Source organism: Dermochelys coriacea, chromosome 13 (assembly GCF_009764565.3).
Source record: "Dermochelys coriacea isolate rDerCor1 chromosome 13, rDerCor1.pri.v4, whole genome shotgun sequence".
Lineage (NCBI taxonomy): Eukaryota > Metazoa > Chordata > Testudines > Dermochelyidae > Dermochelys > Dermochelys coriacea.
This window is the reverse complement of record NC_050080.1, coordinates 39,710,549-39,771,496: the sequence shown is the minus strand read 5'-3', so window position 1 is coordinate 39,771,496 and position 60,948 is coordinate 39,710,549. Positions and strand designations below refer to the sequence as shown.

Here is a 60,948-nt window from a genome sequence, read left to right as displayed (position 1 = left end):
TAGAAACCTTCGTCTAATTTCAAGTCTAAACTTCCCAATGACCAGTTTATATCCATTTGTTCTTGTGTCCACATTGGTATTGAGCTTAAATAATTCCTCTCCCTCTCCGGTATTTATCTCGTACCGTGGCAATGAAAGGGAAGGGGAAGGAGAGAGATTCTAGTCGGAACTTTTGAATTCCATTTTATGATTTCAAAGCGTGTTTTCCTTCGGCATCAGAATGAAACCGAGAGCTTTTGACATTGTGTGTGAAACGGTTCCTCTCCTCCAGTGTGGTATTATTGGTCACCCTAGAGAGCTCAGCTCTGTCCCTACTGCCCAATGGCTTGGGTCACATCTGGTACACTGGAGATGCGGGTTCCAATCACTCGATGGCCTGATTTGAAGCTGGGAGCTGAACTGGTCTTTCACATCCCATAGGTAGCCTAAACACCAAGCTCAATAGTTGAAGAACCTCTCTCTAGCAATTCATTCTGTATTTTAGAAACCTCCATACTGTGACTAACACTCTACATGTAATGACAGAAATAGAGATTCTGAAACTGGAGCTAGGCTGTATCTGGATTCTGAGTATTTACCTGTGTGGGACAGGCTATTGGCCTGTTGAATTGGTAAGACCTGTACTCAGGAGCCAGACTCCAAAACCAAGCACAGCCACAGACCTTTTTTCAGATATTGGGCAATTCATTTCTTATACCCTGATAGCCTCAGTTTTCTATGTGTTGAAAACCAGGACAATGCTTTCCTCTTCCACCAGGTGCCGTGAATGTCCAGAGACCAGAGCCAGAAAGAATAAATAAGTGCTTAGCATGTATCTGGTTGAAATTTGTGAAAGAAGCTTGACCTGCTACTATGAGTGATGTGTCTGATATGTGGACAGTTACCCATTTCTCTCAAGCATGTGATGGATCAGCACTTTCAAGAGAGACTGAATAATTCTAATTATTTTCTTGAAAAGAAGAATTAACAAAACTTTTATTTTAAAAAATGCAGATGGAGAAAGGACTATTACACATAATTTTGCTAATCATAACAGATTGGTTCTTTCATTAATGTGGTGGGTTTTTTTTTCTTTTGATTTTTTTATATCTATCCAGAACAGTGGCACAGATTGGGGAACAACATTACAGTACTACAACTAAATGTTTCTCTCAGGGCGAGATTCACGATCTTGTTTCTGAGGATGTAGATAAAGGGGTTGAGGAAAGGGTACAATATGGTGTTCAACAGAGCCACCCCTTTGTTGTCATCCAAGGAGGAACTTCCTGAAGGCCTGGCATACAACAAAATGCAGCTTCCATAGGCAATTGTCAAAGCTGTGAGATGGGAGCCACAGGTAGCAAAAGCTTTCTGTCTGCCTGTGGCCATTGGCATTTGTAGAATAGAGAAGAAGATGCTCATGTAAGACAACATTGTTAAACGTAACGAAGTCAGTACTAAAGTTGAGATCAAAATGGAGTCCACCCTCTTAACCACACTGGTGTCAGTGCAGGAGAGCTGGAAAAGAGGAGAATTGTCACAGAAGAAATGGTTGATCACGTTTGGCCCACAGAATCTCAGCTTCGAAATCAGGAGCATCCATAAATTATAACTGTGAAACTTCCCACCCATGAACCAAGAACCAGTTGGAAGCAAAGTCTCTGCTTCATGATGGTGGCATATTGCAAAGGGTGGCAGATGGAAACATAGCGATCAAAGGATATGACCACTAGGAGGCAGAACTCTGTAATCCCTAGAGCAAAACAGAAGAAGGACTGGGCCATGCAGCTGTGGAATGAAATGGTTTTGCTGACTGACAGAAAGTTCAGCATTAGCTTAGGGCTCGTGACCGAAGTGAACCAGATGTCTAAGAAGGACAAATTGGTGATGAAAAAGTACATGGGAGAGTGGAGTTGGGGATCCACCCACATTATGAAAATGATGACCACGTTCCCTGTTACTATGATCAGGTAGATGAGGAGAAGAACCAGGAAGAGGAAAATCTTCAGTTTCTCACCAAGACTGGAAAATCCCAGTAGGATGAACACAGACACAGCCGTTTCATTCCTTTCCTCCATGTCTGACGTCAGCCTTGGTTGTGGAAAGAATAACTGTGAAAATAAGTTGCATCCGATGAAGTGAGCTGTAGTTCACGAAAGTTTATGCTCTAATAAATGTGTTAGTCTCTAAGGTGCCACAAGTACTGCTTTTCTTTTTGCGAATACAGACTAACACGGCTGCTACTCTGAAACCTGTGAAAATAAGTGAATGCCATTTTCACAGATTCATACATTTTAAAGCCAGATGGAACCCTTGTGATCTTCTAGCCCCACTTCGTACAAAACATAGGATTTTACCTAGTAACTCCATTCCTCCCCTAACTTGTTGTCATAAGAACAGCCTTACTGAGTAAGACCAATGGTCCATCTAGCCCAGTATCCTGTCTTATGACAGTGGACAGTGCCAGGTGCCCCAGAGGAAATGAACAAAGCAGGGCAATTATCAGGTGATCCATCCCCTGTTGTCCACTCCCAGCATCTGGCAATCAGCAGCTCAGACAGCCAAAGCATGGAGTTGTATCCCTGACCATCTGCATTAATAACCCTTGATCGAGCTATCCTCCATGAACTTAGCTAATTCTTTTTGAACCCAGTTATAAATTTGGCCTTCACAGCATCCCCTGGCAATGAGTTCCACAGGTTGACTGTGTGTTGTGTGAAGTAGCATTTCCTTTTGTTTGTTTTAAACCTGTTGCCTATCAGTTTTATCAGGTGGCCCCTAGTTCTTGTGTTCTGAGAAGGGGCAAATAGTACATCCTTATTCACTGTCTCTCCACCAGTCATGATTTTCTAGACCTCTCTCATCTCCCCGCGTAGTCAGCTATTTTCCAAGATGAAGGGTCCCTGTTTTATTAATCTACCCTCATATGGAAGTTGTTGCACCCCCGTCATCATTTTTGTTACCTTTCTCTGTAACTTTTCCATTTCTAACACATCTTTTCTTATACGGGGTGACCAGAACTGCCCACAGTGTTCTACGTGTGGGCCTAGTATGTATTTATATAGTTGCATTATGTTATTTGCTATTGTATTATCTATCCTTTTGCTAATGGTTCCTAACATTGTTCGCTTTTTTGACGGCTGCTGCACACTGAGTGGATGTTTTCAGAGAACTATCTGCACTGACTCCAAGATCTCTTTCTTGAGTGGTAACAGCTAATTTAGACCCTATCATTTTATATGTATAGTTGGGATTATGCTTTCCAATGTGCATTACTTTGTATTTCTCAACATTGAATTTCATCTGCCTTTTTGTTTCCCAATCACCCTGTTTTGTGAGATCCTTTTGCAACTCTCCTTTGCATTTAACTATCTTCTGTAACTTTGTCTCATCTGCAAACTTTTCCATCTTTGTGCAGCAGCAGTCAAAAAAGCTAGCAGAATGTTAGGAACAGATAATAAGACAGTAAAATCACGATGCCACCATATAAATCCAAATAAATCCATAGTATGCCCAAATCCCAAAAATATATATTAGACATGGAAAAGGTACAAAGAAGGGTAATGAAAATAATTAGATGTAGGGAAGAGTTTCCAAATGAGGAGAGATTAAAAGACTGGAACTTTTCATCTTGGAAAAGAGAGGACTATGGAGGGGTAGGTAGAGATCTATAAAATCATGAATGATCATCTTGTCTGACTTTTTGTATAACTTCTGCCATTGAACTTTCTCCAAATAATTCCTTTTGAACTAGAAACTAGAAAAACATCCAATCTTGGTTTAAATGTTACCAGGGATGGAGAATCAACCACAATACTTCGTGAATTATTCAACCAGTTAATTCCCCTCACTATCAAAAAATGTGCACCTGAGTTGCAGTCTCAATTTTTCGAGCTTCAGCTTTCAGCCATTTGATATACTTATACTTTTGTCTGCTCAACTGAACTATTTGTCCCACATGGCTGTGATCAAGTTACCTAGAGTTCCTTTAGTTTGTTACTATAAGTAAACATTCCCAAAGCTGCAGTCATTCTTGGGCTCATCTCTGAACATTCCCCACTTTGTCAACATCCTTCTTCAACTGTGCACTCCAAAACAGGACACAGAACTCCACCAGTGGTTGCACCAGTGCCAAATACAGAGGAAAAACAACATCTCTTCTCCTTTTAAGTATCCCCCTGATTTTACATCAAAGAATGGCATTAGACTTTTTGGTCACAGGTCCAAACTGGGAGCTCATGTTCCAGTGATTTTTCACCATGACCCTTGAGTCTTTTTCAAAGTTGATTTTCCTTAAGACTTATCTTATAACATCTCACACAATGCAAGTTCAAGTTAATATAGTGCCATCTCCACACTTATGCTTGCCCTGGAATAATATTTTTTAACGTTTCAAGTTCGTGAACTCTTAAAATAAAAAATCTTCACAACACCATTATATTTACTATAAACCCCAGTATATTTACTGTAAAGAGTAAAATATTTATCAATGATAACAATGATAGGTCTGTTTAATACAACGGCTACTTTTGAGCTCAGAAACTTTTAAGCTTTTAATGACCTCTAATTTAATCAGGAAATTTTATTTTCTTTGCATCAGAATTATAATAAAAAACTCAATGCCTCAAATTTACCCCCACTTGTCTCCCAGAGCACACAACTCATAAGTTGCCAAAGATCTAATCTGCCCTCAACATCCCAGAAACCATTTGATTGTATCTAATAATTTCACCATTTAGCCCACAACTTGTGGTTGAACTAGAGGATATCTTCTAGGGAAAAAAAAGAAAAGGAGTACTTGTGGCACCTTAGAGACTAACAAATTTATTTGAGCATAAGCTTTCATGAGCTACAGCTCACTTCATCGGATGCATTCGATGGAAAATACAGTGGGGAGATTTATATACACACACAGAGAACATGAAACAATGGGTTTTATCATACACACTGTAAGGAGAGTGATCACTTAAGATGAGCTATTACCAGCAGGAAGCGGGGGGAAGGAGGAAAACCTTTTATGGCGATAATAAAACCTTTTATGGTGGGCCATTTCCAGCAGTTAACAAGAATGTCTGAGGAACAGTGGGGGGTGGAGTGGGGGGAGAAATAACATGGGGAAATAGTTTTACTTTGTGTAATGACCCATCCACTCCCAGTCTTTATTCAAGCCTAAGTTAATTGTATCCAGTTTGCAAATTAATTCCAATTCAGCAATCTCTCGTTGGAGTCTGTTTTTGAAGTTTTTTTGTTGAAGAATTGCAACTTTTAGGTCTGTAATTGAGCGACCAAAGAGATTGAAGTGTTCTCCAACAGGTTTTTGAATGTTATAATTCTTGATGTCTGATTTGTGTCCATTTATTCTTTTATGTAGAGATTGTCCAGTTTGACCAATGTACATGGCAGAGGGGCATTGCTGGCACATGATGGCATATATCACATTGGTAGATGCGCAGGTGAACGAGCCTCTGATAGTGTGGCTGATGTGATTAGGCCCTATGATGCTGTCCCCTGAATAGATATGTGGACACAGTTGGCAACGGGCTTGGTTGCAAGGATAGGTTCCTGGGTTAGTGGTTCTGTTGTGTGGTTGCTTGTGAGTATTTGCTTCAGGTTGGGGGGCTGTCTGTAAGCAAGGACTGGCCTGTCTCCCAAGATCTGTGAGAGTGATGGGTCGTCCTTCAGGATAGGTTGTAGATCCTTGATGATGCGTTGGAGAGGTTTTAGTTGGGGGCTGAAGGTGATGGCTAGTGGTGTTCTGTTATTTTCTTTGTTGGGCCTGTCATGTAGTAGGTGACTTCTGGGTACTCTTCTGGCTCTGTCAATCTGTTTCTTCACTTCAGCAGGTGGGTATTGTAGTTGTAAGAATGCTTGACAGAGATCTTGTAGGTGTTTGTCTCTGTCTGAGGGGTTGGAGCAAATGCAGTTGTATCGTAGAGCTTGGCTGTAGACAAGGGATCGTGTGGTCTGGATGAAAGCTGGAGGCACGTAGGTCGGAAAAGCGGTCAGTAAGCTTCCGATATAGGGTGGTGTTTATGTGACCATCGCTTATTAGCACCGTAGTGTCCAGGAAGTGGATCTCTTGTGTGGACTGGTCCAGGCTGAGGTTGATGGTGGGATGGAAATTGTTGAAATCCTGGTGAAATTCCTCCAGGGCTTCTTTTCCATGGGTCCAGATGATGAAGATGTCATCAATGTAGTGCAAGTAGAGTAGGGGCATTAGGGGACAAGAGCTGAGGAAGCGTTGTTCTAAGTCAGCCATAAAAATATTGGCATACTGTGGGGCCATGAGGGTACCCATCGCAGTGCCGCTGATTTGAAGGTATACATTGTCCCCAAATGTGAAATAGTAATGGATGAGAACAAAGTCACAAAGTTCAGCCACCAGGTTAGCCATGACATTATCGGGGATACTGTTCCTGATGGCTTGTAGTCCATCTTTGTGTGGACCTGAGAGTGGCTATCCTTCAACAAAAATACTTCAAAAACAGACTCCAACGAGAGACTGCTGAATTGGAATTAATTTGTAAACTGGATACAATTAACTTAGACTTGAATAGAGACTGGGAGTGGATGGGTCATTACACAAAGTAAAACTATTTCCCCGTGTTATTTCTCCCCCCCCCACCCCACCCCCCACTGTTCCTTAGACGTTCTTGTTAACTGCTGGAAATGGCCCACCTTGATTATCACCATAAAAGGTTTTCCTCCTTCCCCCCCTTCCTGCTGGTGATGGCTCATTTTAAGTGATCACTCTCCTTACAGTGTGTATGATAAAACCCATTGTTTCATGTTCTCTGTGTGTGTATATAAATCTCCCCACTGTATTTTCCATCGAATGCATCTGATGAAGTGAGCTGTAGCTCACGAAAGCTTATGCTCAAATAAATGTGTTAGTTTCTAAGGTGCCACAAGTACTCCTTTTCTTTTTGCAAATACAGACTAACATGGCTGCTACTCTGAAACCTGTCATCTTCTAGAAAGACATCCAAACTCAGTTTAAAGACTTCACGTGATGGAATATCCACCACATCTTTAGGGAAATCGCCCCAATACTTAATAGCTCTCACCCTTAAAAATGTGCACCTTACTTCTTGTTTTAATGCGTCTAACTTCAGCTTCCAACCATGGGATTTTTTTTTCTGCTAGATTAAGGAATCTTCTACTATCAGAAATCTTTTCCCCATGTAGGCATTTGTACACCACAAAGTCATCTCTGAAACTTTTCTTCAATAATCTAAACATAGACTGAATTTCACTGCTATATTCTGTTGCTCCACCACTCTTTTCCTTGCTAAATTCTTTTTATACCCCTTTTGTAGAGCACTGACATAAATGCAGTAGCTAAAGTCCCACTTATATATATCTTCTAGTGATAGACTCAAGGAACTCAATCTATTCATTTTAGCAAAGAGAAGTTTAACATGGTGACATGGTTAGAGTACAAAGTACGGACGTGAGGAGCAAATGGACTCTTCTATGTAGCAGAGGAACACATATCATGAGCCATTGGAAGGAAGCTGAAATAAGACAAATTCAAACAGGAAATAAGGTATAAATTTTAACAGTGAGGATAATCAACCATGTAACAATTTACCAAGGGTTGTGGTGGAATGCATCCAATGAAGTGAGCTGTAGCTCACGAAAGCTATGCGCAAATAAATTTGTTAGTCTCTAAGGTGCCACAAGTACTCCTTTTCTTTTTTGGTGGATTCTTGATAACTGACCATTTTTAAAGAAGATCGGATTATTTTTTCCCTAAAAGTTCTGCCCTAGGAGTTTTTCCTGTGAAGTTCTTAGCTTGTTTTACACAGGATTTCAGACAAGATGATCAAAATGGTCCCTTTTGGCCTTCTAATCTATGAATTTATGAACTGTGGAACATCAGAAAATAGGAATAGCGTACCTTAGTTACATTTCTTTACCTTTTCAGACTGGTTGAGGAACGGATGCTGTCATTTAGAAATGAAATAAACACCTCTCTCTTTCGCTGAATTGCTTTCTCTGTCTCTGTTGCTCTTCTCAGCATGTTGCCTCTGTCCATCTGGGAAATAAACTTTGCCTTCAGCCACTCTAAAAATAAGGTTTTGAAAGTGCTATAACTTCATCTGAGCTCTGGCAGCACCAATGGGAAATTACCAGATGCACGAAATCTCATAGGACACCTTGAGATATGTGATCAAATTGAACACAAAAATTGTCATCTTTTTAATGGCTCCAATTTTCAGAAAAGCCTAAGGAAGTTATGTGCAGAGCTCCCAGGGGATTAAGGTGCTCAAATCCCTTAGGAATCTTTGAAAATCCTAAGCAAATCAAGGTCTGTTTGTGAATGTAGCTGAGTGAATAATGACTTTCAGTTAGCTTGCAATTAAAAAAAATAAAAGTGTTTTGAGGTTGAACCAATTTTTTTTTTTTTGGTGAATGCAAAAGTAAAAAAAACCCAAATTCTTTTGTGTCACATGACAGAACTGACATGCATTGTTCCCGTTTTGACCATTTAAAAAATTTTCTATTTTTTTTTAAATAAAAGAAAGAAAATTTTGAGACATTGTTTTGCTGAGAAAAACTGAAACATTTCATGTGGAAAATGCTGCAATGAAAATGTGGCTGAATTCCAATTCAGTGAAACCAACATGAAATTTCCAAAACCTTTCAGTGTTGCTAAATCAGTATTTTCGATCAAAAAGAGTTGAGCATCTGTATGTGTGTTATACCATGTTTCTGTCTGAATTTCTTGATATTGAGATGGGCCAGAATGACATTCTCCTTACCAAATCAAATGAAAAGGTTAGATTATTGTTCCAATAGAGGATTGAGAACAGTATTATCTTGGAGGCCACTACTAAAGAAGATGAGAGAATAGACTTCTATCCAAAGATAAGCAACACCAAGTCAGAACAACTATATTATTGTAGTAATAATTAAAGTTTATATGGCATCAGAGACTTACTGCAGAACATGCTTCCCTGAACATTCATTACATACAAATAGTTATAATCTAGGAAGATTACAGGGTTCCACAGTTTTTCTCTGAGTGATGAAATCTCAGGTATATCTATTAGGCCCTGTTTCCTCTATTGCTGAGACTTTCCAAGCCACTATGGAGATCTGGACTCCTGATTCTGCAGTCTGCCAGAGGACTGGAGAAGGGTAAACATAGTAACAACTTTATAAAGGGAAACAAGGTGGACCCAGGAAACCTAACTTAAATACCTGGAAAGATAATGAAACAAATTATTAAACAATCAATTTGTGAGCACCTAGAGGACAGTAGGATTATAAAGAATAGCCAGCATGGATTTGTCAAGAACAAATCATGCCAAACCAACCTAATTGCCTTCTTTGAGAGTGTTACTGGCTTAATGAATGTGGGGAGGCTGTAGAGGTGATTTATCTAGATTGCAATGCCTTTGACACAATCCCACATGACAGTCTCATATGCAAGCTAGGGAATTGTGGTCTAGATGAAATTACTAACAGCTGGGTACAAAACCAGTTTAAAGACCATACACAGAGAGTAGATATGAATGGTTCATATCTAGTGGGGGTCCTACAGGCATCTGTCCTTGGCCCAATACTACTCAATATTTTAATTAATGCCTTGGATAATGGAGCGTGTGACAAAGTTTCTCCTCTACCTTGGTGGGTTTTGCACTTATTGGCAGATTTGCTTACCTTTGAGCTTCACAGCAGCCCTCAGTTTCACTGTTTTCATGAACCCACAGTCCAGGTCGACTCCTCCTGTTTCTGACCAGGAGTTGGGAAGTTTGGGGGGAACCCGGGCCCGCCCTCTACTCCAGGTTCCAGCCCAGGGCCCTGTGGACTGCAGCTGTCTAGAGAGCCTCCTGGAACAGCTGTGCGACAGCTACAACTCCCTGGGCTACTTCCCCATGGCCTCCTCCCAACACCTTCTTTTTCCTCACCACAGGACCTTCCTCCTGGTGTCTGATAATGCCTGTACTCCTCAGTCCTCCAATAGTCTGCGTTCTCACTCTCAGCTCCTAGCGCTTCTTGCTCCCAGTTCCTTACCTAAGCACCACAAACTGAAGTGAGCTCCTTTTTAAACCCAGGTGCCCTGATTAGCCTGCCTTAATTGATTCTAGCAGCTTCTTGATTGGCTGCAGGTGTTCTAATCAGCCTGTCTGTCTTGTCTCCAGAAGGTTCCTGATTGTTGTGGAACCTTCCCTGTTACCTTGCCCAGGGAAAAGGGACCTACTTAACCTGGAGCTAAAATATCTGCCTTTTATTACTGTCCTGTAGCCATCTGGCCTAACCCTGCCATAAGTGCTTATACAATTCATGGATGACACCAAGCTGTGAGGGGTTGCAAACACTTTGGAGGACAGTACTAGAATTCAGAATAGTCTTGATAAATTAGGGGATTGGTCTGAAATCAACAAGAGGAAATTCAAGAGAGACAATTACAAGTCAGTACACTTAGGAAGGGGGAAAAAACAATTACACAACTACAAAATGGACAACATAGCAATAAGTGTTAGAACTATTGAGAAGGATCTGGGCCTTAATTAAAAACTTTCCAACCAGAAGTAAGATGGAGAGATAAGAAACTAGGCTGAGATGGTCATAGTAGCCTGAGTAAGGCACCACACTACCATCGAATCCAAAATACAAACTCATTTGAAAATTTCAGACCAAATTAACTTCTTCATGGGTAAATTTGGGCAAGGCACTTTGGCTATTCTGTGTCTCATTTTCCCATCTATAGAAGCTGGGGGATGAGATTTGTGAAGATAAAACCCATCAATGATTATGAGGCACTTAGTGGTTGTAAACTCAGTGTAACTTGCTTCTGTCAATGTTGTGTCTGTTCTGTGGTGCCATACACCTGGGTATCCAGTGTTTCCTAGTCCAGCAGTTTTCAAAAGAATGAAATAAAGAATTTGAATTAATTCTCCAAGCAATAGACTTGAGCAAACTCTTTTTTTTTTTTAAAAAAAAAAAAAGCAGATGTAGAAGCGGCTATTGCACAGAATTTGGCTACATGTTACAACACTGATTTATGTTTTTCTAATTATTAGTATTACATGTCTTGCCTCCATCAAGGAGCACAACACAACTTGGGAAACAACTTTGTCTTGTTATGACTGAAAGCAACTCTTAGGGCTAGTTTAACACTCTTGTTTCTGAGGCTATAGATGAAGGAGTTGAGGAATGGATACACTACAGTGTTCAACAGAGTCACCCCTTTGTTGATTTCCAGAGATAAGTATCCTGTGGGCCTGCCATACAAAACAAAGCAGCTTCCATAGGCCATCACTACAACAGTTAGAGGGGAAGCGCAGGTGGAAAAACCTTTCTGCCTCCCAGTGGCAGATGGGATTCTCAGGATAGAGTAGAAGATGGAAGCATATGAGATCATGGTTAAACATAATGAAGTCAACACTATGGATGACAGCAAAATGGAATCCACCCTCTTAATTAGTTGGGTATCATTGCAGGAGAGTTGGAAAAGGGGGGTACTGTCACAAAAGAAATGGTTGATCACATTCGGTCCACGGAATCTCAGCTTGTACACCAGGACCATCCATGAACTTATAATCAGGAAACCTCCCACCCAAGAAACAAAACCTAGTTGAATGCAGAGTCTCTGTTTCATGATGGCAGCATATTGCAATGAGTGGTAGATGGCAACATAGCGGTCAAAGGACATGACCATGAGAAGGATGAACTCCGCAGCTCCCAGGGTGAAATAGAAGTAGGATTGGGCCATGCAGGCAAGGAATGAGATGGTTTTGCTGTCTGAGAGAAAGTTCAACAGCATCTTGGGGTTTGTGACCAAGGTGAACCAGATCTCCAAGAAGGACAGATTGCTGATGAAAAAGTACATGGGGGTGTGGAGTCGGTGATCCACCCACACTATGAAAACGATTAATAAGTTCCCGGTTAGTGTGACCAAGTAGGTCAGTAAAAGAACAAAGAAGAGAAACATCTGGAGTTTGTCATGAACTCCGGAAAACCCCAAGAGCATGAATTCAGCCACTATGGTTTCATTTGCTTCCTCCATTTCCGATTTCAGTTTCCCCTGTAGAAAGAGCAACAATAAAAAAATAAGAGCATGAACCTTTATCTACCACATTTATGGATTCAATCACAATGTTCTGGAGGGTTGTGAGACAGAAGAGCTGTACACTCAAGATCACACACTAAGGAAGGAGACAGAGAATTAGTGAGGTTGACAGAGAACATGGGTTCCCAGGATAACTAAGTTGATATGTCTACTGTATTTTATATAACAAATTAAACCTGAGGAAAGAGCTGTTTTCCAAATAATTGTCTTTGCTCAATATTCACAAACAAGCAACACCTGGCTATATACATACAGCTCCTCTCAGTGCTTTCTGGTGCCTTCTAAATCTTAGAACATAGTGAGCACAACTAGAGAGAGCTCACCAACTATTTAAAGAGATCTTACCCTGTTTCTACAAAGTACACAGGAATTACATGGGGCCTTTGTCACTCTCGTATTGGAGAACCTCACAAATATTGGTGGATTCTTACTGCAGCTGTGTGAGGTATTATCTGAATTTCACAGATGGGAACAGCTTAGATGAAGTGACTTTCCCAAGATCACACAGGGAGTTTGTGTCTGAGGGAGACACAGTAAAAAATAGTGTCTGAAACACGTATACAATCTGGTATTAGGGTAGGGGAAGAAAGTGAGATGCTGGCTAGAAAACAATTTCATTTTAGGGCTTCAATGTTTGTTTTCATTCTGCATCAGAATGAAACCAAGACTCTTGAAACTGTGAAACAGATGACCTGGTCCAGGCTAGCATTTCCGGGCACTTGTAGAGAGCACTCTTTTCCAACCTAGAGCCCAGTGTGTAGGGTACAGTGTTAGAACACGTGAGGACAAAATTAAAATCCCTGCTCTGCCTTACTTGGAGCCAGCATTTTAATCGGGTGCCTCCTATTTTAGGCTAGTGCCTAACCGGCAGGCTATACCACTTTCAACCACAATGTTCTGGAGGCCTATGAGACAGAAAAGATGTACACTCAAGAGTATGGTAAGCTTTACCATTACGGTAAGTAATGAAGGAAATAGAGAGATAATTTCTGAGATTGGCAGAGAACATGGTTTCTGAGGCTAACTAGTTTGATGTGTCTATTGCTGATTATATAACAAATGAAACTTGAAGAAAGCTGGTCCCCAAATAATTGTCTTTGTTTGATATTCACAAACAAGCAAAGCCAGGCTATATACGTACAGTTCCTCCCACTGCTTTCTTAGAACACAGTGAGCACAACTGGAGAGCTCACCAATTATTTACAGAAATGTTACCCTGTTTTCTAGTCACTATACAGTCAATAGGTGGACTGTGGGCCAAATCCAGACTACAAGACACTTTTGAATGCACCCCAAAATCTTTTTATTTACTTATTATCATTATTGTTATTTTGTTGTTTTTCCTATGGAATGCGAACCTTAACTATACCTTGACCAAGGAATAGTTTTTGACCTTGACAAAAAAAATTGACCACTGTTGCTACAGAAGAATCACATGGGCTTTATTACTCTTATATCAAAGATCCTTGCAAATACTGGTAGATTCTTACAGCACCCATGTGAGGTATTATCTGAATTTTACAGATGGGAATAGCTTAGGCAAAGTGACTTTCCCAAGATCACCCGGGGAGTTTTAGGTATTACAGAATGCAAGGCCTATAGGCCACACATACACACAGCAAAAAAAGACAAGCAATTAGCCTGATTCTTAGCTGGGGTATATTGGTGTAGCCCCACTGAGTTCAACTGAGCTATTGCAATTTACTCCAGCTGTGGTTCTGAGTCACCATATTGATCCTGACTGGTGTGCTAAAGAAAATATAAATAACCGACTCTCCCTTATTGATGCTCCCTGTTCCTTCTATAACCCCCCATCCTACACACACACACACACACACACTTCCTTATATAACCCCACCATCCCCCCCACACACACTTCCTTATATAACCCCACCATCCTACACACACACACACACACACACACACACACACACACTTCCTTATATAACCCCACCATCCTACACACACACACATACACACACACTTCCTTATATAACCCCATCATCCTACACACACACACACACACACACACACTTCCTTATATAACCTCACCATCCTACACACACACACATACACTTCCTTATATAACCCCACCATCCTACACACACACACACACACACACACACACACACACACACTTTTAAACTTTTTACAACACCCAAATTTGGCATTACTTGAAATGTTTAAATTGACACTCAGGGTCTGATTGTTAAAGCTATTTGGGCACCAAAATGTTGGGGACACCGGGCATGGCCACTAGGTAACTCAAGGGGATGGAAGACCACGAGTGTCGATGAAGCCCCCTCGCTCTAGGCCCAGATGGCCCCCCCTTCCCTTTTCTGCCTGGAGATACTCACAGCCTTCAGGCTGAGAAATTTGCAACAGTGTATTGCAGGCACAGATTGGCTGGAGCAAGATTAGGTCAAGCAGGACAGGAATGTTAGATAGTGCTGAACAAACAACTGCATATATGGGGGAATAAATGATAAGAGGAAAAAAGGGGAACTGGCTGGTATACGGGATTGGCTATATGGATACTTAGGACAGCTTGCTATTGGATAAGCAGGCTAAAGAAAGAATGTATAAAATATGTGTATCTGCTTGCACTGGTGTGCAGGCTTTGAGATTGTTGTCTCCCTGTACCGCTTGAAGCTTCAAATAAACTTTTCTACTTCTCCACTCCGTTGTGATTATTGGGCGATGCACACCGGGAAACGAATCCATCCTCGGGCATTTTGTGCCAGCAACAAAAAGATGAAATCAGTGCGAGTTTGGCATGTCTTGCTTTTGAAAATCCCACTAGGTGGCTAACTACCTTTAAAATCTGCCTCTGAGATATGCTACCTAAGAGATATGCTGTATTTCAAGGAATTGGTCTGACTTACATATCAGAGGGAAAAAATGTTCCTATCCACTGCAGTAGCCAGAACATGAAATTCTCTGAACTGTGGTATGCAAGGCATCAAAGAAAAACAAACATAAAGCAGAATACATTGTGGGGTGAGGTGGAGAGTAATCCCTACCTGACCCCTACAAGTGACCAGCTGAAATTCTGAAGCATGACCATGAACTCAATACATAAATGGGAAGGGACCCACAGGGCTACTGAGCCCTGCTCCCCCACCATCACAACCAACCCCATCATACAAACTCACTCATAAATTTGTCCTGCTCTCTCAGTTACACTTAAAGTCTTAAAACTAATTAAGAGAGAGCTGGTTTAATGGATGAGTGGACTGTTCGACAGGGCTGCTTGTGATATTAAATAGGATCCTAATCAGAATTTCCTTTATTAGTGTTTCAGACATTGCAGGTAATTTTGGTATTTACTTCTCTTGAAATACAGAGGGATGAATTTGCACATGCTTTTGAATCATCTTTTGATAGATCTGAGCATTAATTGCTACAGGTCATTTCCTCAGCTGATGTGAATTTAGCTCCACTCAGATCTATAAATTCATTCTTTTAAATAAAACAGAGTAAAGATATAAACTGAGCTAACGAAATACTACAGTTACAAGTTCACTCAAACTGCCAAGGTTCTGTCGTGTCGATGTTATAACCTGGCACTGGTAACTCTTCCCTCTTTGATACAGGAACGCACGAGAGTTATCCACTGTCAATCCAGGTCTGGAATTCTGAGACAATCGGTACAGTCGAAATATCAGATGAACTGATATCTCCCTGGCAGGTCTGTCTCTCTCTAACATTACACCTCACTCCTATTCTACTCCCGGCTCCTGACCGCTAACTTCCAACTTTCAAGACAGTTCTACAATCCCTTCTCCATCGGATGAGTGATCTTCAGATTTGCTTGAAGTGTTGAAATGTCCAGTGACGCTTTCTGCCTTTAAATCAAAGAGAGAGAGAGAGAGATCGCAAGGCCAGGGTTTTTGCAACCAGGGACTATGTCAATGCTGACTGTTTACTTGTAGTCTTGGTCTCAGAATTACTCTACCTCATCTGGAATTTAAGAGTCTGTCTCTGTCCTCAGTTCTAAGTGACTCTCAGTAGCGTGGCATCCCCTCTTCAGTGCCTCTTTGGCCTGGGACACCTCAGTAGAAACACCTGAGTAATTCCCTGGGGCACAGCTTGCTGGGGATTTACAGCACAGAACTCCAGCAGGTGTTAATCAGTATACACTAGTGGAGGATCTGTCCATAGGATTTCTCTCTCCCCACACCAGCACCACAGTATCTGACCACCTTGCCGCGGCTAATGTACTTATCCTCATAATACCCCCTACTCATTTCACAAACAGGGAGCTGGGGCACAAGGGAGCTGAGTGCCAGATTTTTAAAGATACTTAGGCACCAAAAGATGTACGAAGGCACAAAGTGGGATTATGAAAGGCAGCTAAGAAGGTTAAGCACTTAAGTTCCATTAAATTCCAAAGAAGTCAGGTGTTATGGACTGGCATGTAGGCAGTCTGGCCTTGTAGTCAAAACAGGAGTCAGGTGTAGGGGGCAGAGCTGGTGTCTGAGGTGATGAATGAAGCCAAGGGTCAGTACCAGGGTTAACTGCCAATTACCTGAGCAGGGGTCAAGACAGATCCAGAATCAGGAATGGAAATGAGGGTCAGAGCTGAGATCAGCTGCCCAATGCCAGAGCCAAGGGTGAAGCTGGAGACAGAGTTGGAAGTCAGAGGCCAGGTCTGGTCACTGAGGAATGGAGGCGAGGTGTACGGGCAGGAGGAGAGGCAGGGATCAAGCACAGAGCAGGAGCAGGCTGGGAACAGGAAGGAATGTTAGCAGGAATCAGGAGCAGGGCTGGGTGCAGGGTGCAGGCACAAGCAAGGTCCAATGCAACCACAACAGGAAACCACCTCATTGCTTGGACAAACTTTCTGTTCCTCCTCATGACTTAAATGGAGTAGTTGGACCAAACAGTGGATCCTCAAATCAGAGGTCCCGTGGCGTAGTGTGTCCAGTTCTGTGCACTGCACTTTGGGAAAGATGTGGAGAAATTGGAGAAAGTCCAGAAGACAGCAACAACAACAACAAAAAGATTAGAGAAATGCAACCTAGATGGAGCTACTAGAAGGTGGGTGCAAAACTGGTTGGAAAATCATTCCCAGAGAGTAGCTATCAGTGGTTCACGGTCATGCTGGAAGGGCATAACAGGTGGGGTCCTGCAGGGATCAGTTCAGGGTCTGGTTCTGGTCAATATCTTCATCAATGATTTAGATAATGGCATAGAGAATACGGATGTAAAATTTGTGAACAATACCAAGCTGGAGGGATTGCAAGTGCTTTGGAGGATAGGATTAAAATTCAAAATGATCTGAACAGACTGGAGAAATGGACTGAAGTAAATAGGATGAAATTCAATAAAGACAAATGCAAAGTACTCCACTTAGGAAGGAACAATCAGTTGCACACTTACAACATGGGAAATGACTGCCTAGGAAGGAGAACTGCCGAAAGGGATCTGGGGGTCATAGTGGACCACAAGCTAAATATGTGTTAACAGTGTAATGCTGTTGCAAAAAAAGCAAACATCCTTGTGGGATGTATTAGCAGGAGTGTTGTAAGCAAGAAATAAGAAGTAATTCTTCCGCTCTATTCTGGCTGATTAGGCCCCAACTGTAGTATTGTGTCCAGTTCTGGGTGGCAACTTTTCAGGAAGGATGTGGACAAATTGGAGAGAGTCCAGAGAAGAGCAACACAAATGATTAAAGGTCTAGAAAACATAACCTATAAGTTTCAGAGTAGCAGCCGTGTTAGTCTGTATTCGCAAAAAGAAAAGGAGTACTTGTGGCACCTTAGAGACTAACAAATTTATTAGAGCATAAGCTTTCGTGAGCTACAGCTCACTTCATCGGATGCATTTGGTGGAAAAAACAGAGGAGAGATTTATATACACACACACAGAGAACATGAAACAATGGGTTTATCATACACACTGTAAGGAGAGTGATCACGTAAGATAAGCCATCACCAACAGCGGGGGGGGGAAGGAGGAAAACCTTTCATGGTGACAAGCAGGTAGGCTAATTCCAGCAGTTAACAAGAATATCAGAGGAACAGTGGGGGGTGGGGTGGGAGGGAGAAATACCATGGGGAAATAGTTTTACTTTGTGTAATGACTCATCCATTCCCAGTCTCTATTCAAGCCTAAGTTAATTGTATCCAGTTTGCAAATTAATTCCAATTCAGCAGTCTCTCGTTGGAGTCTGTTTTTGAAGCTTTTTTGTTGAAGTATAGCCACTCTTAGGTCTGTGATCGAGTGACCAGAGAGATTGAAGTGTTCTCCAACTGGTTTTTGAATGTTATAATTCTTGACGTCTGATTTGTGTCCATTCATTCTTTTACGTAGAGACTGTCCAGTTTGGCCAATGTACATGGCAGAGGGGCATTGCTGGCACATGATGGCATATATCACATTGGTAGATGCGCAGGTGAACGAGCCTCTGATAGTGTGGCTGATGTGATTAGGTCCTATGATGGTATCCCCTGAATAGATATGTGGACAGAGTTGGCAACGGGCTTTGTTGCAAGGATAGGTTCCTGGGTTAGTGGTTCTGTTGTGTGGTGTGTGGTTGCTGGTGAGTATTTGCTTCAGATTGGGGGGCTGTCTGTAAGCAAGGACTGGTCTGTCTCCCAAGATCTGAGAGAGCGATGGCTCGTCCTTCAGGATAGGTTGTAGATCCTTGATGATGCGTTGGAGAGGTTTTAGTTGGGGGCTGAAGGTGATGGCTAGTGGCGTTCTGTTGTTTTCTTTGTTGGGCCTGTCCTGTAGTAGGTGACTTCTGGGTACTCTTCTGGCTCTGTCAATCTGTTTCTTCACTTCAGCAGGTGGTTACTGTAGTTGTAGGAATGCATGATAGGTCTGGTCACTCGATCACAGACCTAAGAGTGGCTATACTTCAACAAAAAAGCTTCAAAAACAGACTCCAACGAGAGACTGCTGAATTGGAATTAATTTGCAAACTGGATACAATTAACTTAGGCTTGAATAGAGACTGGGAATGGATGAGTCATTACACAAAGTAAAACTATTTCCCCATGGTATTTCTCCCTCCCACCCCACCCCCCACTGTTCCTCTGATATTCTTGTTAACTGCTGGAATTAGCCTACCTGCTTGTCACCATGAAAGGTTTTCCTCCTTCCCCCCCCTGCTGTTGGTGATGGCTTATCTTAAGTTATCACTCTCCTTACAGTAAAAAGAAAAGGAGTACTTGTGGCACCTTAGAGACTGGTGCCACAAGTACTCCTTTTCTTTTTGCGAATACAGACTAACACGGCTGCTACTCTGAAATCTCCTTACAGTGTGTATGATAAACCCATTGTTTCATGTTCTCTGTGTGTGTGTATATAAATCTCTCCTCTGTTTTTTCCACCAAATGCATCCGATGAAGTGAGCTGTAGCTCACGAAAGCTTATGCTCTAATAAATAACCTATAAGGGAAGACTGAAAAAACTGGGTTTGTTTAGTCTGGAAAAGAGAAGACTGAGGGGGACATGATAACAGTTTTCAAGTACATAAAAGGCTGTTACAAGGAGTAGGGAGAAGAATTGTTCTTAACCTCTAAGGATAGAACAAAAAACAATGGGCTTAAATTGCAGGAAGGGAGGTTTAGGTTGGACATTAGGAAAAAAATCCTAACTGTCAGGGTGATTAAGCACTAGAATAAATTGCCAAGGGACATTGTGAGATCTCCATCACTGGAGATTTTTAAAAGCAGGTTAGACAAACACCTGTCAGGAATGGTCTAGATAATACATAGTCCTGCCTCTAGTGCAGGGAACTGGAGTAGATAACCTCTAGAGGTCCCTTCCAGTTCTATAATTCTATTAAAAGTCTATAAAGTCTGACCTGTGAGGAAAGATTTTAAAAGTTGGGTTTGTTTAGTGTAGAGAAGGGTAGTCTGAGAGGGAACATGACAACAGTCTTCAAGTATGTTAAAGGTTATAAAGAGGAAGGTGCTAAATTCTTCTCTTTAAGCACTGAGGACAGGAAATGAAGTAGTGTGGTTACATTTTAAAAAGAGAGGTTTCGGTTGGACATTAGGAAAATCTTCCTCACTGTAAGGGTAGTTAAGCAATGGAATAAGTTACCTTGGGAGCTTGTGGATTCTCTGGCACTGGAGGTTTTTAATAACATATTAGACAAACACTTGTCAGGGAGTGTCTAAATAATATATAGTCCTGCTTCAGTGCCAGGGACTGGACTAGATGGCCTATCGAGGTCCCTTCCAGTCCTCACAATCAGGGGAAGCAGATGGTAACAAACAATTTTGATCAGCATGATACAATCATTTATTTATTAAGGATGAGAAGTGGGAGAGAGACTGATTTCCTAGGTAACCATGAGACAAATCTGGACATCATGGAAAGCAGTGGTCAAACCATACACTACCTGCAAAGCTATTGCTGGATTGTTCATAGACTCTACAGAGCTTAGCCACACCTGTGAGAAATTACCTGCCTCCCAGGAGAAGCATCTGATTTCTTCAAGTGGCACTCATACAACAGTTACAGCACAAAGGTACTGACAACATACACAATGTGCTCTACACATCCAGGAGAGAAAGGAACCCCAATGCCAGATGTTTACACACCAACTGCAAATGTAAAAATAACAAAATGAAACATTCTGAAACAGAGATAACACAGAACCTGCACAAGTGTTGGCAATACTATTTCTATAGCCTGCATCACAATGTATCAGAGCGCCAAACCCATGAGTTGGTCCTAACAGTATCTCCCTGAGGTAGGAAAGTATCATTATCCCAGAATTTAAGATATGGAACTGAGACACCTAGTGAATAAGGGTCGTTATCAAAAGTGGCTAATAATGAGATTTTCAAAGGGAGGTAGGAACATCAAGCCAGGCAGGAGGATTCACCTATTTCTACGCAGGCCTCACAGCCATGAACGTTCTTTTTTTCTATCTTTATGGGCACAGTGGAGTCGTATGTGGCATCAGGAAGGAATTTTCACCCCAGTTAGATCGGCAGAGATCTTGGGGGTTTTCTCCTTCCTTTGCAACAAGGGGTTTGGATCATTTGCCAAGATCACCGAGGTAAGTCTCATTTAATCAGTCCCCAGCCATTTGAGAAGCATTGGTGCACCTCAGCCACTCCTTTTCTCTTCCTGTGACAAGTAACAGTCCAGCCTCCTCTGATCTGTACTACTTTAGTCTATTTCTGGGTGCTGAGTTTAGTGCATCGGCACTGGGTGGTTGTGGTGGCCTGTAATATACATAGATTTGGAGAGATTTAAGTTTTATGGATAAATGTAAATGAATGTGAATTTTACTATATAAATGAAAAAAAATATTTCCATCACTAAAAATCCACATTTACAGATAAGCATAGTAAGAAAATGCTGCTTGAGAACAGATTTTGATTTCAAGATATTTGCTTTGTACATTTTGACATGTGATGTGGACAATTTGTGCTTTAACGCTTAACAAGCTTCAAGTTTTTGAATCTCAAAGTCTACAGTCCTTAAAAAAATTATTCTCTGACCCCCCTGCCCCCACCATCATTTCCCCCAACTGTGAAAATTTTAAAAGTCAAAGTTTTAAAAAGTGACAATAAGAACATTGATATTAGCTGGTAGCTGATGTCGACGTACTTAGGTCTACTCACCACAGTGTCTTCACTGCGGTAAGTCGATGGCTGACGCTCTCCCATCGACTCCACCTGCGCCTCTCGCCCTGGTGGAGTACCGGAGTCAACGGGAGAGTGCTTGGTGGTCAATTTATCATGTCTAGACTAGACACGATAAATCAAGCCCCGCTGGATCGATCACTGCCCCTCGATCCAGTAGGTAATGTAGACACGCTCTGAGAATCTCACTGGGGGTTAGGCAGTGAGCAGTGTAGCTACAACAGAACGTAGGCAGTTTTGCACATGCCCATGGACAAAAACTTAAACACCATGGGGACTTCATCATCAGGAATTTAGGCACCCAGGGAATTCAGGTGAGTCCAGATTTAGGTGGCAGTGGAGTAGAGCTTTTGAGCAGCTCTTTGGGGCCTAAATATTGGACTTAGGTGCCTAAATCTCGTGTTATCTAGCCCCTAAATTCCTTTGTAACTTTTCCTGCAAAAGCCTGGGTCATGCTTGAAAACAGGGCATTGTAATTCAGACCTACCTGGACTTTATATACCATTTTATCTCTTTTTAAAATGAATAGTTTCAAGGACTGACCTTCTTTGACTAACCCATAAGCCTCACAACAGCATCTCTCAAGACCTCTTTAACTCTATCATTCCTGAGGCTAGAGATGAAAGGTTTCAACAGGGGTATCACCACCTCAGCGAACAGAGAAGCTCCTTTTTCAGAAGCCAAGGATTGGTTGTGCTGCAGTCAGACATGCACAAAAATGGAACTCCCATAGGCAATGGTTACTACGGTGAGGTGAGAGACACAAGTGGAAAAGGCTTTTTTGCGCCCTTGGACAGAGGGGACCCTGAGGACAGTGGCTATGCTGTGGGTGTAGGACACTAAGGTCAACATTAAGGAGCCTCAGCAATACAATGGAGGAGAGAACGAAGTCCAGGTAGCTGGTGTCGACACAGGCAGCTTTTTGCAGAGGGTTGATAAGACAAAATAAATGGTCTAGTTCTTGGCTGCAGAAAGGTAGCCTGGTGTACGCTCTGGTTGGACCAAGCATGGATAGAGAAGCTACCATCCAACAGCTAAGTAGAAGCCTGGAGCACACCCTGCCATTCATAATGACTGTGTAGCATAAGGGCTTGAAGATGGCTACATATCGATTGAAGGACATCACCTTCAGTAAGAACATAAGAATGGCTGTACTGGGTCAGACCAAAGGTCCATCGAGCCCGGTATCCTGTCCGCCAACAGTGGCCAATGCCAGGTGCCCCAGAGGGAGTGAACCTAAGAGGTATCAAGTGATCTCTCTCTTGCCATCTATCTCCACCCTCTGACAAACAGAGGCTAGGGACACCATTCCTTACCCATCCTGGCTAATAGCCATTAATGGACTTAACCTCCATGAATTTATCCAGTTCTCTTTTAAACCCTGTTATAGGCCTAGCCTTCACAACCTCCTCAGGTAAGGAGTTCCCCAGGTTGACTGTGTGCTGAGTGAAGAAGAACTTCCTTTTATTTGTTTTAAACCTGCTCCCCATTAACTTCATTTGGTGGCCCCTAGTTCTTATATTATGGGAACAAGTAAATAACTTTTCTTTATTCATTTTCTCCACACCACTCATAATTTTATAGACCTCTATCATATCCTCCCCTTAGTCTCATCTTTTCCAAGCTGAAGAGGCTAGGACTTTTCAGCTTGGAAAAGAGGAGACTAAGGGAGTGATATGATAGAGCTATATCTATAGTATACTATATCTATAGTAGGACAAACTCCACTGTGCTCAGGAAGATGAAGGTTTGGGATGTGATGGAGATGGTCTTTCTCTCTGAAAGGAGGCTGACCAGCATTGTAGGGGAAATGCCCGAGGTGAACAAGATGTCCAGGAAGGACAAGTTGCTGAGGAAGAAATACATGGCAGCATGCAGGCGATGATGGAACCATATGATGGAAATGATGAGCATATTCCCCATGAGGGTGAGCAGGTAAATCAGCAGCAGGATCACAAAGAGGAATATCTGCAGTTCTGAGGTAACTGGAAAAGCCAGCAGAATGAACTCTGACACCACAGTTTGATTGAGAGGATTCATGTGCAGTGTAGGTCCTGTGGGAGGATGGATATGAAAGGTGAGGGACCTAGAGAAAAACATTTCACGTAGTTGAAATAACATGTCTAGGGGGAAATTCATTCTATACATAAAATTAATGGGAACTGTTTGTCTGAATCTGAAATGTGGCTTTGTAAGTCTCAGCTTTAAATCTCAAAAATGATTGAAGATCTAGGGAAAAAACCTTCACAAACATATAGAATCATAGAAATATAGGTGTGTCAGGGACCTTAGTAGGTCAGCTAGTCCAGTCCCCTGCACTGCTGCGGGACTAAGTGCTACGTAGGTCATCAGTGACAGGTGCTTGTGTAACCTGTTCATAAAAACCTGCAAAGACAGAGATTCCACAGCCTTGTTAGGTCATTTGTTCTAGTGCTTAACTACCCCTAACATTGGGAAGTTTTTCCTAAAGTCTTACCGAAATCTCGTTTGCTGCAATTTCAGCTCATGACTTTTTTAATCTGTGGATATCAAACACACAAAAACACATTTTTAGTTACTCACATGCACACAGATAAATGAATGATTTACCAAATCTGTCTCTCAGTTAGTAATTGAGTTCTTGACTTTTTAATCACTGCCAGTTTTCTTAACTCTTAATTCTTTTGAAAATGGAATTTCATCAAACTCCCACATCCTATGAAAAAGTTTTTTAAACAAAAAATACACTTCAGAAGTTTCATCCCACAGGATATTTTCATGTTGGAGTGTTACGAACAATCAAAAACAAGGCCAGGAAAGATGTGTGGGTGCTCAGAAGTAGCTGAGCAGCGTATACATGAAAATTACCTGACTAACATTTGCAGGTTCAGGTTTCTCTTAAGTTTCTTTTTTAAATTCTCTTAAGTAGCAGGTTCTTTCTCTCTCTTAAATATGTATATGTAGATGTATACATTACATGTATGTTTTCTTACTGGGGTGGTGAAGTGTGTTATGTAACATTTTGAGAAAATGGACTTTACAAATAAACTGCTTCTTGAAATAGAACAGCAGAAAATACATAATCAAATGGAAAGTCTGATTCACCAGTGAGTTGCTCCATTTTCAGATTCATATGAATTTGATTTCAATGTATACCTCCACAAATTTTGAATTTTATTTACTTCATTGGCTGAGACAAAAAAGTCTTAGTTAAATAAAGTTTTGGGTGAACCAAATTGTTTTTGTTATTCAGGGAGCAAGGGGAGTTTCTCCCACAAAAAAAAAAATCTTTTCAAGTTGAACAATTTCCTTGACCCCAAATGATTTTTCTTTGTCATCTTCTTTTTATTTCATTTTGTGACACTTCTTGGTGCTTTTTACACTTTTAATTTGCTGAAAACAAACCTTGCTTAATTTCAGAATGAAACATCATTTCAAACTAAAATGTCAAAACATCTTATTTTGGAAATATCAGAATGAACCATTTTGATTTTTTAATTTTTTTGTCCCAAATTACTTCTGATATTTGACCCAATTCACAAAAACTTGTTTTACATTTTTTGTGTGTGAATAAACTGTTATCCAAAAGATAAAAATAAATGCCAACCTCTATTTTAATGTGCTTACACTAGTGGAAAACTGGACTGATACATTAGTAAATCAGGCCAACAAAGCACAATATGAAATTGTTCATGTTTGGATAGCTCATTACACATCTGATGTCAGGTCTGTAGATATTAGTGGACAGACTCCCATTGGAATCACTTGATAGATCCCCTTTGATTTCAAAAGCAGGTTACACCATCATAAGATCTGAAAACCAATCATAGTTATTCAAATATACTCACACAATGAATCCATGTAGAGATTACTCCAATTTTTCCTCTTTAAGAAGGTCTGATAAATTCCATTTTCCAGCTGATTTCATTCAAAATATCAGTGCGCTGAACTAGAGCCAACATTTGAATTCTAAATTTGAAGTTGACTCGCGGCTGACAAGGTATCTACCTTCAAACAAAAAACAATATGAAATTTAGTTAGATCATTACTTTGTATATTAAGTTGATTTATAACTGATGATGAGTAACAGTAGTACTTATTAGCTTCTGCAGAAAATACAAAACACGTTCTTCATGAACATAGAAAGGCAGATAAGCTGGGCTGGAGACAGAGAGATAGAGTTGAGGATGTGAAATGCACAAACAGAAGAAGATAGATATACAGAGCTCTAGTCTGAACTTCCCTGTTCTATGTCTATACATCCAGCATTTGTGGAATAGTAACATCTACATTTTTTAATATTCTTTCTATGGACTCGAGTCAAGCACACAACTTAAATTTAGGAATTCTGATTCGCTACTTCCAGACCTCTTCCCCCACCCTTCCTTCTGTACCTTTCATGTTTCTTCTTGCATTATAAACATAACAGTTTCTTCACTGCTTATTTCAAGGCTTTGATTTCCCTTGGGACACAATTAATTAGCTTAAGAATATCACCTGGGATGAACTTGCAGAAACTATTTAAGTTGCAAAGTCCTGTCTCAGCTCTCTCAAGGAAAAACAGAGTAAACTGTCTTTGAAACAGGTAAAGTTTGCCCCAGTTGAAGATGCCTTTCTGCTCCATTGGCACAAGCACTTGCTTCCCCACACAGAGCTCTGTTAATATCTCTCAGTCATGAACCATCACCACAGCCCCTTCCTCTTCCAGCCCTAGACACCTTTCTCCAGCCTCCCCTCCGCTGATACCCTTCAACCCCTCAGGCTCCATCTAGTCAAATCCTAGGCTCACAAACCAAGCTGTTCTGCTGAATCCTCAGGGATTCTCCACCATCCCCAATTCCTGATGCTCCTCAGTCCTGATCAGCAGCCCCCTTCTACGCAAATCCTGACATCACACAAACCCAGCTCTGCTGATGCCCCTCATTACAGACCCACGACCACCCTTCCAGAGAGCTGAACAAGAGGTCCTTATGGCTTGAAAGTTTGTCTCTCTCACCAACAGAAGTTGGTGGAATAAAAGATATGACCTCATCCACTTTGTCTCTCCCACAACTTCACTCTCATTGCAGCCCTGGGCTCCCACATCACACACATCTCTACCGAAGCCTCTGTCTCCTGATCCACAGCCCTTTTGCTATCCCAGGCCAGTGCTTCCCCTTCCCCATAGACCTGCAGATGCCCCTCAATCAGCACCCACAGGCTGCCTGCTGTTCAGGGCACAGCAGAACCCATAAAAATAGAGGGGCCTCATTTCTTTCTTCACTTACAATAAAGATTTTGTGTTTGGGATGGAAGAGCCTTTCTGGGGTTTTGACTCTCTCTATGCCTCTCAAAATCAGAAGCAAAAGTTTTCCCATATGTAGCTATTTGTTCTGTTCAAAACAGGAAAAAATGCCCAACACCTCAGCATATCAAAACCTTGTCATGGGATCTTTATCATCTCCACACAGTTACCACATGTACAGCTGGTGAGCATGTAGGACCCAATGGAATGGAGACCAAGATACTTGGTTTCTCTTCTCAGCTCTGCCTGACTTGCTGTGTGACCTTGATAAGTCATTTACATGTCTCTGTCCCTCAGTTTCCCCCTCTGCATGGCTCCTATTGTTGCTGGCACAAAAGCCCGAGGCAGGCAACAGCTGGATTCGTTGCCTGGTGTGCGTTACCCAATAATCACAACGGAGTGGAGAAGTAGAAAAGTTTATTTGAAGCTGCAAGCGGTTCAGGGAGACAACAATCTCAAATCCCGCACACCAGTGCAAGCAGTTACACATATTTTATACACTCATTCTTTAGCATGCTTATCCAATAGCAGGCTGTCCTAAGTATCCATATAGCCAATCCCGTATACCAGCCAGTTCCCCTTTTTCCTCTTATCATCCATTCCCCCATATATGGAGTTGTTTGTTCAGCACTATCTAATATTCCTGTCCTGCTTGACCTAATCTTGCCTCCAGCCAGTCTGTGCCTGCAATACACTGTTGCAAATTTCTCAGCCTGAAGGCTGTGAGTATCTCCAGGCAGAAAAGGGAAGGGGGGGCCATCTGGGTCTAGAGCGAGGGGGCTTCATCAACACTCGTGGTCTTCCATCCCCTTGAGTTACCTAGTAGCCATGCCCGGTGTCCCCCACGCTATCACTATAGGGATGTGGGGGTCTGGGACTGACTGGACAAAGAGTCTGGGTCTGGGAGCCAGTGGGGAATGGGGATAGTATTCGGTGAGGAGGGAAAACACCTCTGATGAGAATCTGGTGTTCAGGGAGTAAACTGGGACTGGCTGGCCTAAGAGACTGGGGCAAGAAGCCAGGAAGTGGGGATCCTGGACCATGGAGCCTGGTGATGATAGGTGACATCAGAGGAAGAGCTCAGAAGGGAGAAGATCTAGAAGTAGTAGTAAGAGGAGTGCAGAGGTTGGGATTTGTAAGGGAGTCGAAGAGCAAACTGCACTACCTTAAAGCACCTGTTATTGAGTGACCAGAGAGATTGAAGTCTTCTCCCCCTGGTTTTTGAATGGTTTTGAATGTTATGATTCTTGGTGTCAGATTTTTCTTTTGCGTAGAGACTGTCTGGTTTGACCAATGTACATGGCAGAGGGGCATTGCTGGCATTGCTGGTCACTCAATAACCGACCTGAAAGTAGCAATTCTTCAACAAAAAAACTTCAGAAACAGACTCCAATGTGAAGCTGAAGAACTGGAATTAATTTGCAGACTGGATACCATCAGATTAGGCCTGAATAAAGACTGGGAGTAGTTGGGTCATTACAAAACCTAAACTTAATTTCCCCAATACTAATTTCCCCCTACTGTTACTCACACCTTCTTGTCAACTGTCTGTAATGGGCCACTCTCTTACCACTTTAAAAGTTATTTTTCCTCCCTTGGTATCCTGCTGTTAATTGATTTATCTCCTTAGACTGACCTCACACTTGGTAAAGCAACCTCCATCCTTTCATATATTTATACGTGCTCCTGTATTTTTCACTTCATGCATCTGATGAAGTGGGTTCTAGCTCACATAAGCTTATTCTCAAATAAATTTGTTAGTCTCTAAGGTGCCACAAGGACTCCTCATTGTTTTTGCTGATACACACTAACACAGCTACCACTCTGAAACCTGACACTATAGAGAGTTACTGCTCTAAGAGGCTTTTGCAGTCTGGGATATTTATCTGTCCGGCATCACTGTAGTGTCTGAGCACCACACAGCCGTTAATGCATTTAGCTTCTCAACACCCCTGGGAAGTAGGGCAATTCTACTATCCCCATTTTATAAATGGGTAAACTGAGGCACAGAGCCCCAGGGTCACAGAGTTGGGGGTTGAACAGGGAACACATTCCCCATCTCCCAAGCCCTAGGGTAGATCCCAAACCAAGACAGGATTCATCTGAATTCAAAGCTCAATCACAGTATCCCCTTATATAGCTTGTTATTAAGCTATTTTTTCCCCTCTCTGCAGCAGAGAGATACGAAAGGAGCATGTGTGAACCTTTACATATCCATTGACATTACTGTTGGCTTTAAATGGACACCAGAGGGAGGCAAAGGACTAGAAAAGAGGATAGGGCTACTCTATTTCACACCTATACAATTCACACCTGCTTTTGTTCTGCGGCAGAATTCACACCGAGGAAAACCTCTCACATTGACCACTTCCTCTCCTAGCCCTGCAGTCTTCCCACAGCAGACAGACCGCTCCTGAAGTCAACGAGTTTTTGACCACCCCACAAGCCTAAAGTTTGATAGTGAATCCCATTCGCCCCCCTACTTTCCATGTTCACTGGATTCTTTTTACTCCTACACTGACAGTCCTTATGGGCTTGTATTTATAGTTTGGAGGCTGCTTGAAACCTAATTGAAGTGGTCTATGCAAATCCAGTAACAAGCCAGCCTATTAAAAGACAAGCAAACAGGAATATTTACTGAGAAAATTGGTACCCAAATCATACTCCACAAAGGTGTATCTGAGTTGTTAGAGGAGTATATTCCAAATCTGCAATATAATTCCAATTATTCTCTGGTTTTCCCTTTCAGAAATCTTTTCAGGTCAGCATTTTTCTTCCTTTTTTTAAGTTTAGTTTATGCAAAAGCAGGACATTCTGGCAAGGACTTTCAGACGTTGGTGCCAAGAATTAAGATTTTGACTTAATTTGGAAGCACAATTGCCATTAAAATTAATTAGAGGTGCTTGATCAATATCACCATATGCAGCTTTGAAAAATCACGCCCTAGGGCTGATATTTTTCCAAAGGAGCCTAGGGGACTTATGCACCCAGCTCCACTGAAAGTCAGTGAGAGTTAGGTGCCTAAATGCCTTACAGCACTTTGAATGTCCAGATGCTAAATCTTCATTTAGATGTATAATTGACTCCACCAACTTCTGTGGATTTACACAAGAATCATTTTGTGCTCAAGCAACTCTGAAGACGTGCTTATTTAGATGCCCAATGTGAATTTAGGGGCAGATTTTAAAATCTATTTAGGCACCTAAATGTGCAGATAGACACCTTTGAAAAATCACACTAGGCCCCTAACACCTGGCCCTCACTTATTTCAATGGGAGTTAGACGCCTTGGTGGAAACCCCACTAGGTCTCTAACTGCATCTTTAGCCCCATAAAGACCTTTAAATATCGGGCTCTTAAGGAGGCTAGAGTAAAAAGTTTGAAAAGTGCTTAAGTGAGTTAGATGCACAAGTCCCAATGAAAGCCAATGGGATTTAGGCTTCTGAGTCTTTTAAGTGCTGTTGGAAATTAACTTTAGGCCCAAAGTTGGGATTTCCACAGACCCCCAAGGGAGTTAGATGCCAAAATCCTATTGATTTTTGGTGGGATATGGGCACCCAACTCTCTGGAAATTTGACATGCCCAGCCCCCAGAAATGAATATCTTAGCTACTTTTTTAAAATAATATTAACTACCATAATTCTGTCTTTACAGGCATCAAGGCAGACGTACAACTAGCAGAGTCTGGAAGGGATGTGAGAAATCCTGGAGACTCTCTCCGCCTCACCTGTCAAGCCTCTGGGTTCACCTTCAGCAGCTACTGGATGAATTGGGTCCATCAGGCGCCTGCGAAGGGACTGGAGTGGGTGGCCACGGTTACCAATGATAGCAGCCAAGCCTACTACTCCCCGGCTGTTCTTGGGAGGTTCACCATCTCCAGGGACAATTCCAACAGCCTGGTGTTCTTTCAGACGGGCAGCCTGAAACCTGAAGACACTGCCGTGTATTACTGTTCCAGACACACACTGAGGAAAAACAGGTTATTGTCCTTGCAAGAGCACATCAAGCATGTGTTTGGCAAAGGGAAGGGAGGTGGAGCAGAAATACTGAAGAAGCTGAAAGAAAAGGAGTACTTGTGGCACCTTAGAGACTAACAAATTTATTAGCGCATAAGCTTTCGTGAGCTACAGCTCACTGCATCGGATGCATTTAGTGGAAAAAACAAAGGGGAGATACTGAAGAAGCTGAGAGGTTTTTGATAGGATTGTGGCCGGAAAAAGAAGTCACTGAGCAGAGAACAAATCCTATTTACACTGGAAAGGGAAAAATAAGTTCAACTCATTTTTAAACGTCACAGAGGTAGATGCCTTTTTCTAAAAAAATCTCTGACCAGGTGAAGTGCCATATGATGGCAGCAGAGGGCTGAGAAGGAAAAATGTGATGGCTATTCCACATCTGGCAGCAGTGGGACAGGAATTATTGAGGAAGAAAAGATAGAAATATTTGTGGGAAACATTTGGAGAGCCCATGGGGGATTGGGAGATATAGGAAGGCTGTGAAAGATGCCAGGAGGTCTATGTCAATTTTCACAATAGTGCCTTGCCTCCTTGCTTTCTGGAAGGGAGGAAAAGTCAGCAGCCCTTGACTTAGTCCAGAAATAAAGCCCTGGAAACTTGAGCTTTAATTTCCAGAGGAGCCTAAGGGTGGGAGATGCCTAACTTTGCATACTGAGTGTCTAAATCCCTTCCAGCACTTTGAAAATGCCACACTCTGAAGCCAACCTGGACAGCTGAAAACTGAATTCTGAGATTTCTAGATTTCAAAGCCAGAAGGGACCATTAAAATAATCTAGTCTGACTTTCTGCATAGCATAAGAACATAAGAACAGCCATCCTGGGTCAGACCAAAGGTCCACCTAGCCCAGTATCCTGTCATGCAACAGTGGCCAATGCCAGGTGCCCTAGAGGGAATGAAGAGAACAGGGAATCATCAAACGATCCATCCCCTGTCGCCCATTCCCAGCTTCTGGCAAACAGAGGACAGGGTCACCATCCCTGTTCATCCAGGCTAATAGCCATTGATGGACCTAGCCTCCATGAACTTATCTAGTTCTTTTTTGAACTCTGTTATAGTCTTGGCCTTCACAACATCCTCTGGCAAGGAGTTCCACAGGTTGACTGTGTGGTTGTGTGAAGAAATACTGCCTTTTGTTAGTTTTAAACCTACTGCTTATTAATTTAATTGGGTAACCCCTTGTTCTTGTTTTATGAGAAGGAATAAATAATACATCCTTATTTACTTTCTCCACAGCAGTCATGATTTTAGAGACCTCAATCCTATCCCCCCTTAGTCATCTCTTTTCCATGCTGAACAGTCAGCACAGGCCAAAGAACCTCACCCAGCGATTCACATGGCAAACCTATAACTTGTGGTTGAGTTAGAGCACATGATGAACCAAGAGACAGCAGAATTTTACAGGGATGGGGCTGACTAAGTTATTTTGTAGTCATCCTAATGCAAATGTGACTTCTTTCTTCTCTATTAAAGACTGTCTGGAACAATTTCTTTCTGAAAGAAGGCTACCCATTTCTATTGCCTTCTCCCTCTGCCAAATATTTTGCTGTTGTTCATATACACCACTGTGTGTACCTTCATTTGTCTCTCCATACTGCTGAGCTGCTCTGCGGGTAGGTAGAGTTGTCTGGAACCTAGAGAAAAGTCTCTTCCTGGCAAATGATTTGAATGATATAAATGATTTATGAACTACAACACCCAAGTGGTGACAGCACCTTGAGCTCCACTAGGGTCTTCAAAGGTATGTCTACACAGCATTTTGGAGTAAGCCTTCCAGCCCGGATTGACAAAAAGTCTGTGTGGGAGTGGGCTTGAAAGACTCAGCTCCGGCCCAAGCTGCACCTACAAAGTACTGTTTATACAGCTATTTTTACAGCACTAGTGTGAACCTGGCTAGTCCTAGTCTGTAGAATTGGGTTGGGAAGCTCACTCCAAGATGCTGTGTAAATCGACCCTAACTGGATTTTCTTTAAGGAAACTTTTTTTCTGGTTTTTTTCTAGCCACATATTCACATGAACAAGTTATCCATCCGTCCGTCCATCCTTCTGCAGTCTCTCTCTGAAATCTTCTAAAATATCTATCTTGCTATCATTGCTTCTGCAGTATCTGACTACCTACAAAACATATCTGTATATCTTTAGTTGTCCAGAGCCAAGTGTCCCTGATTCAACCAATTGCAGAAGTTAAAAGGCCAGGAGAGTCCCTGAAGCTGCCTTGCAAGTTTTCTGGCTTCAATTTCACCAAATATTGGATGCAATGGGTCCGGCAAGCCCGTGAGATTGGACTGACCTGGATCGGAGAGGTCAGCACAAATGGGGTATCAATGAACTTGCCACAGTCTCTTCGACCGCGCTTACTGTGCTGCCCGCTGTATCGCAGACTAGTACAATAACCCAGAGGCTAACATCACTCAATCCACAGCAGCATCCTCAGCATTGGAAGCAGGAGCTTCCGTTATTGAGGTGTAAGCCTGGCCCAAGGAACGCTGAGTCAATGGGAATCTTTCTATTGACTTCATCGGTCCTTGACTCAGATCCATTATGTTCATAGATTTTTCAGGCCAGAAGGAACCATTAGTTCATCCGGTCTGATCTTCTCCATAACCCAGGCCAAAGAATTTCATCCAGTTGCCTCTGGATTGAGCCCAGTAATTTGTGTATGACTCAAGTATCTTCCAGAAAGGCATCCTCTCGATCTGAAGACCTTGAGAGATGGAGAGTCTGCCATTTGCTTGTTGCAAAAGTTAATCATCCTTCCTGTCAAAAATTTGGATTTCTACTTGGAATGTCTGGCTTTAAATTCCCGTCATTAGTTCTTATGTCTTTATCCAGAACATTAAAAGATCCCTTTAGTTCCTGATATTTTCTCCCCATGAATGTACTTAGCCTGAAGCATCAGCAGTCTCTTACCATTCATAAATTTGATCCAGTGAATAGCATTCAGGAATATGAGTTGGCTTGGCAGAGTTCAATTTTTATTTTGCTCTGATTTCAGATATTAATACTTATTTTTAAGATTTATTTTTATTTTTATCTAAATTTTCACAGTTGGGGGATTGGACACGTTAAATACTGGTAGATATTGATAAATAGATATTCAAATAGATATTCAAAAAGTTAAACACAAATGGTCAACATCATGTTAAAAGTATACGGTGTAAATATTCTTAAATCAAACTAAGTTCACAAGCAGCATTTTCTTTGCCTATCTGTAAATTTCAACTATTATCAATGGAAATTTTTTTGGTCTGTGTGTGTGTGTGCAGTGAAATCAGCATTTACTGATAAAAGTCTAATACTTCCAAACGTGACTAGGAGACAGGAGAATTGGTGTCTATTCTTGTTTCTCCCGTGAATGGGCTGTGTGATCTTGGGAAACTCACCAGAATGCATGACTGGAAGGGACCTCCTGGGTCATTTAGTCCAGTTCCTTCTCTCCCAAACAACTGTGTGTGTGCAGTGAAATCAGCATTTACTGATAAAAGTCTAATACTTCCAAACATGACTAGGAGACAGGAGAATTGGCGTCTATTCTTGTTTCTGCTGTGAATGGGCTGTGTGATCTTGGGAAACTCACCAGAACGCATGACAGGAAGGGACCTCTTGGGTCATTTAGTCCAGTTCCTTCTCTCCCAAACGACCCCGTCACATAACCCAGCTCATAAATTCATCAAGCTCCATCTTAAAACTACTTAGTTATTTTGGCCCCACTATTTCTAGGGGGAGGCTGGTCTAGATCCTCACCCCTTCAAAGGTTAGAAACTTTATTTCCTGCCGAAATGTGTTCGTGGTCAGTGTGTCTCCATTTGTTCTTTGTGCCAACGTTATCCTTTAGCCTTAATAGTTCTTCTCCCTCCTTGGTGTTGACCCCCACGATGTATTTGTAAGCCACTGAACTTCTGTTTTCCTTCCCATCCCTTGTCTATTTACATCATAAACTCTTTGGGATAGGGAATATATATGTATTAGTGTCTAGGTACAGGGGGTCCCACTTTCTATTAGGCCCCTATAAGCTACCACAATTCAAATTAATTTTGTGGGACAAAGCCACACATTCTGTCTATGTGAATTATGCTAACATTTCCTCAGTGAAATCTACTATACCTCTTCCTATGGACGTCATTAGTTATTCACCAGGAATATGCAGTACCTACATGGGGGTCAGCCTCAGATGTTTCAGAGGATGGCATAAGAACCACTCAGTAGGCATATGTGGTATAATCTGTCACAAAGTAGATCTCATCCTGGTGTCTAATAATTAGAGATTGGCTTAAACTCTGAAGCAAGAGGCTTAATAGCCCTTCCAGATTTTCAGTTGCCATTAAGTATGATAATTCTGGACACTTTTCTGCTTTAAGAGTTCAAGGTTGCAGTTTATGCACTGATCTGAGAGCCAGGAGAATACGGGTTCATTTACCAAACTCTAGTCTGACGGATACTGTGTGTGGTCTTAGACGAACCATCTGTGCCTCAGCTGAACACATCTGCCAAAGGAGGAGAGTCGTTTATATTTGCAGCACTGCCCCAAAGATCTCTTTGTACAGGACAAAAGTGAAACAATACAATCCCTGCCCAGAAAATTTTGCTATGTCACATCTAATCTAGTGCTTTCCAGAGTGCATCAGACAAACTCCACCCAGTCATGCTTTGTGACTTTTAAGGTTACAGCATTACCCATATGCAAATGAGGTAGGGCCATTTCCTCTTTAAAGCCTCAGTGGGAACTGTCACCAGCAAAAGGAATTTGCTTCTTTTTCCTCCTCAGGTACTCTTTTATCCAAGCAACTATGACCCCATTGCTAAGCTTCCTCTTCTTAGCAGCAGTATTATCAGGTAAGAATGAGCAAAGGCATCTTACATTGTTTAGAGCCCGACTTTCAAAGCTGCCTAAAGGATTGGAACACTCCATTCCCATTAAAATTAGTGGGAATTGGCATTCAAATCCCCTAGAAGACATAAAAATAGTATTAGCAAAAGTAATAGTAGTGGAATTAGTATTAACTTTGACCTTACAGTTGATATTAGAACAGTAAGATTTCAAAGAGCCCGATGAGCCTGGGTCTCTTGTGATAGGCCCTGTACAAAGCGAGATGTAATCACTGTTCCTGAAGTGCCTAGCTATAGATTTTCAAAGCTACCTAGGGGGCTTGGCCCCACAGTTCCCATTTATCTGAATGGGAATTGGACAGCCATATGTGCTGGTTGGCATTGAAAATCTCACCGTGAATAGACAAGGCAGACTAAGGGTGGGTGTCTGGCAGGGTGGGGGAAATGTAGGGCAGCTAAAGGACTCAATAATTCTTGCTCTTTATCAGCAGGTGTCCAGTCTGAAATCCAGTTTGTCCAGTCTGGGGCAGAAATCAAAAAGCCTGGAGAGTCTATGAAGCTGACATGTAAAGCGTCTGGCTACACATTTAATGAGTGCCGAATGAGCTGGCTCCGACAGGCTCCCGGGAAAGAACTGGAGTGGGTAGCATCCATCAGGACAGATACTTTTGAGACCTTCTATCCCCAAAATCTGAAAGGGTGAGCCACCATCAGCGTGGATGTGCCCCTCAGCACAGCTTATTTGCAAATGAACGGCCTAAAATCTGAAGACACTGCTGTGTATTACTGTGCAAGAGGCACAGTGAGAAAAGACTCATCCCTGGCCATTCATCATCCCTGCCTGAAACGGCTCACTGTTGCTGACAGTGGTATCAGAAATGCAGTGCCCCCCAAGTGCCCTAATATCACAGCGAATCTAAAGCCCTGATCCTGGGAACACTTACACACATGCTTACCTTTACTCACATGAGTAGTCACATGGGCTGGGCTTCTCAGTGGGAATTAAGGGAGTTAGGCACCCAAATCCTACTGGACTTCAAAGGTAGTTAGGTGCCTAGTTCCCTTGGGTTCCTTTGCAGTTCCTAGCTCCTGAGTTCAATGGAACTATTCACCTGCACAAAGGAAAGTGTTGATGACTAAGGGCTAAAAACCCCCATTCAATGGCTGCCCAATCCTGTAGGCACCTAAGCTTACACAATGCCTGAATTCTCACTGTGAAGTTCATTCAGCCCCAGTGTCTGGCTGGGATTTTGAAAGGAGGCTAAGAGTACTGAGCACATAAATACCATTTATTTCAGTGTCTAACATCATTAAGCTCCTTGGTGACCCTAGCTTTGAGATCTCCCTGTCCACCTACACAAAAACGAACGCACAGACACAGAGCCAAGGAGGTGCTGGAAAGACGTTTCTCCTTGTGTGCAGAGTATTCTGGAATGGGCTGCAAGAGGATCTCATGCAGTTTCTTCTGAGGCAGCTGGTGCTGGAGCAAACAGACTGCACAAGAGGGACTGTTCGGTTCTCCCATTTCTTGGGACGTTTCTCCTGAATTCTGTAACCCCTTTTGTCCCCCATCTAGACCATCCTCAGTGAGAAAAAACACATTCACAGCCATTCATAAACCCCCCCAAAAAAGGAAGTCATTGCTGACTATGGCATCAAATATGCAGAGCCTCTAAAATGTCCTATTGTGACACAGTAAAACTCAGCCCCCAGTCCTGGAAGCACTTACACCCATGCTGACCTTTACCCACGTGTGTAACCACATTGGCTGGGATTCTCAATGGGAGTTGAAAAGCCTAGTGTAAGAATCATGTCCTCTGAGAAGTATACACAAGGCACAGTTCCTGAAATAGCCTATTCCCAGGGACAATTTTAAAGAAAGACTCACGTAGTTCCCTGAAAGGCTACCCCCTGGTAAACAGGGGAATCTCTGGTTGGAATCGGAGGTTATATTACCTCTGTAATTGGCACTGGTGTGACGGCTGCTGGAATCCTTTGTCTACTTCCAGTGGCTACAGGTTAAAACGGATGTTGATTAATTGGAAACGGTTCAGGGAAGCACCTCCACAATGATTAAAGGATTAGACAAACCTGCCTTATAGTGAGAAACTCCAAGAGCTCAATCTGTTTTATCTAAACAAAGAGAAGATTAAGGGGTAACTTGCTTGCGTTCCAAGTACCTAGATGGGGAAGAGAAATTTGATAACGGGCTCTTCAGTATAGCAGACAAAGGTATAACAAGATCCAATGCTGGAAGCTGAAGCTAGACAATGTCCAGCTGGAAATAAGGTGATTTTTTTAAAAAGACATTGAGGTGAATTAACCACTGGAACAACTTATCAAAGGTCATGGTGGATTTTCCATCACTAGCAATTATTGCCTCTATGATTCTATGGCTTTTAGAAAATAAACAAATGGAAAATCTATCAAGGGAGATTTAAGTTAGATACCGGGGGGAAAAAACTTTCTAAGGATAAGCATATCTAACTATCAGCATTAGAACTGGTTACCTAGGGAGGTTGTAAAATCCCCATCACTGGAGATTTTTAAGAACAGATGAGGAAAGGTTCCACCAGAGGTGGTCTAGGTATATCTAATCCTGCCTTGGTGCAGGGGGGTTGGCTAAATGATCTCTTGAAATCCCACTTCCAGCCCTACCTTTCTAGGATTCTCTGAATTTCTTGTACTCTGTGATTGAAGCAGAAGGCAGTCAGAGTATTTCACTTTCTTTAGTGACTTTCTCCAGAGGAGGATCCCATTAGGGTATTTGTAATGAAGTGAATCACTGTAGGATCCCATATCTCTACCACAAGGATACACACTGGCATCTTCAGGTTTCAGGCTGCTGATGTGCAAATGCACCAGGTTACCTGAGGTGTCTCTGGAGATGGTGAATTGCCCATTCCCTGAGTCCAGGTAATATGGGGTACCTGCACTATCTGTACTGGAGACCCAGTTCAGTCCCTTCCCAGGAACATGACGGATCCAATCCAGCCAGTTGCTACTGATGAAGAAGCCGGAGGCTTTGCAGGAAAGGCGGAGAGAGTCTCTGGGCTTTTTCACATCCCCTCCGGACTCCACCAGTTGGACCTCTGACAGAGCTCCTGGGGGGGGGGGAAAGTATCATGAATCACATCTGGAATTTTCAAAGGATAAAGTCAATGGGAATTAGATACTCCATTACCTAAGTCCCCTTCCAAAATGTCAATCAACATTCCAGTCGGCCCTGCTCCAAACCTCACTCAGACCATTGGAAGTTCTCCCCTTGCCTTTAGTGAACTTTGCATCAGGCCTATAATGCACAATATTCCCCAGTATCTCCAGAAAATGTCAGAAACCATAATTCCTTTAAATGCCACTAGACTAAAGAGACAATTTAGCCAAAATATGCTGTTCATGCTGAATAAAGTGCTCATAGTGTCTAGGTGTTAAGTGCACAGATCCCTCCTTGTGTCCTGGCCATGCAGGTGCAGAGCTATTAAATGACTTAGGCAGGGCATTAAGGATATGCATTTGCGTATTTTTTTTTTTAATAAGCTATGTTTGAGCTCTAGCCATCAAGCTACCTTAGGTTTCTATGTTGTCCCCATTACTGTAGTGTTTGAGCATTGCAACCATTAAAGTATTTATGGTAACAAGAAAACGTTTTATAAATACATTAGAAGCAAAAGGAAGATGAAGGATAGCGAAGGAATACTGCTCAATGAGGAGGGAAACACAGTCACAAGAAAATGCAGCAATTGCCAAAATATTAAATGCCATTTTTGTTTAGGTTTTCACCAAAAAGGTTAGCAGTAATCAGAGGACTAACAGTGAACATCAGTGTAAACGGGGTAGGATCTGAGGCTAAAATAGGGAAACAACAAGTTAAGAATTACTTAGACAAGTTAGACGTCCTCAAGTCAGCAGGGCCAAATGAAATACACCATAGAATACTTAAGGGACTGGCCAAAGAGATCTTAGTGATTAAAGAACATTTTTGAGACCTCTCAGAGGACAGGAGAGATCCCAGAGGACTGGAAGAGGTCAAGTGATACCTATCGATAAAAAGCAGAATAAGGGGCAACCCAGGAATTATAAACCACTAAACTTAACTTCTGTACCCAGAAAGAATGGAGCAAATAATAAATTTGCAAGCACCTAGAAGATAAGGTGACAACCAACAGTCAACATGGATTTGTAAAGAACAAATCACATCAAACCTATTACCCAGGGTTCTTTCAACCCAAAACTCTTGGTAACTTTTATTCTGTGTGAGATGTTGTCAATAAATAAAAACTTTTCCCCCTTATTTATACATTAGTAATAGAATGACATGTCCCTTAAAGCAAACTTGTTAAGTAAGCAGTTTCAATGGTCAAGCGAGTGGTGCCTTCTGATTATCGATTAACCAGGTGTGGGTTTTTCCAGAGTTTGCAGCCTTGAGGCCCCAATAGACATTCCTGGGGCACATTCTGCTCTTCTAAGATGCATGTATCAGCAACTTCAACACAATTCTTAACAGGAAGGACATGGGGTCAAGCTGCCCTCTCTGTGGCACCCAAAACTCCCACCCCGCCCCAGCTCCTGCCTTTGTCAAACTGAGAGTGCTGAATGGCCAATTTACAGCCTGCTGACTTGGCTGCTTTTAGCAACAAGCCATAGTGGTTTCAGGCACTTTACTGATTTGCCAAAGTCTCCCCATACAAAACGCACCTTATATCCTCCTTTGACAGGGTAAGAAGACGAGTGGATGGGGGCGAGGACAAGAACAGTAGGTGTGGTATATCTCAACTTTAGTAAGACATTTCATACAGTCTCTGATAGCCTTCTCATAAGCAAACTAGGGAAATATAGACCGATGAACCTATTATAAGGTAGGTGCACAACTAGTTAGAAAATGTACCCAGATAGTAGTTATCAATGATTCACAGTCAAGATGGGAGGGAATACGGAGAAGGGTCCCATAAGGATCTGTCCTGGGTCCACTTCTATTCAATAGCTCCATAAATGATTCCGATAATGGCATAGAGAGTACACTTATAAAGTTTTCAGATTATACCAATCTGGGAGGCGTTGCAAGCACTTTAGAGACCAGGATTAGAGTTCAGAATGAGCTTGACAAATTGGAGACATGGTCTGAAATACATAGGCTGCCTCCACACATTCTTCCTGTGTAGCTAAACCCGGCAAGGAAAGGCTCTGACACGGGGAAGTAGCAGTAAATTCCTTCCCAACCCCAAATATCAGCCAGTTGGACCTTGAGCATGTGGGCAAGACCCACCAGCCAGACACCTGGGAAAGAGTTCTCTGTAGTAACTCAGAGCCCTCCCCACCTAGTGTCCCATCACTGGCCATTGGGGATATTTGCTACCAGCAGTTGTAGATGCGCTTACAATGGCATGTCGCCACCTCATCATACCATCCCCCTCCACATAAGTTTGTCAAGCTCAGTCTTGAAACCAGTTTGGTTCCCCCCCACCACCCTTTTTAGTTTAATTCTGGCTGAGGTTTTCAAAGCCACCTAAAGACATTTAGATGCCTGGTTTATATTAGGAAGAAAGGCAGTTTTGGAAATCTTAACCCAAGTAATCTGGAAACCTACCCCTATTGTTACCTCCTCTTCCCTCTCTCCTACCCCTTTGTTTGCTGCCCGGCTTTAAAGGCTTTTTGAACTGCCTCATGCTTCAGGCCTCATGCAAATTAAGTAGGGCAACTTCTTTTTTTAAGAGCCAGAGAATTTCTCCTTCTCTGGCACACCCCAAGTAACTTACTTTGTGCTGTATACCTTTGTCTGTTCCAGTAGATTTCTGATTCAAAAATAAATATGTGTTTCACTTTTATTTCCCTGCTGGCAGCTTTCTCAGGTAAGAACTTCAGAGGCACCTGGGATAAAAGAAGGAAACAAATGCAGCCAAAAGGAATCGTTGATTCTCCAGAGCACTGAAGAACGTGCTTTGCTGAATCAAGACCTAGATCTTTAATATTTGTCTATTTCCAGCTCTCTCTTGTCTCAAATCCAATTAATCTAATCTAGAGCAGAAGTTAAAAAGCCAGGAGACTCTGCAAAACTCTCCTGTAAAGTGTCTGGACACACATACACTAGCCACGGTATGCATTGGGCACGGAGGTCTCCATGAAAAGGACTGGAAAGGGGATTTTCAATTAAAAACAGGGCTGATGACACCACATACTACACAGACCCGGTTAACGGACGATTCACCATCTCCAGAGACAACACCCAGAACCTGCTGGGGTAAACAGTGAGTGGCAAAATTTGCAGATGATACAAAACTACTCAAGATAGCTCTTCACAGTCTGCCTGCGACTTAACTACAAAAGCAGTGGTCACCACCCAGTCCATCATGATCTCTGGCAGCACAGAGGGTTGCCGCTAAGACGTTGCCGGTGGGGTGCCTTGGCCCTTTCCAAGAGTGGAGCAGTGCACAGATAGACAGGGAGCCTGCCTTAGTGGCAGCCACACTGTGCCACTGACCGTGAGCCTCTGGAGGAAAATGCTGCCTGGCAGGAGGCCGCACCCCAACCCCCAGCCCTGAGCCCCCACCTGGAGCCAGCACCCCATGCCCCAGGTGTGGGCAAACTATGGCCCGGGGGCCACATCTGACCCTTCAAACATTTTAATTCAGCCCTCGAGCTTCTGTCAGGGAGCGGGGTCTGGGGCTTGCCCTCTGCACATGTGCCATGGCTTCACGTGGCTCCTGGAAGCAGCAGCATGTTCCCACTCTGGCTCCTATGCATAGGGGCAGCCAGGGGGTTCCGCATGCTGCCCCTGCAAACAGGCTGGTGACACCACATATTACATCTACCCGGTTAAAGGATGATCCACCATCTCCAGAGACAACACCCAGAACCTTAAATTCAAAAAGTGATCTTGGGCGTAAAAGGTTGGAGACCCCTGATCAAAAGGAGCTCTCAAAACTAGGTGACTGGGCAACAAAATGGCAGATGAAATTCAATGTTGATAAATGCAAAGTAATGCACATTGGAAAGCATAATCCCAACTATGCATATCAAATAACAGGGCTAAATTAGCTGTTACCACTCAAGAAAAAGATCTTGGAGTCACTGTGAATAGTTCTCTGAAAACCTCCACTCAATGTGCAGCGGCAGGCAAAAAAGTGAACAGAATGTGGGGAATCATTAAGAAAGGGATAGATAATAAGACAGAAAATATCATATTTCCTCTATATAAATCCATGGTACGCCCATAGCTTGAATACTGAGTGCGGATGTGGTCACCCCATCTCCAAAAAGATATATCAAAATTGGAAAAGGTTCAGAAAAGGGCAACAAAAATTATTAGGGGTATGGAATGGCTGCCATATAAGGAGAGATTAATAAGACAGGGAGTTTTCATCTTGGAATAGAGTCAGCTAAGGGGCGATATGATTGAGGTCTATAAAATTATGACTGATGTGGAGAAAGTAAATAAGGAAGTGCTATTTACTCCTTCTCATAACACAAAAACAAGGGGGTCACCAAATGAAATTAATAGGCAGCAGGTTTAAAACAAACAAAAGGAAGGTTTTTTTTCACACAATGCACAGTCAACCTGTGGAACTCCTTGCCAGAGGATGTTGTGAAGGTCAAGATTATAACAGGGTTCAAAAAAGAACTAGATCAATTCTATTAGCCAGGATGGCAGGTTGGGCAAGGATGGTGTCCCTAACCTCTGTTTGCCAGAAGCTGGGAATGGGCGATGGGAGATGGATCACTTGATGATTCCCTGTTCTGTTCATTCCCTCTGGGGCACCTGGCATTGGCCACCGTCGGAAGACAGGATACTGGACTAGGTGGACCTTTGGTCTGACCCAGTCTGGCCGTTCTTATGTTCTTAAGGAATTTTGTCTCTAAGAATTGTAGAGAACACTGCAGAAATTATTCTGTGAGTGGAATTCTTAATCTTCTCTTTTACTCACATAACCCTTTCCCACTACACCCACCTCCAGGAGGCTGAGTTTGCTGAGGGCTGAGGTCCAAGATGTCTCTTATAAAGAGGAGGAGATGAAAATTCAGCGCCTCAGCACTCTACAAAAACCATGGGATATCTAGGTCCCTGCAGCGTGAGAAGGGAGGAGGGACAAGTCTGGGTGTCGGTGCAGATCCCACCAGAAAACCCTCCAGCATCAGCAACATGAGACTGTGGCTGACCCTCGCTTTCTTACTAGCAGCCCTTCCAGGTAATTTTATCCCCTTCCCCGCTACATGGACTGGAGGCACCGGGGGATGCTGCACATCCCTAACCTGACCCAAAGGGCAGTGAAGTCAACGGGAACCTTTCTGCTGCTTCCAATAGGCTCTGAACCAGGCCCTGTGTGAATGTAATTCTCATTCTGTCTTTCCAGATGTCCGGTCACAGGTCCAGCTGGTGGAGTCCGGAGGGGGGATTCAAACCCCTGGGGGATCTTTCTGCCTCACCTGCAAAGCCTCTGGATTCACCTTCAGCAGCTCCTGGATGAACTGGGCCCATCAGGCTCCCGGGAAAGGACTGGAGTGGGTCATACAGATACACAATCCTGCTGTTGATTTAGCAGCATATTACAGTGATTCTGTGAAAGGGCGATTCACCATCTCCTGAGACGAGTCCAGCACCATGGTGTATCTGCAAATGAACAGCCTGAAAGCCGAAGACACCGCCCGGTATCACTGTGCGAGAGACACAGACATCAGAAACCTCCTGCGGTTAGCACAGAAACCTCCAGCGCGAATCCCCCTCCCACTCCGTGCCCACAGTCACGGCTGGAACAGAGCCGTTCAGACAGGAACCCAGAGCGTGAAGCCTCCAGTCCTTTAGGCGGGCTTCACCCCTCGGAAAATTCACTTTGATGATGAAAGTCCCACGGTTCTGTCAGAACCGAGACCTTCCTTAAACGTTCCCTAGTGATGCAGAAATAGATTCCTTCTCCAAAGTGTTATTCACACTTAGCTCTCTGTCCTTCATCCTCCTTTCCCAGCAAACTAAGCTGGAGAGGACAGGCAGGAAGCAGGAGCCATAGAGCCAAGGTGCAACGTGAACTACACTTTTTCACACCGGAATCTTGCCACAGTTTGCACTCCCCTAAAGAAAGGCCAAATCGTACTTCTTCAACACACTGTTTCATTTCCAAAGTGACTGGGATTCCTGAATAGCCAATGACACGTTCTGCAGGAAGAGGGAAATGAGGGTCACTCGTCCTAAATTCACAGGCAGAACGTGGGAATCCTCTTTACAGAATCTAGTGGATTCATCTTTAGCCAAACTCCAAGTTTCTTGCACTTGCCCATTCATAATAAAACACCCTGTGTACAGAGAGCGTCTCAGTTTCAGAATTGCCTTTAAAAAAAAAGAAGGAATCATGGTTTTCTGAGAGCACTGAAAGTTAACACCACTGTTGTCTGGTGAATTCCTGTGTCAGACAGTCATTCTGCGCCTCTGTGTTTTGATACATTTGTTCCAACTGAAATCACATTCAAGATTACAACAGGGCAGAACACAACCTGTCCCACAAGCGATGTCACCATGTAGCATCGCATCATCTTCCTTCCTTCTGGCCCACGTCTGCGAAAGATAGACCATTAACTAAGAGGGGCAAAGTGCAGGGGAATCATTTCACATATAAGCTTAGAAAGGATCAGGCCTGGAATATCACAAAAGAAAGTGTGGAGAGAGCTAATACAGGCTGACTGCTCCCTTCCAGCACAGCTGCCTTCACTACACACTTCACCACAGTGACTCAGCTGTGAAATGATGAATCCTGATCCATTCAAGTCAAAGGTAAAACTCCCATTGGCTCAGTGGGACTGCAATTCCATCCCCAGTGACGGAAAGATGTGTCAGACTCATAGCACAGGGACAGAACTGTTTGCCTTGCAACATCAAGGATTTCAGGATCAATACATCTGTATGTGGATCTATGAGAGAGAGAGAGAGTTTAAAGTGAGGGAGAGGGGACAGTAAAGGGAAGGAGGGAGAGGGAAATGCAGTGGGGCATCAGAGGAATATCTCATACTTTTCTTACTCAGGTAGGCCTATCCATCCTTGTTCTCTGTAGGTTAAATTCAGCCCTAAGCAGATATGTCAATACAAGGCTTATAGACACTTAATTCCTCAATATTGATTTGAAGGGATTCAAGTGGCCCAGAGATCTGCCGATGGGCCCTCGGAACAGTAGGAAATTTAACCCACAAAACCATAGCAGTTAATAAGTGTTTAATTGTGAGAGTAATGAACCATTGGATCAATTTATCAGGGTGGTGGTGGATTCTCTGTCCCTGACAATTTTTAGATCAACATTGGTAGATTTTTTTCTAAAAGATCTGCTCTAGGAATGTTTGGTGGAAGTTCTGAGGTGTGTGTTACACAGGAAGTCTGACTAGATGATCACAATGGTCCCTTTTGGGCTTAGAATTTATTGAGTAAAACTCAGGGAAATATCAGTTATCTGGGATTGGTGTTCATGTCTCTGTTATATAGAGCGGTGCATGCAAATTATCCCCTTACATTTCCTGTTTAAAGCCAGCGATTCCCCTGACCCTGCAGCTCTGGGGTTCAGAGTCCGCAGCCCGTGTCCGCGCACAGACCTGCCAAACCCCACGAGAACTCTCCCCACAGTTGGGAACATGGCACCAGGGTTATTTTTCCTTCTCATTGAAACAGCGTTCACAGGTACATCGATTTCCCCCAGGGTTTGTTACAATCTCACTTGGGAGCCAGGGTTTCTAGGAATCTCATTGTGTCTATTTTCAGGGGCTTTTTCACAGGCTCAGCTGGTGGAGACCGGAGGGGATGTGAAAGAGCCCGGAGACTCTCTCCGCCCCTCCTGCAAAGCCTCCGGGTTCACCTTCCGCGATTACTGAAGGAGCTGGGTCACACAGGCCCCTGGGAAGGGACTGCAGTGCCTAGGGGAAATACACCCAACTTCAACGACCAGCAACTACACCCAGCCCCTCAAGGGCCGCTGCACCATCTCCAGAGACAATCCCCACAACCTGGTGTATTTGCAGCTGCGCAGCCTGAGACCTCAGGACACCGCCCTGTATTATTGTTGGAGAATCCCGCAGTGAGCACAAAGCTAGTGCGGTCCGGACAGAAACTGACTTGGAGGCGGGTACAATCTTCACCTCCACATGAAGAGGGGAGATTCGGAGAGAAGGGCAGTTGACAGGCAAGGGTGGCAAATGTGGGTAGCCCAATGTGCAGCAAAGCACGGGATGGACTAAAGTCTATGGTAATTCAGTGACTTACAGGGTAAAGAATATAGGGCTTCTTCTTTAGCTTCTTCTTCTTCTCTTCAGCCCTAAACATCTTTACAGGGAGCAGTACAGTGTCACCATCCACGTCTGCCTCTAGGTCTGACTGACCCTGACAATATTTGCCCTATCGGTATCCTGTCCTCTGTTTGTCATCTACAGCGTCACCATCATTTTAGTCTTTTTGATTGCAGCGAATCCTGCACCCTGACTTCACATCCTATACTCCTTCAACTTCTTCATTGGTCAGGAAATCATTACACCTTACACGGGACATCTTCAAAAGAAATCTCATCTCTACTGCCTCCAGCCTTCTCATCTCCCCTTCTTTCAATGCAGCTGCTTCTAGACCACACGTAGTGCTGTTTGCAGACTGCTTTGGGGCATTTTCACTTTAGTTCCAAATGTCATGTTCAGCAAAGTGGGCCCATAGTTCTTCAATTCCCGCCATAGTAGGCTTCTTGACCAGGCCTGGACAGTGCTGTCAGAACTCAACCAGTAAACCAATGGGGTGGACCCTGTGGATAGGATCCTGTTCGTGATGCCAATTATATAAGCGGGGGAATGGTCCAGCTACTGTGGGGAACTTTCCTGGCTTATACACTGTCCCGGGGAAATGGGCTAGTGAAAGGATTTGAATCCTCACTCCAACTACCTTTACCCCCTTAGCTCGGCCTCACTCTGACTGACCCAGGCAATTCCAGCTCACACAGAGGACAGGACCCCCCTTGCCAGGTTTACAGTTGGAGTGTAAATGGGAAGTGGAGTGGGAATGGAAATATAAACAGGAATATAAATATCATCGTGCACAATAAACTTCCTTCACTGTAGCCTGAATCCTCCTCGACTCTCCCCTAAAGAAAAACACCCAGACACGCCGCTCTTGGCAGCTAATGTCAGGGAGGCTTCACGGCAAAACTTAACTCTGTCCTCAGACTCCCTCCCCCCGCCCCAGCTTCTCCCACCTGCACCCACAGGCGGGCCCCCAGACCTGCTGCAAAGCACGAGCCAGGCTTGCTCAGATCACGTTCCTAGTGTCATGGATCATTTCAGTGTAGCTGGTCACTGCCGGGAAGGGAAAGGGGCTTCCCTCCCAAATCCCTTCCAGCGCCATGAGAAATCTTCTGTCTTCAGCGGGTGGCCCAGCCCAATGGATCCCTGAGACAAGACTTCGCGCCTCCCCCCTACCTGACACTGACCCCCCTGACCAGACGTTGCGTGGCCCTTATGCTTGTGGAACCTGGCTCCAGAGCTGAGTTCCCCCAAACCCCAATATCAGGTTAAAAAAGCCAGACCCTCAGTTCCCATGAGAGGAAATACAGTCCCTGCAGGGAGCTGTTCATTCCTCCCAGGGTCCGAAAGTGTCAGCAGGACCCCAGCGCCCTGTGTCCGGCGCTGCAGAGACACACAAGACGGAACAGTCTGACTCCTGCAGCCGGAGCCCAAGGGCGAGTCAATCCGATCACTGGCAGCAGGAGTGTGTGACTCTTATAAAGCGGGGCATGCAAATGAGGGAGACACTTTCCTCTTTAAATCTCTGCCTCTCTCTGCCAGGCTGCACCCGGAGACACAATCCGCAGCCCCTCGGTCGGTGCAGTCACCAGCCAGTCCCCGGTGAACTTTCCCCTCCAGCACCCGGGAAAATGGGATTTTTGCTCCTTGTAATTGTCGCTGTCGCAGCTTTGGAAGGTATTTTCCTCCTCTGAAGAACCGGCAGAGTTAGAAGAATATTGTGTTAGCGCTGTTTTTATACCGACCTTAATGGCCTGTCTTTATTCCCAGGTGTCCGGTCCCAGACGCTGGTGGAGTCCGGAGGGGGTGTGAAGAAGCCCGGAGACTCTCTGCGCCTCTCCTGCAAAGCCTCCGGCTTCACCTTCAGCAGCTACGCTATGAGCTGGGTCCGCCAGGCTCCCGGGAAGGGACTAGAATGGGTCGCTGCTATAATGTACGATGGGAGTAGTACATACTACCTCGATTCAGTGAAAGGGCGATTCACCATCTCCAGGGATGACTCCAAGAGTGAGCTGTATCTGCAAATGACCGGCCTGAAGCCCGACGACACCGCCCGCTATTACTGCGCGAGAGACACAGTGACACCGAACCGGTTTGTGATCGTGCAAAAACCCAGGCTGCGGAACCGCCCTTCTCCCGGCGGCCGCGCGGGGGCAGCAGCGACACACACCCCGCTTCGGGCTGGGGCAGGAGACCCGGCAAGCGGGGGAATGTCCCACAAACCGCCCGTCACTTTTAACCCTTCCGTTCCCGGGCAACGTGTCTCCCCTTCCTGCCCAGAGCCCCGCTGAGCGCACAGATCCCTCGCTCCATCTGTGAGCCCCAATGCGGAGTGACTCCTGTTCTGTCCTTGGCTCTCCTGGGGCCCGTCTCTTTGTCAGTGTAAAGGGGACAAGCGCATTGCGGTTTGCATCAGACACAGCAGATGGAGTGAATAGATCCTAGGGCCAAATCCTCCGCTAGTGTAAACTCACCACAAGCGATTTCACGAGACTCAAGTTACTCCTGATGTACACCAGGGAGGCTCTGGCCCTTTCAGAAAACTGGGATGTTTATGGCATTAATGCAGCGGAAGGTGATTAGTTCATTACTGCCGATGTGGGGCCCCTCACCGTGCATCTCCGCCCTTCACACGCGGTCATTGCTTTTATCCCCCCAACGCCGCCGGGAGGCCGGGGAACTATCACAGCCCCTGGTTCAAAGACGGGGGGGGGGGGGGCTGAGGCAGAGAGAGATGGAGGCCGGGGAGTGGAAATGGGGCATTCAGGGTCCGGGCGGGGCGGTGGGGCAGAGATCACCCGGCCCCGGAATAGACCCCGCTCCGCTGCGCCTGGGGAAGTGGCACCGCCGGGACTTTCCAAAGCGGCTCGTGGGTTGTTTTCAGCAACTGCCCTGTGGAAATCCCAGCCCGGACCCTCCGCTGGTGTCAGTGGGTGGAGCGGAGACATCCCAACCCCCATGAAAGTGCCACCATGTCACAGAGGAACAGGAGGACTTGTGGCACCTTAGAGACTAACAAATTTATTTGAGCATAAATTTTCCTGAGCTACAGTTCACTTCATCGGCTGCATTCAGTGGAAAATACAGTGGGGAGAGTTATATAGAGAACATGAAACAACGGGTGTTACCATACACACTGTAACCAGAGTGATCACTTAAGGTGAGCTATGACCAGGGGGCGGGGGGGACCTTTTGTGGTGATAATCAAGGTGGGCCATTTCCAGCAGTTGACAAGAACCTCTGAGGAACAGTTTGGAGGGCTCGGGGGGGTGGATAAACATGGGGAAATAGTTTTTCTTTGTGTAATGACCCATCCACTCCAAGTCTCTATTCAAGCCTAAGTTAATTGTATCCAGTTTGCAAATTAATTCCAATTCAGCAGTCTCTCATTGGAGTCTGTCACAGAGTCACCATGGAGATAAAAGACCCGCCCCTCAGCCCCCGATGGCATCACTCAGCCTAGCGCTGGCCCTCAAGGCATTGGGGACAGTCACGTTACTAAGGGCTGGGGACAGGAACACGGTGGGATTTAATGGGGCCACTCAGGGAGTGGCAGCTGCTGAGGGAGAAGCAGAGGCCGTTGGTGGGGGGTCAGGGGGCACTAGGGTCACCGACCACAACTCCCAGTGAATGAAATATGGTGCAGGACTTCCCAAAGTCTCTCCTAGTTTTAGTTACAAGGTACAACTTCAAAAACAGACTCCAACAAGAGACTGCGGAATTGGAATTAATTTGCAAACTGGATACAATTAACTTAGGCTTAAATAGAGACTGGGAATGGATGAGTCATTACACAAAGTAGAACTATTTCCCCATGTTATTTCTCCCCCCCACCCCACCCCCCACTGTTCCTCAGATATTCTTAGGTTTCAGAGTAGCATCCGTGTTAGTCTGTATTCGCAAAAAGAAAAGGAGTACTTGTGGCACCTTAGAGACTAACAAATTTATTAGAGCATAAGCTTTCGTCAGCTACAGCTCACTTCATCGGATGCATTTCAGATATTCTTGTTAACTGCGGGAAATAGCCTACCTTGCTTGTCACCAGGAAAGGTTTTCCTCCTTCCCCCCCCCCCCATGCTGCTGGTGATGGCTTATCTTAAGTGATCACTCTCCTTACAGTGTGTATGATAAATCCATTGTTTCATGTTCTGTGTGTGTGTGTATATCAATCTCCCCTCTGTATTTTCCACCAAATGCATCCGGTGAAGTGAGCTGTAGCTCACGAAAGCTTATGCTCTAATAAATTTGTTAGTCTCTAAGGTGCCACAAGTCCTCCTTTTCTTTAAACAACTTATGTAACTGATGGACTCCCTGCCCTGCCCTGCACACTGTCTCACGTCTATGGGCCTCATCAAATACTGCCCAGCCATCGGGTCTGAGAATCTAGGGCCATGTCACGTATTTGATTGGTCATCCATCCAACTTCCTCTCTCAGTAGAAGCCAATGAACCTACCTGTATTTAAACAGGAACCGCCCTGGACAGGGAGTTGCAGGTATATTTCACCCACAGATGTTAGGAGTTGAATGGGGCTATCAGCAGATGCCCTTGGTGGATGGGCTCACTCTATACAGGTTACAAATGGGCATCTCCGCGGCAGGCCCTCTCAGAGGTTCAGAGAGGCCTGGGCCACTTCCAGCTTTTGAGGCCCCTAGCCATAATTTTTTTTAAAAATGACGAAACGGTCTAATTTTGTGCCATTGGAACCGATGTATTTTTGGTAATATTTATGATTTTTTTAAGTCTTTAATATGACAACATCGATATCAGTTAACAAAAAAAGTGTTTTTTACCAAATCACATCTCTTATTTTCTTAAATTTGCAGCTCTAAGCTGAGAGAGTGTGTCACATTTGGGTTGGATAGAGATGCACATAAAAACAAGTGGTGAAACTTATCAAATGCCAAAAATTTAACAAGTGTCTAAATTAGAGGCCCCCTTTGAGCTTGAGGCCCGGGCCAAATGGCCTTCCTGGCCCACCCTCTGGTTGGCCCTCTCCTCCGTACTACCTGTTGACATTTTACCAGATGATGTTGCTGGAGAAATTCCACAGATCAGGCTTGCCCAAGGAAAGGACTAAATTCAGGCTTTGTTTCTCAGAAATGTGTGACCTGAATTATACAGCCAAGCTAATGTTGGGTTTTCATAACAAATGTTATGAAAGACCTGAGTGGATCTACCTATCCACACCCATCACTCTCTTGGTGACGGACACTTGCCCGGTGTCAGAGGAAGGTGTCTGCCACCTTCAGGGAGAGAAATGCATTAAGGGGCTGATCCAGTGCCCATTGCAATCGAGTCTGAAAACTTTCTCAGACTTTCCTGAGCCTTGGATAGAAGGGCAATCCATGTGGGGTCAGAGCCGCACTGGTGTGGATTCTGGAAGCTCCATGGGCTGCTACCGCGATTGACTGAAGCTGGTGTTTCGGCCCATTTATTCAAGCAGATTAAAACGCTGGTATACACAACGGATCTAGCGATACAATGCGATCGGGTCCAGGCAGCCACCCAATTGAAATGGGAAGCCTGATTTGAGAGGATAGTCTATTGCTACATGTACTGATTTATTCAGTACCCCACAACAATCTGTCAGCAAAAAGGAATAAGTGAGAACCATTTCCAGTTATCGATTAGCAACGATCAGTTACTGATTATTAGTAACAAATCAACAATCAAGACTGGAATTTTGAAAAACCCACGAGGCCCCCTATTAATAATCAGGGAACGGGAATTTCAGCATGAGGCTCCCCGGCAAAGACACTGTTTAGTCAAATGTCACTGAAATCCAGAAAGCAGGCAAGACTTTTGTGTCTCTTATAAGGAGGAGAATATGCAAATGGGGGTGACAACTTGCTGAAATCTCTCTCTCTCTCTCTCTCTCTCTCTCTCTCTCTTTCTCTCGGCCTAGGAGGCGCCCAGAGAGACAATCTGCAGCCTCCTCTATCTGTGCAGTTACCAGCCAGCGTTTCATGTTCCTGGTTTGCTATGCTTCCCTCCTCTGGTCTTCCTACACAGGGGCCCGTCACAGGTTGTTCTGACCCAGTCCGGCCCGGAAATGAAGAAGCCCGTTGAATCCACTCGGCTGAAGTGCGCCGTGAGCGGGTTCCCTGTTACCAGCTATTACCTGGCGTGGGTCAGACAGGAGCCGGGAAAGGGGCCGGAGTGGCTGGTCAGCTACCACACACCTGCAGCTACAAACTACTATCTGACAGCGTCCAGGGCCGATTCACAGCCCCCAAGGACAGCTCCGATTTCTACCTGCAAATGAACAGCCTGAAACCCCGGGACACCGCCGTGTATTACTGCACTAGAGACACAGTGAGGGGGAAACATCTGAACTGGGACACAAACCTCCCCCTGCAGAGACGGGGGAAGGGATTTCCTGGGGTTGGGGCTCTCACTCCGCAGCAATGAGAACAGACCCAAAGTCTCTCCCCTTATCAACACCGCGCACAGTGACTCCGCTGACTCCATCTGCCCCTGTGCGCAGGGAGCAGATGCCCAGAGTGTGTTTCACGGAGCAGGGAGGAGCAGGTGCGTCCGCCTTCGCATTGTGGATGCCCCCAGTGACTCACCGGGGCTGTGTGATCAGACACGCTCCACTTTAAGGCACCCTACTAACCCTAATCCTAAACTGAGCCCTTAGCGAAGAGCAGTGGGAACGCTGAGCCCTGAGTGCGGATTATGGGCCGGAAGGGTCTGGCCAATAAACTAGAAGTGACCTTCCCTGGCTGCCCATTGATGATCCTCTACGTGTGAAATTTACCGCTTTGTAAAGGGGCATCACAAGGGCCTCTTCAGCTGCTGAGCACCAGGGGTAACTTTTATCCTGCCCCTGTAGCACTGAAGGGTCAGACTAAGGAACTTGACTCAAAAATCTTTTTCAAAAATACAGCCCCAAACCAGAAATTCTCCTGAACCATCTTTGCACAGTTTGTCTCCATCCTAATTTTCCAGATTCTCAGGAATGGTTCAGTAATGTAACTGGCTCCTAGTTTATAACATTGACACCAACATCCAAAATGGGGGTGGGGGAGACAGAGAGAGTGAGCAGCAGCTGCCCACACCGCATTCTCTCTGCAATATTTCCCCTTTATTTCCCTCTCTGCAGGTGTCTATTTCCAGGTCAGCCTGATAGAGTCCGGAGGGGGAGTGAATAAACCCGGAGAGACCCTCAGACTGACCTGCACCATGTCCGGATTCTCTCTCACTAGTTACCATATGCACTGGGTTCGCCAGCCAGCGGGGAAGGAGCTGGAATGGATGGGAGGTATCTGGGCAGGTGGAAGCACTTATTATAATGACGCTCTCAAAAGTCGCCTTACCATCACCAGAGACAACTCCAAAGTCAAGTGTTCCTGAAACTGACCGGCCTGCAACCCACAGACACCTCAGTGTATCACTGTGCTAAAGACACAATGAGGGGGAACCTATCAGAGGTGGCACTAAACCTAACCGTGCAGAGAGCCAGCCTGCCTGTGTGAGCCGCCGAGAGCAGCAGCTGCCAGCACCGCGCTCTCTCTGCTTGGTTAGTCTTCTGCTTCATGCAGATTTCACAGCAATTTACAAGCCCTTGTGAATTAAACTCCATAGTACCCAAAGTCACACAATGAATCAGAAATACCAAGATTGAGCATGGAACCCAGGAGTCCTGACTCCCAGGGTGGGAGAGACCCCAGGAATATCATACCTAGACTCACACTATAGCAACCAGATTAGTCTTCCATCCCATGGCTGGGGAAATAAACAAGGAGTCTTTTTACCGGGGCCTCTTGTAGATCCTAGAGCCCGACTCTCATGAGCTATGGAACAGAGCCCAGCCCTTCTGTTTCATGGAGAACAAAGTCTGAGTCAATGGCTCAAAGACACATTGATTGAGAGCAAACAACCAACACCTCACTCTGGCTCTAGGCCTGCCCGGTGCTGAGCAGACTAAATTTCTTCCCCTTCAATCCATTGATAAATCTCTGTGGCTGAAATTCATCCCAGTGCTGAGAGCCCAGCACAAAGGCCTGAGCCCCTAGTGAGCCCCACCTCAGCATGATGTGTCCTTTTAATATTTCACAGGCCTTGTCCTGTCATCTTTACAGGACCCAACTTCTCTGTTTTTTCCGCATTTCCCCTAAGGCGGTGCCTTCTCTGCCTCTGTGCCCCAGATTCAGCCTCATAGAACCGATTCATGACAAAATAAAAGTCTACAGAGATCGACTTCACTTAGACATGCACTCGGCTGCCTCAGTTACACTGTCACCTCCAAACACAAGGCAGAGTTCACATCCCACAGGAATTTCTCAATGCAACGCAGACGCTTAGAGATGAACAATCCAGATTCTCCCCAGCTCTGCCCCATGTGGTCCATTGTTAATCTCTGCAAAGCGGATGGGCTGTGGGCCTGTTCTGATGCACAGCGCCTCCTACACTTTAAGAACAGGAGCAGTTTCATCCCCCAGGACTAGAGTTGACTTCATCTAATACACAGAACAGGGGGAGAAACCCAGTTTCTCAGCTTCCTGAGAAAAGACCATTCTCAGTAATTGCCCAATCAAGAAACACTTAAGCCAACAATGAATTTGGAGACACCAATCCACATCTGAGCTTCTCCTGGAATGTGGCTTGGCCTGTAAAGTTCTGAGTCATGCATGAACATGTGACTTGCCCATGTGACTCCAATACTCCATTTTGTAGCTGTAATTCTGCACAGGTGGAGGGAGGGGTTTAGACCCACAAGGAGAAACTATATAAAGCCTTGGGAGACTGCTCCATTTTGTTTTCAGCTGGCTCAAGAGTCTCTCCACCCCAAAGGATACCTGAAAGAAACTGGTACAAAGAACAATAACTACAGGGGGTGTGAGTGATTGCTGGACCTGGATGAGAAGGAGGCTAGTCTGTGAAAGGAAGATTACTAGTACACGTCTGATTGGGAGGTTTTATCTATATTCAGTTTTCTTACTGTATTAGGTTTAGACTTGCATGTTTTATTTTATTTTGCTTGGCAATTCACTTTGTTCTGTCTGCTGTTACTTGGAACCATCTAAATCCTACTTTTTGTATTTAATAAAATCACTTTTTGTTTATTAATTAACCCAGTGTACGTATTAATACGGGGGGGGGACATCTGTGCATATCTCTCTATCAGTGTTATAGAGGGCGAACAATTTGTGAGTTTACACTGGATAAGCTTTATACAGGGAAAACAGATTTATGTGGGGTTTGGACCCCATTGGAAGCTGGGCATCTGAGTGTTAGAGACAGGAGCACTTCTTAAGCGGCTTTCAGTTAAGCCTGCAGCAGTTAGGGAACGTGGTTCAGACCTGGGTCTGGGTTTGCAGCCGGCTAGCATGTCTGGCTCAAACCAGGCAGGGCACTGAAGTCCCAAGCTGCCAGGGAAAACAGACTTAGAAGTAGTATCAGCGCATCAGTTGGCAGTTCCCAAGGGCTCTTCTGTGATCCAAACCATCACACCCCCAACTCTTCCAGCCAGCTCCCCTCCTCATCCTGATGCTCTGGGGTCTCTAGCCCAGATAGACACCCACGGGCTGTCTTCTGCATGTGTGTGTGGGGCAGTGTTTGGTCCCCCATTAGTTGTTCCAGGATCTGTTTGTTGTCACCGCTTCCCTCTTCTCACCCCTCGCATAGGGGCCTGGTTGCACAGTGTTCGGACCCAGGTGAGTTCCGGAGTGAAGCAGCCAGGAGAATCCAGTGCGCTGAAGTGCGGTTTCCTCCCAAGGGCTGCTGGTTCCCACAGGAACCTGGAAAGGGGGTTGGGGGTGACTGCTGTGTTACCACAAAGCATCAGTGGCAACCTGCTCCTCTCCCACTCTGCAGGGGCGATTCACACCCTCCATCTCTTTGTTTCCCCCTTATCTGAGGTGTATTTAGGATCCCATCACACTGTGCCCGGTGCTGCACAAATGCACAGTCAGGAACAATCTGACACCCACCCTTTGGGCCCTACTGCAAGTAACAAATCACATCAGAGTTTGTCTCTCTCATAAGGAAGGGAACATGCAATTGAGAGGGAGAGTTTCCCATTTAAATCTGTGCCTCTCTCTGTTCAGGCTGCTCCCAGAGACACAATCTGCAGCACCCTGGGTCTGTGCAGATACCAGCCAATCCCTTGAGATTTTTCCCCTGCAGCACCCAGGAAAATGAGACTTTGGCTTAGTTTTCACTGTAGCAGCTGTAGAAGACATTTTCTCCCTGCAACTGTATTGGAGAAACAGGGGCACATTACATGGCTGCAGCTGATATTACAGTGATTTGTAACCTGTCTTTATTCCCAGAGGCCGGGTCCCAGGTCCAGTGGTGGAGTCCGGAGGGGATATGAAAAGGCCCGGAGACACTCTCCGCTTCTTCTGCAAAGCCTCCAGCTTCACATTCAGTGAAGGATGAACTGGGTCCATCAGGCTCCCGGGAAGAGGCTGCAGTGGGTGGCTTAGGTCAGTAAGCCAAGTGGATCCAAACAATGGTATTCCCCCACTGTTCAAGGCTGATTCACCATCTCCCGAGACAACTCCATCAGCTTGGTTTATCTGCAAATGACCGGCCTGAAATCCAAGCTCGGCGCGCTCTATTACCGTGCCAGACACACCGTGAAACAAAACCTCACAGCGCTGCTGCAAAAACCCAGACTGCTCCACCTCCCATGAGCCGTGTGAAGACAGGAGTGTACATGCAGCGCTGGGCACTGGCGTGAGCAGAGGCATCAGCATGAATCAAAAATCTTTTACGGGCTTTTAACCCTATAATTCGCTAACAATGACACCTCTTGCTTCATGGTGGGCTCCGTCCAGAGATGGCTCAAAACCTGAGCAAACTCCAGTCAGTTACAGCTGGAGATATGGGTCAGGGCTGGGATTTTCCAAGCAGACTCATAAGTTAAGGCACCCCAACCATTTGGAAATTCCTGCCCAACCCCTCAGCGAATGGGATTGGGGGAAGTTTAGTAATGTGGTCCACAACCTGTATCCACAATGCAAAATTATTTTCATGAAAATAAATAACCCAACTGCAGCCCTTCCTTCTCTGAATCTGTCCAGTGCTGGTACTGAGGTTAGTTATGTGATTGAGGCCTTGTCTACCCGGGCAAGTTGGAGCGCATTAAATCAGCCCCCGGTGCTAGAACTCCTGAGGTGTCCACAATGGCAAGGCACTTAGTGCATCCGGACTCCGTGGCTGGAGTGCTGCTGGTAATCCACCTCCATGAGAGGCGTAGAGCTTTCTGCACCCAGGCTAAAGTGCCACGGCACCAGTGTGGGTGCCCTGGCCTATTACTGCACTCTGATCGGTCTCCGAGACGTGTCCCACAATGCCTGTTCTAGCCACTCTGGTCATCGATTTCTACTCTACTGCCTCCCTCAGCTGACCAACTGTCAGACCCGCCCTTTCAAATCTCAGGGAATTTTGAAAATCCCCTTCCTGTTTTCTCAGCCAAGCGTGGAGTGTTCTCAGGTCATCTGTCCAGGTGACCAGGCCTCCACGCGCCAGGCGATCCCCAGTATGGAGCAAAGGCAAGGTGCTGGACCTCATCAGCGTTTTGGGGGAGGAAGCTGTCCAGTCCCAGCTGCGCTCCAGGAATGATAGCTACTGGCAGATATAAGGGCCACGACCGAAAGGGGCCATGACCGGGACGCAGTGCAGTGCAGGGTCAAAGTGAAGGAGCTGCAGAATGCCGACCGCAAGGCGCGGGAGGCCAACTGCCGCTCCGGTGCTGCCCCCACGACCTTCCGGTTCTACGATGAGCTGGACACGATACTTGGGGGTGACCCCACCTCCACCACGAAAAGCCCCATGGACACTTCGGGTGCTGTGCCAGCCCAGAGTGCACTGAGCCAGGAGCATGAGGAAATCAGGGAAAAGGGTGCTGAGGAGGAGGGGGGCCCAGAGCCAGAGGATGACTCGACGACGTCCATAGATGCAGGCAGCCAGAAGCTATTTTGTACCCCAGCGGAGGATAGACAGTCACAGCAGCTGGAGCTTGGGGAAGTGTAAAGATCAGAGGAGGTGCCTGGTAAGCAGCTTTGATTTTGGGAAGCGAGTTGTTGGGGGCAGGTTGGTGGGGCGAGGAGGGTTGCAGAAAGCAGGCTTGGGTCTGCAGCGCCTAGAAGCGGAACAAGGTGTTGATGGTCTCTCTCACATCGCAGTAATTGGCCTCCGAGATCTCATTGAAAGTCTCATGCAGATCCTGGGCAATCCACTTCCGCAGATTCTTTGGCAGAGCTGCTTTGTTCCTTGTCCCATTAAGGGTAACATTCTCATGCGACTGTGCCATCGAGGGAGGGACCATTGCTGCACACAGACAAGCCGCATAAGGGCCAGGGCAGAAGCTGCAGTCTTGCAGAAAACCCTCCCTTGCTTCCTTGTTCACCCTCATCAGGAGAGATCTTCAATGCTGAACACAGCCTGTGGAACATATGTGGATAGTGTTAAGTCCCTGAGTACAGTGAGGCTCTGGAACAATGAGTTCTCCTGCCCCGTGTGGTTACTCAGCATTTTCGGGGGGTCTTGTGGCTTATGTGCACTCGCCTTGGGACAGCCAGTTGTGAAAGATATGTGAATTGTGCTTGTATTTAAGATCGGCCATCTCAGTGCTCTGTCTAGTGTTAACAATGGTGCCTGTGTGAAATGTTGCATTTTGGCTTCACAGATGCAACCTTGGGAACCCAGTCATCCTTATTCTCCGCAGCTGAACGGCTGTGCAGGTGGCCTGGAAAAAGTAAAGAGGACCTGCTCCATTCAGTTATACAGCAGCTAGCAGGCCACTGCTGAGAATCAAAAAACTCAGGAGTGGCAGGACATCGCAAGGAGGGAACGGAAGGAAAGCGCGCAGCACTGGAAAGAAGCCACGGAGCAGCTCCTAAAGATTTTGGAGCACCAAGCAGAATCAGAATCGCTTACGGAGCAGTTCTGTGCCCGGCCTCCCCTGCAGCCGGTGCCCCAAAACTCTTTCCCTGGTGCCCCCAGGTCACCGCCAGCAAAGTTTGGCCACCATCCTTTCCTCTCTCACCACCCGCTGCCTCCCACACCAGGGGGCTGCATATTGTCTCTCGGGGTTCAGCCTGGGCAGATAGAGAGAGATTTAAAGAGGAAACTCTCACCCCAATTTGCATATCCCCCTCCTTATAAAATAATCACACTTCTTCCTTTAGGGATCTGAATCGCTTGCACAAGGGCTGAGAGAGGGGAACCAGGATGCAGCTTTCCCAATGTTTGTATAGCACCAAGCCCACTGTGGTGGGATCCTCATTACACTTTTCCTTCAGGGACAAATCTACACCTTCCGTGAATGGTCCCAAATCTCTAGGCAGCAGTTTAGAGGCATGTCCAGAAAGCTACTGCTCTCAGCGAATATCTATGATCTAAATAGAGGAGAGGTGCAGGCTCTGCTAATTTGGGGGAGGGAGGTCTGTGTGGGTGAAAGTAGTTGAGGGGGAAAACTAGGGGGTAGATATGGAGGGCAGGGGAATAAGCCCTGCTGTGGGTGTCTCTATGAGGTGGGAATATCAGTGGAAGGACATGGGGGTAGGGATAAAGTGTCTGTGGCATGGGAATGAACAGGTGTTGAGGTGTCAGGCAGATGTCAGAAAATTTTTGCTTTCTAACAGCTTGATTGAGTCCTATTCGTGTTGATTTCTACAGGACTAGGGGTCTGGGCACCTCCACCGGTGCTAAGCGATGTTAGAATCTGCGCCTCTGCTTGAACAAACAAACAAACAAATTGTATCTGTAAGTGCAAAAGGGACAGTGTCGTTCCTTGGATAGGCTACTAGGCTGAGATGAAACATCTGGGGCTCCTTGGGGAAGCACAGTCAGTGTGTTAGGAGAAGGTGAATGGAGGGGGAAGAGAAGGTCCCTTTTATAAAAGTATTATTATCTGTCTGTGAGGATTTATAGCTAATCACTGGGTGTATGTATTACATGA

General features: G+C 44.7%; 3 protein-coding genes and 1 gene segment (V, D, J or C); 1 reads left to right on the top strand and 3 right to left on the bottom strand.

Annotated features, from left to right (window-relative positions):
* Positions 1-923: 923 nt before the first annotated feature.
* LOC119841695 (olfactory receptor 6M1-like) lies at positions 924-2,086 on the bottom strand. Its single transcript, XM_043495839.1, is given in 2 exon segments — positions 924-1,577; positions 1,580-2,086. Coding segments are annotated over 2 exon segments (966 nt in total). The 5' UTR covers positions 2,058-2,086; the 3' UTR covers positions 924-1,089.
* An 8,850-nt stretch (positions 2,087-10,936) lies between these two features.
* Positions 10,937-25,638, bottom strand: LOC119841694 (olfactory receptor 49-like). The gene is made up of 2 exons (XM_038369220.2): positions 25,512-25,638; positions 10,937-12,019 (listed from the first exon to the last, which is right to left on the bottom strand). Exon 2 carries the CDS (start codon positions 11,999-12,001, stop codon positions 11,036-11,038), a length of 966 nt encoding a protein of 321 aa, XP_038225148.1. The 5' UTR covers positions 12,002-12,019; positions 25,512-25,638; the 3' UTR covers positions 10,937-11,035.
* On the bottom strand, positions 22,237-25,546 carry LOC119841693 (olfactory receptor 6M1-like). Its single transcript, XM_043495623.1, is given in 4 exon segments — positions 22,237-22,545; positions 22,547-22,821; positions 23,403-23,738; positions 25,512-25,546. Coding segments are annotated over 3 exon segments (906 nt in total). The 5' UTR covers positions 23,725-23,738; positions 25,512-25,546.
* Positions 25,639-43,864: 18,226 nt separating the features above from the next.
* Positions 43,865-44,436, top strand: LOC119841692. The segment is given in 2 exon segments: positions 43,865-43,967; positions 44,133-44,436. Coding segments are annotated over 2 exon segments (279 nt in total).
* Positions 44,437-60,948: the final 16,512 nt, after the last annotated feature.

What these genes read in the sequence shown, in the direction of transcription:
- LOC119841694 (XM_038369220.2), bottom strand. Translation starts at nt 12,001, where the DNA reads ATGGAGGAAGCAAATGAAACCATAGTGGCTGAATTCATGCTCTTGGGG.